At 33.9% G+C, this 72,089-nt stretch overlaps 1 protein-coding gene across 2 annotated transcripts; it reads left to right on the forward strand.

Moving 5' to 3' along the window:
• Positions 1-33,192: 33,192 nt before the first annotated feature.
• Positions 33,193-36,059, forward strand: LOC149533850 (laccase-4-like). 2 transcript variants are annotated; one of them, XR_016358129.1, is made up of 7 exons: positions 33,193-33,381; positions 33,522-33,673; positions 33,763-34,007; positions 34,111-34,239; positions 34,345-35,298; positions 35,531-35,778; positions 35,814-35,990. XR_016358129.1 is itself a non-coding variant. In XM_089807648.1 (6 exons), the coding sequence occupies exons 1-6, from the start codon at positions 33,274-33,276 to the stop codon at positions 35,662-35,664; spliced, it is 1,722 nt and encodes a 573-aa protein (XP_089663774.1). In that variant the 5' UTR covers positions 33,193-33,273; the 3' UTR covers positions 35,665-36,059. The 2 variants fall into 2 exon arrangements, 1 of the variants encoding a protein (XP_089663774.1); XM_089807648.1 differs by having other exon boundaries at positions 35,531-36,059.
• Positions 36,060-72,089: the final 36,030 nt, after the last annotated feature.

Consider the following 72,089-nt stretch of genomic DNA (forward strand, 5'->3'; position numbering starts at 1 on the left):
TACCATATGTTCGCATGAACCTTTTTTTTAATCATGTTCATGCGAACATATGTTCACGCGAACATGGTAAACGTGTTTGTGCGAACGCCATGTTCGCACGAACATGCAAAATCACAAAAATTTTAACCTTTTTTTCTTTTTCTTTTTTGCTCTTTTGACTGCCATAATTGTAGGAGAATGATCTCCTAATGTAAAATAAAAAATGTCAAAATGTGCTACTCGGAGCAAGCTTTCCAATGACTATAATTTGATTACATAATTTAATCATTAAGACTTTCAAATATGAGTTTAACTCATTATAGGTTCATTACCGATTGAACATCAACCTACTTTGACACCTCGAGAAAATTAGTAAATTATGTCAAATTTTTTTTGAAAAATATGGAGGCACTAGCTTATTGAGATACCTTTCTATTCAAAAAAAAAAATGGTTTATGATAAATTGACTTCAAATTATCTGTGTCAAACAGAACGTATGTCTGAATTACGGTTCATGTCACTTCAAAACTTCATAAACTATACAATATTCAACCAAAATAAATCAAACCAAATGCATCCTCTGGATATTGATGTTAGAAATCTAACATCAAAAGAATTACTTCATTATCATTTCTAGAAAAAATGTTATGTGTGTCAAACGGACTGTCACTTTTTAAAATATTGAATTTTATTATGTACCACTTTTCGGAGGAGATAAAAAAAATTGACATAAATAATTTTATTTTTTTAGATTAAAAAATATGGTTAAAAAGTAGGAACAAAGTACTCAAAATCACTAGTATATGTCATCTTAAAATTATTTATAGTTTTGGAGATATAGTCACTTGAACGTGACGTTTGTTGCAAAAATATTGATTTCAGTGTCAAAATTGGTCAAAAAGTGGAACCCATTATTGTGGGATCAATACCTTCTCTAGTTTATGGAAATATCTAATCCAATTCTCCTCCTTGAATTAGGTATAAGAGGAGTTTAATAATTTGAAAGGTAAAACAACTCACTTAAATCTCATGATAGGAATACTGTGCAAATTTCTTAGCCATAAAAATAAGATGATAAAATCATCTTTTAATAGTAACTTAGTTGATAAATGTAGCTATGTAGATGATTTTGATGATACATTAATAAATGTAGCTATAGCACCAAAATAATGTGGTAAATAAAAATGATCATTGGTCCTTTCTCCAAAGTGCAACATGACGAGCTTGTAAAATAGGTGACATGAACATCTACACTCATAAATCAACATGTTGTAATTATAACAATTAGTAAAACAAATCAATAATGCATTTTCCATATTTTAATCCCAAAACCTCATTAAATACTACTTATATATGTTAAACCATATGCAACATAAAATAGTAAAACAGAATGAATGGGAATGGAAATGGAATGGGGAAGTAAGTAGGAAAGTGCATAAAATGGATTAAAATATGGCATTAAATAGGTTGTAATTGGCTCTCATCACCTTTAACTTCTTTGAGATATTGACAACCTAAACTTCCCCATATCTTCCTCCATACTCAAAGCACCCTTACTAGTGAGGTCATCCTTCTCCTTCCCCATATCTTCTTCCAAATTTTCCTCCCTAGCTTTCTAGGGTTGCTCACTCTAGTTTTTATCCTCTTCTCCAATATTTTCTAACTCTATATTTTTGTCATAATTTTCCTTAGCCTCATCCTTTCCAGGCTCACCTTTTCTGCCAAGGTAACCCTCCAAGTTTGACCTAAAGTCCTCCATATCCATATTCTCCTCATTCCCCACATTCATTTCATCATTTTTGTTTGAATTCTCGGACTCAATAATTTCCTCAAAATTTTTTGAGGTGTGTCCTACTTCAAACTCTTCTTTTTTACACTTACCCCTTTATCTCCCTTACTCTTTCTTGAATGGGTTTCACTAATAGAACCTCTCTTTTTCTTAAAGGGTGGGGAAGTTACAATGGCCTTAATCTTATAGTAATTTTCAATTAAAAGCATTGGCCCTTCATGTAAAATTGGAAAGGAATCTTTTTTCCTATGGGCTTGAAGGCTTTGAAGCAAGGAGAACCTTAGATATAATGGGAAAAAGATCCTATCCTTATACTAAAAATGATTCAAAAACACAAAATGAAATTTATAAACTCTTTTTTCCCTACCATCTAAAATGAAGTACTCATAGATGCAAGAGAGGACATCTTGCCAAATAACTTTTATTTGACTCAACTCATAAAAGTCACCATTTTTCTCCAAAAAATTTTCCTCCTCTTTTGTCTTCAAAAATTTCTTGAATGCAACATTGGAGATACCAGTTTCCTTGCTAAACTTTATGCCCTCCTTAGGAAGTCCCATGACTTTGGCAATAAAATCTTCAGTCAAGTGAATCGTAAGACCATGCATGGAAACCCTATCTTCAAACCAATTTTTAAAGAAGGCCTCCATGATATGTGGTTTGCAACCATGAAGGCACTCCAAGTAACTAGTAACATTACCCTTCTCTAGAATCTACCAAACAAAGGCTTTGGCCTTCCATGCTTTACAGTTCTTTGGTTCTTGGTTTCTAGGTTCCCCACCCATTTCTGAAAATCTTGTTTCTCTGTGAAATGCCAAAGTAGAGTAGACTAGGAGAAATAAAGATTTGAGAAAATATGATGTGCTCATTAAAATAACCAAGGTGCTGATTAAAACACTTACATGCCAAGTAGAGGTAATAATCACTTTTAGGTACTTCCTAGGGATTATAACATTGTCCTCTGTAACCCCACCTCCACTTATCATTAAATTGCCAATCTTAGAAAATCTTGCCTTTTGTCACATGAATTCTATCTAGTGCTTTCAAATCCATGCTCCTGCTTAGGTCATCATGAAAACTCATCTTAAGTTCTCATTGGATAGCCTTGTTAGAAATCCAATTAGCCACAACATTTCCTTCATGGTAGGAATGAGAGAAAATGACTGTATCAAATATATCCATTAAGGTTTTAATTTCTATTACACTAGCTTTAATAGACCATGTAATTGGACTTTTACAAGTAAGCATATTTATGGTATTCAAGGAGTCTCCTTCCATCTAGAGGTACCGATAACCAATTTCCACTATCAACCTCATCATATAAAGAGTTGCAATAGCCTCAACTTTATGACTAGTAGAAGTACCAATAGGTATAGCAATAGCATCTATAATATTACAAGTGTTATCCCTCAAAACCCCTCCATAACTTGCCTTGCCAGGATTTCCTTCAATAGCACCATCAAAATTCCCTTTGATCCATCTCATAGGAGGAGCCTTCCACTTAGTATTTAGTCTTTGATCTTCATTCTTTAGTTTAGAACCTTTAATATGCATTGGATTGTCAATTTGGAAATCTTTATTGCACTCTCTCTAGGAATTGAAGGTTTCCTTTATAGCTCTGACAATGTGTTGGCCAAGAACCCACTTAGGCATTTCTTTGTTTCTAAAGATTCTATTATTTCTTTCTTTCCATATTCCCCATTAGAGATGGACAAGAGTAATTTTCCATAGGAAACCAACATCATTATCCTTAAATGGGCAATTCCAACTCTGAAAAAAGTGTTCAATGTTGTTGTGATGAACCCAAGTAATATTCTAGAAGTTGAGGATATAACTCCATACTTTTTGACTATAAGTATAATTTAAGAACAAGTGATCTCTATCTTCATAACCTTCTTTACATAGTCTACACTAATTAACCACATTAATGCCTCTCTTTTGCAAGTTGTCCTGAGTTAGAGTTTTATTTTGAAGCAATATATAGTATAAGATATTTATTTTTGGAGTAAGACCTATTATCCAAACTCTAGTCCACAAAGCACAAACACCTTTCTCCTAAGATTTAAACATAGATGAAAGTTTGAAACAACCACTTACATCAGCACCCCATATCATTTTATTTGCCTTATGGGGATACAAATAAAAGGCATTCAACATAATCTAGATATTATGAAAATCCTAGTTAATATCAACAAGGCTAACCCAAATATTATTATACTAGTAATGTCCCACAAGAGTGCCATACAATTGCTTACATTTATCAATCTGGGTCCTATCCTTAAATTCCTCAATCAGAGGATGATCCAAGATCCAAACATCTTCCCAAAATCTGACCTTCTACCCATTTCCAATGTTCTAGTAGCATCCTTCACTTAAAATTTTCTTAGCACGCATAGTCCCCCAGATGGCAAAAGAGGAGAGAACATTAGGATATGACAAAAAAATAGATAAAGGAGCATTAAAAAGGTATTTATGTTTCCATATAGTGCTCCATTCCTTATCATCGTGATACACTCTCCATCCCTACTTGGCAAGAAGAGCTTTGTTCATACTTTGCATTGACTTGATTCCCAAAACACCTTCCCTAATAGGCTTGCAAATTTGATCCCAAGCTATCAGAGTCATTCTCTTCCTTTCCTCAGTGCTAGACCAGAGAAAATTCTTTTGGATTTTTTTCAATAGTATCTACAAATTTTGTTGGAATTCTGAAGAGACTCAAAGCATAAGTAGGGATACTTTGGAGACAATCTTTAAGGAGAGTGATTTTTTCAGCTTGGCTCATAAGGTTACCTTTCTAGCTAGCAAGTTTCTTATTAAACTTCTTAATGAGATCATCCCAAAAGGAATCTAGAGCTTTAAGCCCCGAAAGGAGACCCAGGTAAATACAAGGAAAATAACCTATTGAACACCCAAGAATTTTAGCAATTTTGTTTTGTCTTAAAGGTGGGATGTTAATGAAAAACAAAGAGCTCTTATTCTAGTTAATCAATTGACCTAAAGTAGAAGAGTAGAGACTAAGGGATTTTTAAAGATTTATGGCTTCCTTGACTTCAGCTTTCCCCATGAAAATAGTGTCATCAACAAATTGTCCATGCGAGTAGGTAAGAGGCTGAGAAGAATGCTAGAGACCTTTAATATCCCCTTGCAAAACCAATTTCCCAATATACCTCCCTAAAAAATCAGCCATTATAGTGAAGAGAATAGGTGATAAAGGGTCTCCCTGTCTCAATCCCCTAGAAGGGCTAAAGAATTTAGAGGAAAACCCATTCACCAGTACAACAATTGAGGTTGTAGAAATGAACTAAAGAATTACTCTCACTATCCTATTACTAAATATTTTCAAGAAAACTCCATTCCACTCTATCATAAGCTTTCACAATATCAATTTTCATAATAAAACCTTCTATATTGGAACAAGATAAAGAGTGAATATGCTCATGCATAGCAATAACTAAGTTAAGAATTTTTCCACCTAGGACAAAACCATTTTGTTGATCAGCAATAAGAGACGGAAGCACTAGAAGCATCCTAAAAGTGAGGAATTTTGAGATAATCTTATAGAAGGAGTTACAAAAACTAATAGGCCTAAATTGGTCTAGAGAATCAGCCCCAACCTTTTTAGGAATAAGGTAGAGGAAGGTCGAATTGATCTCCTTCAGCATACATTTTGCCCCAAAAAATTCTTTAATAGCATTGTGCACATCTTTTCCAACTAGTTTCCATTATTTTTGGAAAAAGATAATAGGAAAACCATTTGGTCCTGTAGACTTATCCCCTCCTAAGGAGAAAAATACCTTAAAAATTTCCTCTTCCGTAGGAATAGTGCCTAACATTTTATTTTTCTCTTCAGTAATCAGAGATGGAATAACCTTTAAAAGTTATGCTTGGTGAATAGAATCAATATTAGAGTCAGATGTCATTAGAGTGGAAAAAAAGGAGACCATCTCTTCCAAGATTTCCTTTTCCTCTATAATCTTCATATTTACTTTCTTAAGATTTGAGATATGAGTTTTAGCTCTATGCTTCAAAGTAGAAAGGTGAAAAAACCTAGTGTTTTTATCTCCTTCATTTAGCCAAACCAATCTAGATCTTTGCCTCCAATAAATTTCCTCTTTAGTAAAAATGTCATGATACTCCACCAATCTTTTATTTTCCTATCTAACAAGATCAAGAGTCTATCCTTCCTTATGTATCCTATCTTGGATATTTTGCAGTTCTTCCTTGATATTTGATATACTCTCAAAAATATTACCAAAACATCTTCTATTCTAGATTTTAACCTCCTTTTTGACATTTATTAGTTTAGAAGCCACTCTAAAAAGAGTAGTTCCATCAATATCTATATTCCACCATTCAGCTAATTTATGCTCAAACTGTGGATGCTGCATCCACATTTTCTCAAACCTAAAAGGAAAGTTTTTTTTGATATTAACCTTATCATCAGTAAAGATCAGAGGAAAATGTTCTAACCCAATTTTCTGTAACACCTCTAACTTACATATAAAATCCTTAGTCCAATCAAGAGAAATAAGATCTCTATCCAATCAAGCTTGAATACAATCATCACTTGACCTCTTATTACTCCAAGTAAACTCTATACCATGAAGATCCAGATCCATTAATCCCTCTTTGTTAATGAAAGCCTCAAAATCCAGTCTTCCATTCAACTGACTCACATTAACCCCCTTTTTTCATGGTCATAAAGAGGAACATTAAAATCCCCCATGAAGATCCATCTACCATAGTAGTCTTTACTCTTTATATTAGACAGAGTTTACCATACCTTTTTTCTAGAATTCTTAATATTAGGTACATACATATTGAAAATATACCATTCATTATTTTATTCAAATCTAGTAATTTTGACCACCATGAAATGTTTTCTAGCATTCAAAACAATTCCTGAGAGGTAGGATTTTTTCCATCACATCATAGTACCTCCTAAAGCTCCTTCTAAACTACTTGCCTTTCAATAGTAATCATTAAAAGACTTAATCTTTTCAGCTCTCTCCTTCTCCATTTTTGTTTCTTGAAGCAATAAAATATCCAACTTATGCTCCCTAACAAAATTTTGAACAACATCTGACTTATGATTTTTGTCCAATCCCCTAATATTCCAAGTGATAATTTTCATGTTTATTTTTTAGGGGTAAAATCTAGAATAGTTTCTTGTATTCCATCAACAATATTCTCTAAACTTTCTATCTCTCTAGTTTTCCTAGAAGATTTCCTTCTAGGTTTCTTTGAAGTTCCAACATTCGGCTTCATCTTGGATTCCTACTCTAGTTTGTAACTACTTTGAGTCTCTACTCCTTTAGGAGTTGTATTACTATTTCTATTTCAAATCCTTCCCTTCCAAGATCCTCTCCTCAACTTTAGATTCATTCCAAAAAGGAATTATTTCTTTGCACAAAGGTGTCTCAAGAGGCTGAGAAACAACATTCTAGATTTCAATAGACTAAAAATCAACATTATGGGTTTCCTCTGAAACCAGAACTAGAGATCTACTCCTATCTGCTAAAATTTCTACCTCCTCTATTTCCTTAATTTATGCTAGATCTTCTTGTTTTACATCATTCTTCTTGTAGATGACTAATTTTTTCATCATGTCAACCATATTCTCTTTATTTTTCTTAGGTAAGGCAGAGTCTAACAACACTCCAATCTCCTAATTTTCACTGCTCAGGTTATCCTTCAAGGTAGAATTTGACATCATGCTAGTTTCCTAATTTTCAAGATTCAATTTATCCTTCAAACCCTTTTCAAGAGTAGCTTTATGTTTCCAAAATGTCTTCTAGATTTTTTTCTTCTTTCCTTTTATCCTCCTTATTAGTCTGACAATGGTTCTTGCTTTTGTTAGGGTAATTTTTCACTCAATGGCCTTGTTTTTCATAGGCAAAACAAGTATTCAGAATATTTTCATATATAATTTCTTATGTCCTTTTTCCAAGTTTTGAAATTAGTTCCACCTTTTTAGGAAGGTGATTCAAGTTTTCCAATTTCACATATAATCTTGTGCTCTAAAGTTTAGACTTTAAAGTCATAGCATTATCCATTGCAATTAGTTCCCCAAAGGAATCAACTACTCCCTCAAAAATATTCTCATGCCAAAATTCCAAAGGAAGGCTAGGAAGTCTAACCCAGATTGGGATAGTTAAGAAGAAGGCATCAGATAAGTCCATCTTTGGCTCCCTTTTTTTTAATAGTGAAGTGCTTTTTCCAAATGACCATGGTCCTCCATAAAGGACCATGTTCATATCTTCCTTGTAGTTAAAAATGAATGAAAGGAAGCCATTCATCATAGGAGCTATATCAACTTGACCATAGACATCCCATTTCCATTTTATCATATTTTTAAAAGTATCTATATCTATTCTAGCCCCCGTAAATTTACTGACAAGAGTAAATTCTATAGAAGAGACAAAGAAATCAACAATCGAGTCTAGAATAAAGATTTGAAACTCACCTTTCTCCAAGCAAGATTTCGATGTGACTAGAGAGAAAGATGATTTTCCTCTAGGTTTCCTACTAAACAAAGAAGAGCATGCCCTTTGATCTCCTAACCCTTTCAGTGGGTTCTCTACTTTCCTTTCTTTGGTCTCCTCCACATTCTCCAAGGGAATCTTTTCAAGCTCAAATTTTTGTTTGGGCACGTTATTTGCAGGTAAAGGATCCAAAGGGATTTCTCGAACCCCACATCTAGTGGAAATGGAACTCATAAACCTTTTAAATCCACATTTTGACCTTCTATCCCACTAGGATCAATACCTCCTGCAAGATTTGCCCCTTCCAATTTCTCACCTAGCAGAGCACCAGCCAATTTAAAAATTCTTAGAGCACCAACCATGTTGAATCTTACCTAGGATTTTGTGGCGTCATTATTACTTGTAGTATGTGTGTTATGATTATTAGTAACTATTATTATATATGATTATAATTATTATTATATATAGTAATGAGTATCATTATTATGATTATTGTTATTAAATATAATATAGTTATAGATAATTATTATTATAACCAAATATAATATAGTAATATATATGATAAATATTATTATTAAATATATGTAGTAATATTATATGATTATTATATATAGTAATATATATGGTTATTATTATTATTAAATATAATATCTAGTAATATATATGATTATTATTGTTATATAATCTAGTAATATATTATTATTATATTAAATATATAGTACTATATTATTATATTAAAATAAATAATATTATATTATTATTATTAAGTATAATATTGTCATGAAAATTCTTTGAAAGGGGTCATAGGTTAAACCATGACCCCTCTCAACACATTTCATGATGACATATGTCCCTAGGGCCCCTAGGGCACCTTGGGAAATATGCTGTCATCAAATGCATCAAGAGGGGTCATAGGTTAACCTATGAGCCCTCTCAACACATTCAAACCAACCAAATTGGTCTATAGGAGCCCTAGGCCCCCTAGGGACATACATGTCATGAAATGCATCAAGAGGGGTCATAGGTTAATCAATGCATTCAAACCAACCAAGTGCATCCCTAGGGGCCCTAGGGCCCCTATGGAAATATATTGTCATGAAATACATAAAGAGGGGTCATAGGTTAACTTGTGACCCCTCTCGATGCATTGGAACCAACCAAATGTGTCCCTAGGGGTCCTACGACAACTAGGGATATAAATTGTCATGAAATGCATCAGGAGGGGTCGCAGTTTAACCTATGACCCCTTTCGACACATTAGAAACAAAAAAATGTGTCCTTAGGTGCCCTAGGACCCATAGGGACATATGTTGTCATGAAATGTGTTGAGATGGATCATAAGTTAACCTATGAACCCTCTCAACACATTTGAACCAACCAAATCAATCCCTAGGGGTCCTAAGGACCCTAGAAACATACGTTGTCATGAAATGCATCGAGAGGGGTCATAGGTTAACCAATGACCCCTCTTGACACATTCAAACCAACCAAATGTGTATGTTGTCATCAAATGCATTGAGATGGGTCATAGGCTAACCTATGACCCCTCTTGATACATATGTTCATAGGTTAACCTATGACCCATCTCGATGCATTTGAACTAACCAAATGGGTCCCTAGGGGCCTGTTGTAATGAAATATATTGAGAGGCCTCTTGATCCATTTGAACCAAAAAAATTAGTCCCTATGAGCCCTAGGGCCCCTAGGAACATACTTTGTCATGAGATGCATTAAAAATGGTCATATGTTAATTGATGACCCCTTTTGAATCATTCAAACCAAACAAATGCATCCCTATGGGACCAAGGGTCCCTAGGGCGATATGTTGTCATAAAATGCATCAAGAAGAGTCATAGGTTAACCTATGACCCCTCTTGATGCATTTGAACTAACCAAATCAATCCATAGCGGTCCTAGGGTCCCTAGGGACATACGTTATCATAAAATGTGTTGAGAGGGGTCATACATTAACCTATGACCCCTTTCGACATATTCAAACCAACCAAATGTGTCCCTAAGGGCCCTAGGGGCCCTAGAGACATATGTTGTCATGAAATGCATTGAGAGGGATCATAGGCTAACCTATGACCTCTCCTGAAGCATTCAAACCAACCAAATGGGTCCCTAGGGCCCCTAGGGACATATGTTGTCATGAAATGCATCGAGAGGAGTCATAGGTTAACCTATGAGCCCTCTCAACACTTATGACCCCTCTCAATGCATTGGAACCAACCAAATGCATAGCTAGGGGTCCAAGGGGCACTAGGAAAATACGTTGTCATAAAATGCATTGAGAGGGGCCATAGGTTAACATATGACCCCTCTCGATGCATTAGAACCAACCAAATGCATCCCTAGCAATCGTAGCACCCCTACTGACATACATTGTCATGAAATGTGTCCCTCTCAACACATTGGAAACAACCAAACGTGTCCTTAGGGGTCCTAGGGCCCCTAGGGACATATGTTATCATGAAATACATCAAGAGGGGTCATAGGTTATGATGCATTCGAACCAACCAAATTGGTCCCTAGGAGCCCTAGGGGCCCTAGGTATATAGGTTTTCATAAAATGCATTGAGAATGGTCATAGGTTAACCTATGACCCCTTTCGATGCATTTGAACCAACCAAATGCATCCCTAGGGGCATATGTTTTCATGAAATGCATCAAGAGGGGTCTTAGGTTAACTTATGACCCCTCTCGATGCATTTGAACCAACCAAATGTGTCCTTAGGGAAATACGTTATCATGAAATGTGTCCAGAGGGGTCATAGATTAACCTATGACCCCTTTCGACACATTCAAACCAACCAAATGGGTCCCTAGTGGCCCTAGGGCCCCTAGAGACATACATTGTCATGAGATGCATCAACAGGGGTCATAGTTTAACCTATGACCCCTTTCAACACATTGGAAAAAGCCATATGCGTCCCTAGGGGCTCTAGAGTCGCTAGGGACATATGTTGTCATGAAATGCATTGAGAGGGGTCATAGGTTCCTTTCAACACATTCAAACCAACCAAATGGGTCTCTAGGGGTGCTAGGGCCACTAGGAACATAGGTTGTCATAAAATGCGTCGAGAGGGGTCATAGGTTAACCTATGACCCCTTTCGACACATTTTTATCGACCAAATGCATCGAAAGGAACCTATGACATGCATTAAGACATGTGGTCATGAAATGCATGAAGAGGGTTTAGAGGTTAGCCTATGACCCCTCTCAATGCATTTAAACCAACCAAATAGGTCCCTAGGGACCCTAGGGCCCCAAGGGATATACGTTATAATGAAATGCATCGAGAGTGGTCATAGGTTAATCTATGAAACTTTTTGACACATCTGAACCAACAAAATGCATCACTATGGGCCCTAGGGACCCTAGGGACATATTTTGTCATGAAATGTGTTGAGAGGGGTCATAGGTTAACCATTGACCCCTCTCAATGCATTTGAACCAACCAAATTAGTTCCTAGGGGCCTTAGGGCCCCTTGGGATATACATTGTAAAGAAATGCATCAAGACAGGTCATAGGCTAATCTATGACCCCTTTCGATGCATTCAAACCAACCAAATGTGTCCCTAGCTGCCCTAGCACCCCTAGGGACATTGTTGTCATGGAATGCATCGAGAGGGAACATAGGGTAATGTATGACCCCTCTCAATGTATTCAAACCAACCAAATGGGTCCCTAAGGGCCCTAGGACCCCTAGAGACATATGTTTTCATGAAATGTGTCGAGAGGGGTCATAGGTTAACCTACAATCCCTTTCAACACTTTGAAACTAACCAAGCGCATCCCTAGGGGCCCTAGCGACCCTAGGGACATATATTGTCATGAAATACATCAAAAGGGGTAAAGTTTTAACCTATAAGCCCTCTTGATGCATTTGAACTAACCAAATATATTATTGTGAAATACATCGAGAGGGGTTATATGTTAACCTATGAACCCTCTCGATCCATTTGAACCAACCAAATTGGTCCCTAGGACCCCTAGGGACATACATTGTCATGAAATGCATTAAGAGGGGTGATAGGCTAGCCTATGACCCCTTTTAATGCATTTGAACCAACCCAATGTGTCCCTAGGTGCCCTAGGGCCCTTAAGGACATGTTGTCATCAAATACATTGAAAAAGGTCATAGGGTAACTTATGACCCCTCTCAACAAATTTGAAGCAACCAAATCGATCCATAGGGGCCCTAGGGACCCTAGGGACATACATTGTCATGAAATGCATTGAGAGGTGTCATAGGCTAAGCTATGACCCCTCTTGACACCTTTGAACCAACCAAATGTGTCCTTAGGGGCCCTAGGACCCCTGCCAACATATGTTGTCATGAAATGCATTGAGATAGGTGATAGGTTCACCTATGACTCCTCTCGATGCATTTGAACCAACCAAATGGGTCGTATGGGCCCTAGGGCCACTAGGGACATACATTGTTATGAAATACATTGAGAGGGGTCACAGGTTAACCTATGAATTCTCTTGATGCATTGGAACCAACCAAATGTGTTCCTATGGGTCCTAGGGCCCCTAGGGACATACATTGTCATGAAATGAGTTGAGAGGGGTTATAGGTTAACCTATGACCCCTCTCAACACATTGGAACCCAAAAAATGTGTCCCTAGGGGTTCTAGAGCCCCTAGGGATATACGTTGTCATGAAATGCATCTAACCTATGACCCCTTTTAACACATTAGAACCAACCATATGCATCCCTAGGAGCCCTAAGGCCCCTAGGGACATATTTTTTAATGAAATTTGTCAAGAGGTGTCATAACTTAACCTCTGCCCCCTCTCAATGCATTTGAACCAACCAAATTAGTCTCTAGGGGCCCTAGGGCCCCTAGCGACGTATGTTGTCATAAAATACATTAAGAGGAGTCATAGGTTAACCTATAACCCCTCTCATCACATTCAAAAAAACCAAATGCTTCCCTATGTGCCCTAGGGCCCCTAGGGACATATTTTGTTATCAAATGCATCAAGAGGGGTCATAGGTGATCCCCTTTCAATGCATTGGAACCACCCAAATCGGTCCTTAGATGCCCTAAGGCCCTTAGGGACATATGTTGTCATCAAATGTGTTGAGAGGGGTCATAAGTTAACTTATGACCCCTCTCAATGCATTCAAACCAACCAAATGGGTCACTAAGGGCCCTAGGGCCCCTAGGGACATACGCTATCATCAAATGTGTCGAGAGGGGTCATAGGTTAACCTATGACCACTTTCAATGCATTCAAACCAACCAAATGCATCCCTAGAGCCCCTAGGGACATGTGTTAGATTGTGGTGATTGATCAGGAAAATATTGTACATGTAATTATTATCTGTAACCCTAAAGCAATTTAAAACTTGTATAAAACGGCTTAGGGTTAGGGATTATATTTATAAGGTGATGCAAAAATTGGTTCTTACAGTGGTATTGAGTTGTAAGGGATTATAGGTTGTAATCAAGTTGTAATCCCTGGATCATAATAATATTAGACTTGTTGTTTGGTGGATGTAGCTCAAGGATGGGATGAACCATGTTAAATCTTAGTGTCTTGTGTTCTTTTCTGTGTGATCTATTATTTTTCTTATATTGCTGAGATTTGCATGTAATTGTTATTTATGTCCATGGTTTATTCCTAACAATATGTTGTCATGAAATGTGTCGAGAGAGGTCATAGGTTAACCTACGATCCTCTAGATGCATTCGAACCAACCAAATGGGTCCCTAGTGGCCCTAGGGACCCTAAGGACATATACTATTATGAAATGCATCGAGAGGGTTCATAGGTTAACCTATGACCCCCTTTTGATGCATTCAAACCAAACAAATTCTTACCTAGGGGCCTTAGAACCCCTAGGGACATATGTTGTCATGAAATGCAATTAGAGGGGTCATAGGTTAATCTATGACCCCTCTTAATGTATTCAAACCAAACATATCAGTCCCTAGGGGCCCTAGGGCCTCTAGGGACATACATTGTCATGAAATGAATCGAGAGCAATCATAGGTTAACCTATGACCCCTTTTGACCTATTCAAAGCAACCAAATGCTTCTAGGGCCCCTAAGGACATATGTTGTTATGAAACACATTGAGAGGGGTCATAATTCAACCTATGACCTCTCTCAACTATTTCAAACCAACCAAATTGGTCCTTAGGGACATGTTGTTATGAAATGCGTCGAGAGGGATCATAGGTTAACCTATGACCCCTTTTGATGCATTCAAACCAACCAAACATGTCCCTAGGGGCTTCAAGGCCCCTAGGGACATGATTTCATGAAATGTGTTAAGAGGGGTCATAGGTTAATCTATGACCCCTCTTGATGCATTCAAACCAAGTAAATGGGTCCCTAGGAGCCCTAAGGCCCCTAAGAACATACATTGTCATGAAATACATTAAGAGGGGTCATAGGTTAACTAGTGACCCCACTTGATGCATTAGAACCAACAAAATGCATCCTTAGGGGTCCTAGGGCCCTTAGGGACATACATTGTCATGAAATGCACTAAGAGGGGTCATAGGTTAACCTATGACCCTTTTTAGTTCATTGGAACTAACCAAATATTTTGCTAGGGGTTGTAGGTCCCCTAGGTACATATCTTTCTATGAAATGCATTGAGAGGGGTCATAGGTTAACCTGTGACCCCTCTTGATGCATTTGAACCAACCAAATCTGTCCCTAGGGCCCCTAGGGACATATGTTGTCATGAAATGTGTCTAGAGGGATCATACGTTAACCTATGACCCCTTTCGATGCATTCAAATCAACTAAATGCATCTCTAGGGCCCCTAGGGATATATGTTGTAATGAAATGTGTCGAGAGGGGTCATTGGTTAACCTATGACCCCCTTCGACACATTAGAACCAACCAAATCAGCCCCTAGGAGCCCTAGGGCCTCTATGGACATATGTTATCATGAAATGCATTGAGGGGGCTAATAAGTTAAATTATGACCCCTCTCAACACATTCAAACCAACCAAATGGGTCCCTAGGGGCCCTTGAGCCCCTAGGGGCATATGTTGTCATCAAATGTGTTGAGAGGGGCCATAGGTTAACCTATAACCCCTTTCCACACATTCGAACCAACCAAATGCATTGCTAGAGGCCCTAGAGCCCCTAGGGACATAAGTTTCCATAAAATACATAGAGAGGGTTCATAGGTTAACCTGTTGTCCCTCTCAAAGTATTCGAACCAACCAAATGGGTCCATAGGGGCCCTAGGACCCCTAGAGACATACATTTTAATGAAATGCATCAAAATTGGTCATAGGTTAACTTATGACCTCTCTCAATCTATTTCAAAAGAATGTATGTTCCTAGGGGCCCTAGGGGCCCTAGGGATTCCTTGGAACCTATGACCCCTTTTGACGCATTAAAACCAACCAAATGTGTCCTTAGGGCCCCTAGGGACATATGGTGTCATGAAATTTATCAGGATAGGTCATAAGTTAACTTATGGCTCCCCTCAACACAATTAAACCAACCAAATCTATCCCTTGACATATGGGTGAACCCACAATAATGGGTTTCGCTTTAGTAGGACGAACAAAAATTAAAAAAATTGTAAAATGAGAAATTGAGTTTACCATATGTTCGCACGAACTTTTTTTTTAATCATGTTTGCATGAACATATGTGATAAATATGTTTGTGCAAACATGGTTTTCATGTTTGCGTGAACATACGTTCACGCAAACATGGTAAACGTGTTCACGCGAATGCCATGTTCTCACGAACATGCAAAATCACAAAAATTTTAACCTTTTTTTCATTTTTTTTTTCTACTCTTTTGACTGCCATAATTGCAGGAGAATGATCTCTTACTATAAAATAAAAAATGTCAAAATGTGTTGCTCGAAGAAAGCTTTCCAATGACTATAATTTTATTACATAATTTAATCATTAAGACTTTCAAATATGAGTTTAACTCATTATAGGTTCATTACCGATTGAACATCAATTGAATTTGACACCTCGAGAAAATTAGTAAATTAGGTCAATTTTTTTTTGAAAAATATGGAGGAACTGGCTTATTGAGATAGCTTTCTATTCAAAAAAAAAAAAAAGTTTATGATAAATTGACTTCAAATTATCTGTGTCAAACAGAACGTATGTCTGAATTATGATTCATGTCACTTCAAAACTTCATAAACTATACAATATTCAACAAAAATAAATCAAACCAAATGCGTCCTCTGGATATTGATGATACAAATCTAACAACAAAAGAATTACTTCATTATCATTTCTGGAAAAAAAGTTATGTGTGTCAAATGGACTGTCACTTTTTAAAATATTGAATTTTATTATGTACCACTTTTCAGAGGAGATAAAAAAAATTGACATAAATAAATTTTTTTTTAGATTAAAAAATATGGTTACAAAGTAGGAACAAAGTACTCAAAATCACTAGTTTATGTCATGTTGAAATTATTTATAGTTTTGGAGATATAGTCACTTGAACGTGACATTTGTTGCAAAAATATTGATTTCAATATCAAAATTGGTCAAAAAGTGGAACCCATTATTGTGGGATCACCCATGTTGTCATGAAATGCATCGAGAGGGGTCATAGGTTAACCTATAGCCCCTTTCGACACATTTGAACCAAGTGAGTCTCTAGAGGCCCTAGGGCCCCCAAGGACATATCTTGTCATGAAATGCATTGAGATGGATCATAGGTTGACCTATGACTCCTCTTGATGCACTGGAACCAACCAAATGCATCCCCAGGGGTCCTAGGGCCCCTAGGGACATACGTTGTCATGAAATGTGTTGAGAGGGGTCATAGGTGAACTTATGACCTCTCTCGATGCATTTTAACCTATGACCCCTCTTGATGCATTCAAATGAGCCAATTGGGTCCCTAGGGGACCTAGGGCCCCTAGGGACATATATAATAATAATCATATATATTAATAATATCTAATAATCAAATTTGTTTACATTGCCCATAAAATTTGTTCACTTCCCTCCAAAATTTGGGAATCAATTTCGGGTACATGATCTCATATTGGGTATCCAATATACTGGCATAATTTTCTCAACATATTCATTGTCATCGCAGACCTGACAATCATGCTTTTGCGGGTCATTTTCGTAGATTTGGGAAAATCTAACTTTTTGGGGCCCATACGATCAAAAAAGGTTCTATAATATAGGATTAGGTGTCTAATATTATTTTATGAATGGGGAGTAGAAGCCATCAAAATGCTAAATGCAAGAGGAAGGTATCGAATGAAGACATTGTAGCATATAAGGAAAGGGATAGGCATAATCACTGAAGGAAGAGATAAGGTTTATTAAATGTGAGTCAAGTTGACGATGTATTGATCAAAGATGAAATCATAGAGTCAGATACTAAATATGTGTAGTTGGGGAATAAAAATGTACCAATTGATAATGATAATGTCGAGATTGAAAGTTTAGAGAATGAAAATTTGGAGAATGAAATGCTATAAGGTCATAATGTAAATTGCATGATTGACCATGTCGAAAATGACAATACACTAAAACCTTACATATCTCCTAATTGTAATCAACATGAAGTATCTAGAACACCAAAATAGATAATTGAAATTGATGAAATTATTATTACTAATTTGTTAGAGAAAAAATCTAAAAGAATCATTCATTTATGGGCTTTAAGACAATATAAGATGTTTTTTGACAACAAGATAGTGGTGGAACAATGTCAATTTTTTATGCACTTATTAAAAATGCAAAACATGAGACCTATGCTTTCCAAATTGAAGATTCATGTCAATAAAAAATTGGAAAGAAATGCCTTTATTCTGAAGAATCTTTTTAGTTCTCTCAATAGCATTGGGAAAAATAGCAGGAAGAAGGATAAGAGAGCTGCTCAAAGGGTTATTACATCCTCTTTGGTAAGTCATCATTTGAGAAAGGGTAGATATATGACACAAACTTGTACTGACTTGAAGCTAAATCATACTACTTCGAGAAGAGCACTTATTAGACAAGAGAGAATTGATGATCCTCTTCAAAATGAAACATGGTCTTTTGGTGGGAGATTTCCACGTTCTGATAAGCTATCTGATGATGTAAAGGAAGAAATTACACAATTTTGGCACTCTAGCTCAAGAGTATCACCCAATGCTAAAGACATGTTAAAGTTGAGAATTGGCATTAGAGACCTCACGCCACATCATAAACATTATTGGAGGTAAGTCAAACTCTGTTGTTCAAACAATTTAGAGAGAGTCATCCAAGAATTCATTTATCACAAAGGGCTTTTTAATCTTTAAAGCTATTTTATTGTGTGCCACTTAAAATTTGAAATACATGTTGTTACAAATATCATGTCGAGTTTTCTATGAACCATGATCTATTATGCTCCATCCATTCTACTTTGCATAGTAAAAAAATGTTGGAGAATTGTGGTGCTAGTGGTCTTCCAAAATCATCAAGAGACTTGCTAGATCAATTTTTATGTCGTAGAGTTGATGGTTGTTTCTTTTATAGAAATGCTTATTTAAATGAGAAGTGTTTAGAATGTGGTGGCTTATCCAAGTTTGACACATGTTTCCATGAGGGGTTTGAACCAGATCTTAGGAAGGCATTAGTAAAAAAAATGGTATATGAAATGGTGAAATACACATTGAAGAGTAAGGGTGAGGGCTCTAGATGTGAATTGGTTTTCAAAAGAAATCAGTGTGGCTAGTTTTATTACAAATTTCAAAACAAATCTTTTCTACAAGTATGCAAGACATAGTCATAGGTCTCAATGGTTGGATCAATAATTTAGAATGTGTAAGGAGACATTTTCCATTAGCACTATTATATCAGTTGTTGACTTTGCTGAGAACTACACATTGCAGCCTCAAAATGAGACACAATCTTAGTATTACAACTCCATTCAGATTTCTATTTTTGTCTACATAACATATAGACATTCCCTTGATAGTGCAAAGATAATTGAAAGATTATTAGAGAGTGCCATTTTATGAGTGATTATAGATCTCTCTCACGAGTTTGTACAACATTGTTTTGAGAATTATTTTGATTTCTTACAAGAGCATGCAATTGCTATGGATAGACATATCATTTGGTTAGATAATTGTATAAGTCAATTCAAGAATGCTCGCATGTTTTATTGGTTGTGTAGGATGCACATAGAGAGGGTGGTGCCCCATATTTGGAGGTTTTTTGAGTTTGACAATGGGAAAGGGGAACATGATGGAGTAGGGGCATGTGTGAAGAGGTCTCTAGTTAAGGAGCAATTGAAGATTTTAGGAGCAGAGCTTCTTGATGATCGTAGCATTGTTGATTGGTGTATTTTAGCATTATCACAAGGAGGGACTCTTGATTTAGTAGTACATAGGTTCTTTTGGTTGGTTAAGGAAAGATTCATAAGTGATAGATCAGATTGTGCTATAATGAGAGACTCATCAAAAATGCATTCATTCTAGAGCTCTAATTCTAGTACATGGACCATTTCAACATGACAACTAGCTTTCTTTTGTCCTAGTTATTTTTTATTGTGATTGGGATCACTGTGAGTTGAGTGAGTGGGTGGACATATGAGCTCCACATTATCTTACTCCATTGTCTATCATACCCTCTATCAGAAATGATGACATGGAAAGTTCACTTAAGCATAACCATCTATTGGATCTTCTTTAGCCAGGACATGTCTTTGCATTGGTTGCACCATAGGGGAATGATGAAAAATCATATTATTAGTTAGCATGTTGTGTAGGAGGTAAAAATAAGCTTGCACAATCGATCACAGATGATGATGGATTCACATATTCTACTAGTTCAGTGGTTGTCGTTGGAACATCGCTATGGACATACATGCTTAGAAGGAATGGAATTCCCACATTCGAAGATTATTAGAAGCACAAAACAATTTTCATATATTTGCATCTTATTATAGCAACAACTATACAATTGTTCAAGTATCAAGGAATACCAAAAGTAAAAGAAATTTTTACTATTACTAATGTTGATCATGAGGCCCTATTGGTGACCCTAAAATAGAGAGAGGACCCTACTAGAACACTCAACTAGGTGTATTTACTTCTTATGTTATTTTGTTCATAATGATTTAGTGAACCAATTATTATCTTGTTTAATACAATATGTTACTAATATTTTTTATGATATTAGAATGTAGGTACATCATAAAGAGTAGTCATGCATGAAGGTAAAAAAATAAATAAGGAGAAGAATGAAGAAAAATCTATTCTATTTTTGACACTATGATTTTTGACAATACTTTTATTGACACTACGATTTTGACACTACTATTTTTGAAACTAAATTTTTTGGTAGTTTTGTATTGATGTAATAATGATGAAACACTTGAGATATTATAAATGTAAACATGTTGATTTAATGTAATTTATGTGGATGGACCTAAAAAATGATGATTTTAATGCATACTAACACCAAGCTTGCACTATGCCCAATGCCAAAAACTTGAGAGAGGTAAAAAATAATGTTTTTCCTTAATACTAGCCCTAGTGAAACCCTTGTTTCATCTGCAGAGAGCCTCCATCATCCGCAGCCACCCCGTGTCGAAGAGTCTCCAAGGTGCTCTAAGTGCGTGTTGAGGTCAATATTCCAAGGGTCTTAACTCAGAGCTAATGGGGGCTATTGATGAGATGTTGAATGCTACAGGATGGTCTTTTTAAGGCCTAAAATAACCTATCTCATTTTTGAGAGATCACATTTTGTTTGGATTCGGCACAACAATATCCCTCAATGCCAAAGCTCACAGTGTACCTCAGTTCATAGGTGCATCACACTGTAACTTTGAAACCACTGATCTTGGCATCAAGTTGTCATTTCCATTAGCTCTAAATGGGCAGTTAAACTCTAGTGACACCCTTTTTTTAGCTACAAAGAGCCTCCATCATCTGCAGTTACACCGTACCGAAGAGTCTCCAAGGTGCTCTAAGTGAGTGTCGAGGCCGATCTTCTAAGGGTCATAACTCAGAGCTCATGAGAGCTATAGATGAAAATTTAAATGCTACATAATAGTCATTCCAAGGCCTAAAATAATCTATCTCAATTTCAAGATATCACATTCCATTTGGATTCAGCATAGTGATCTCGCTTGATACCAAAACTCACAGTGTGCCTTAGTTCATAGGTGCATCACAACATAACTTTGAAATTGTTGATCTTTGCATCAAATTGTTAGTGCCATTAGCTTTAGATGGGTGGGTGAACTCTACTCACACCCTTGTTCTAGCTACAGAGAGTCCCCATCATCCATGGCTACCTTGTACTGAAGAGTCTCTAAGGTTCTCTAAGTGCGTATTGAGGCTGATCTTCTAAGGGTCGTAACTTAGAGCTCATGAGGGATATTGGTGAAACATAAAATGCTAAATGATAGTCATATTAAGGCCTAAAATATCCTATCTCATTTTTGAGAGATCACATTCCATTCAGATTTGACACAGCGATCTCACTTGATGCCAAAACTCACTGTGTGCCTAAGTTCATAGGTGCATCACAACATAACTTTGAAACCACTAATCTTGGCATCAAATTGTTAGTTCCATTAGCTCTAGATGTGTAAGTGAACCCTACTGACACCCTTGTTTTGATTGTGAAGCCTCCATCATCCACAACCACCCTAGTGCAGGACCACCTAGGTAGTCTAGTTTGTACTAGTGCTTCTTTCTTGTCATTTTGGCTTGTAGTTATGCTAGCCACATCACTAGTGGTTTAATAAGACCAATTTGGTCTTTAGGTAAAGTTGACTTAGTTGCTAAGTGGGTTTTTGCTCCTAGGTTGTTGTTATGCCTATAAGTTGCTCAATTGAGGTTAGGTTGATCAAAGTGGTAGAAAAGTTGACCAAGGGTAGAAAACCATCTTGGAATTTATAAATTAACATAATATGAGCCCTTATTAAGTTTGATTAACTCATTTAATTAAGAATTTTAAGCGATAGCAAAAATTGCTCAAAATTGCAAAAGGTTGCAATTTTTTCTTACAAAGTTGAAAATGAGTGCAAAGAGTTAGTTAGGGGTTTGAGCATGACCACACAAGGTTGGAAACACCTATATAAGGTGTGAAATGACCTTGCTATGACTAAGATTTTAATGTGCTAACAATAACATCTAGTCAAAATTTGTTTGAGATATTGATTTTTAGTTATTGTAGAGTTGTTGGTTGATCCAAACTCATACATATCAATGTCATGATGCTGATGAAATCCTTGAATCTTTCTTGCATTGCCAAAATTTCATGTGGGCTTAGTAAGCCGAATGTGTAGTAAAGTCTCATAATAGCACTTGTTCTCTTTTTTTTTGTAAAGTTGATGTACCAGAATGAAGGAGGTGGATTGCAGAGATTATTTGAAATTAAACATATATGATAGCATTTCAAATAAAATATTGCATCAAAATTTGATAATAAATGTTTTTAAAATGTTATTAACAAATTATTGCATTTGAGTTGAATATAAAAAACATGATTAAAATGAATGATATTCCATAAACATGAACAATACACATGATCCACAATAAATTGAACAATACTATACTAAATTAATGTGTATATCATTGTGCACATAAATGACAAAAATATATATCAAAATACATGTATCCATAGACAAATTACACAAATACATATCAAAGTTCATGTATCGATAGACAAATTACACAAATATATATCAAATACATAGATCCATACACAAAATGTGGTTGATCATGCCATCAAAATGTGTATAATATCAATGTTTTTGTAAACAATGTCGCATATGCCATCTCAAAATGTCTCATGACATGTCCTATGACAACTATACTATCCTTTTCTACTAGTGGATGATCAAAATGCAGCCTCTTCATTGCACTAGGTGGATCGGATGCCCCCTACATAAATGAAAAAGGAAAACCCAAAGTTAGACTACTAAATTTATATGATTCTTTGTATCTAACATTGAATTACTCAAATGCATAATGATATTTTTTTTAGTGAAGATTTATAGTATTAAACTATCATCATAAATACCTCTCTTTTCAACCCCCTGCACCAATCAAGAGTCCTGTCATATGTCCTCGACAATGCTTTTACCTTGTTGATTGTGGCCTGTGTATGTTCAAATATGTTTGTCAGATGAATCTACAACTTAAAATATAAAATTATAATTCATAGCATACTAAATTTATAACATATAATCAAGAAATCAAACTACAACTTACCTGTGTCAACTCCTCCTTAGGATATAATGGCTGCATCAACAAAGATACAAAACTCTATCATCCAACCTCTTGTGCACTAGGTGTTTCCTATGAGATAGAGAATACTAGTTGTTAATATCATGGAAATAAATTTTGAATTTATTTATGAAAATAAGGAAAATAAAAAATAAATGATACTTATACATATAATGGGACTCTCAGTTCAAATGGAAATGCCAAAGTTTCTACAATGTGGAATCTGCATGGACTCATTACTAGTAGTCATGCCTTATACAATAAAGAATGTAATTAAATTTCATTATCACAAAAATTTTACAAGAATGCATTAACATTTAATCAAATAGAAAGCACCTAATTATGTTTCCCTTGTCAATGGATCTTGCCTCATCCCTTGCACTCTATCCCCTACTAACAGGTGATACCTACAAGAAAAAAGAAAGATTAGAAACCATATATGCTACAATGTCAAAAAGAAAAAACAATGAGAACATAACATAATGTACCATACATGTCTCAAGGCCAAATGAAATAGCCAAGAGCATGACATCATCAACCTGTTTGAGCTCCTCCTCAATCATCAACTAAAAATGAATGAAGATCACATACATATATAAGTCAATATGGGTTAAAAATTAAATTTTCTCTATTATAAAGATTAACTTTAAATTGCATATTTTGTAACAAAAGAATGTATACAAATACTAATACAGAAGGAGTCCATGCCTCTGCATGCCCCTCCTCTCTCGTGTTAGGGTGTGTAGCCTCTATACATGCATTTGGTGTGTCTACGTCAAATACAAATTGATACTTAGAAAAATCACCTATGGGACTCAAAAAAAAATTCTTGCATGTTATGCAAGTATGGGGCACACAAACATGTGATGAGCTTGTCGATGATGAACTTGCACCAGCATCATCAACATAGTGAGGCAACGCTGACCTAGCCTGGGATATCAATAGGATACTCAATATATGGATGGCTCTAATAGTTTGAGAGCTAGCCTTTAAAATGATATCAGAATGCTACACTGGACGAGGGGGGGAGACATCAATAGGGGGAACAAAAGTGCCAATTTTCTTCTGCTAGAAAAGGGTCTATATTGAGGAGCTCCTCCTCCTACACCCATGTTGGGCTTCATGCTCCAATAGTTCACCTTGAGGCCCAACACAAATTTTGCATACAATTTTGTAAGGAAATAAAATGGCACCTCTAAATTGCTAGGTGGAGGGATGTCAAAAACCATCCACCAATGATCCCAAAAGTTTGTATGCATAGGCTCATTTGTGCACCATTTAATTGATAGTTTGGACTTATTGCAGTCGACTTGTTTACCAATTTTTAGGTTCGCAAAAAGGGCAACCAAATCATCTTTACTTATATCGAGGGCCACAACCTCATCATATTCCAACCCATCAGCAAATGTGGCATGTTTTTTTTCACACCAATGAAGAATGACATTCTGTTCATTGGTAAGTGTTTCAATATTATCTACTATGGTCTTTAACATGGATAACATAGGAGCCAATGTAGGTACAATATTATATGTGGTTCACAAAGCCCTCAATTTGGGGATATTTTCAAATATCAAATCTTCAATTCAAGGAGGGTTTGTAGGGGATAGGGGATTGTTTGGTGCATGGTTTTGAGGGTGCACTAGATCATTTGGTGGAGGGTGATGAGGAACATTATTTCTTGCCTCAGTACCATCATTTCAGTTAGCCATACCTATTAAATCACAAAACATAATTTCTATTAAAAACAACCTAAATTTCAATAATTTCTATTAAAAAACCTAATTTTTAACAAATTCAATTAAAAATAACTAATTTATAATAAAATTCATTCAAAAAAATCTTTAAAAGAAAAAAAGAAATACTCACTAATATCATATACCCATTCTGAGATTAGATACTAGAAAGAGGAGCTTCAAACAACAACAAAATGTAACGTAAAATAGCACTCAGGTTTTTTTTTTTTTTTTTTTTAATTCAAAGTTACAGGTATCGAGTATCTGATATGAAATCAGATACTTGATAAGACTTGGTCCTAACTTTTTAGCTCTGGTATCAGGATGGGTGGAAAAAAGTTAGAGCAGATTTTGAAACACTTTTAGATGTTTTCAAACTCTATTTTTTTCACATTGCCACTTTTTGGCACACCATGATCCTGAACATACCCTTTACCTTCTTTGTCCTTTTAGTATATCCATATAGTTCTACCTTCTTTCATTCATGCATGGAGAACACTTAAGGAATTGGATTTCTTTTCTCCTATTCTTCCTAGATCTAGTTTTTATTAATACTTCATGTTCATTTGGCTAGCACTAATCTTTCTAGACCTAGTTCTCTAGAATTGGGAGTAGAAGGATTATTTTCCTTATATTATCTCACTTTATATATATATATATATATATATAATGTATGTATGTATGTATGTATGTACGAAAATGTTATGTGATGAGCTTAGGTCATTATCCTTGATTCACATTCCCCCTCTTACATTTATTGATGAAACCACCCTTTGACATTTCCCCTTTCAATTTTGGAGTTAGATTATTACTTTTTATTGTGTGAACTCAATATTTATTGGTGAACCTAACTATGTCAACTCTTTATTTTGTGTTGTATATTCCCCTTTGCATTTTGAGGTGTCCTTTGTGTTCACCATTTATTGGTGAACCCAACTGTCAAAATTTTTGCTTTTGATTGAAGAGTTAGATCATTACGTTATATTGTGTATCAACCTCTTTCATTGATGATGTTAGATTCTCTTTTCATACTTTGTCATTATATTAATTGGGAGTTCATATCATAAGGTTAGATATCTTTGTGTTTTCTTTCCTTTTTGGTGTATGATATTTACTACTTTTATTCTCATTTATTAGCATTCTCGTTAGGAGAAGTTGTAGTTGCCTAGCTCTCTTTGATCCTAATTCCTCTTCTCCTCGCCTTAGAAACTTGGGTGATCTTATGGTTTCTCGTTATCCTAATCTTTCTATGCAGCATGACTTTTATCACTCATCTCATGATGAGGATGAGGTTTTATGAGTTTCTCCTAAATAATTAGATAAGATTTCTACTAAGATTGATAAAATGCATGAAATTGGCTTTTATAAGAAAATAACAATACTAAGACTATTGCAACTTTTGATGCTCTTTAAAAAAGTGATATGTAATGATGAACATGGTGTTAATCTATTGTGTGTTATTACTCATCTTGTCCATACTCATGTTAATCCTTTGACTCAATTTTCTTCTAAAGTGGGAAGGGTTCCTCCTATTTCTATTCTTTAGCCTATTTTTCGTGTTTGTGTGCCTATGGCTAGCATTTCCACTTATGTTCCTCCTATTATGACCACTTATGCTTAGGTTCCTTATCCTCTTTGTATTCCTCCTATTCCATCTTTTCTTGTGATTATTTTGATTCATTTTTGTCTTCAAAGCATTCATATAATAGTGTTCCTTTTATTTATCCTAATCCTCCTACCATAGTTCCTAGTATTCTACTTGTAGTTTCTTCAATTCAAGATAATTCTCTTACCCTTCCTAGTTTATCAAATGTGCATGTTTCATCTATTTCTTCTAATTATTCCACTATCCTTAGTATTTCTTAGGTAGTATCTTCTTTGTAGCAAAAACTCACTTCCTTCACTCAATCTAAGTTCAATTTTCCTACATATGATATGGGTAGTCCTTTGTCTTTTGATATTATCTATACCCTACTCATTTATAAGATGATATGTCTTGTCTTGACACTTATATGGTAAAGGTGTTCCTATGACACATCTTAAGACTTTCCAAGTTTGATGTAGCAATTGTTCTCATGACCATAGGAATTTAGCTAAGTTGTTTTCTCGCACTTTTCATGACAAATCTTTGCAATGCTAGTTCTATTTTCCACCATATTTTATTGATTATTTTTATTAAGTTGCTAAATTTTTCATGCAATAGTTTCAAAATAATATTGGGCCTTCTATTTCATTGATTGAGTTGATGCATTGTAAACAAGGCTCTAAAGAGAAAGTGACTGAATTTGGTGGTCGATTTAAGCATTTGTGTGCTTAGATTACTTATCCTATGCCTAATATTAATATTCAACATATGTTTATTGTGAATTTACAAAACTATATTAGAGATAAGATTCTCCCTACTAAGTTTATCACTTTTTCAAAACTTTATGCAACACTAAACATTAGTGTCAATTACAAGTGGGTCAGTTTGAGAGCACCACTCCAATGGCTCATGTACCAGTTGATAAGATTGAAGCCCCACATAATCCTAAAAAATTCCACGAACCTTAAATGATGGAAAGATTGATAAAGCCACAAATATAGTAGATGATCAAGTAGCTGCTAAATCTCAGAGTGGCATTGCTTCTTCCTCTATATATATAAGATAAACCATAAGTTTACTCCTAACTTTGATTCTTTACTTTCTCTTATGACTAGGTTGGTTAGTGCTAATATGATTACACTTTCTCTCATTTAAAACTACTTTTTCCTTCTATGACATCAAGTCTATACTTTAATCCTTAAGATTTTTTTCAATTTCATCACCAATCTCAACTTGATACTAAGGCATTTTATTCTTTGAAATTTAAAATTCAGGATTTGATTGCTGCTAATGATTTCTCTATGGATGGTCAAGATATTAGGAATACATATGTAGCACCTCCTAGTAAAAATCTTCAAATCGACACTAATCCTTTCCATCAGCATACAAATACTATTGATTAGCATCGTTCTTCTTTTGTCCTCCTAAAGTGAATGTTGATTATAATACCTTACAATCAGAGAATGATAATATTGTTAATGACATGTAATGTCTAGTTTAACCTCCACCTCCACCTAAGAAAGACATTCCTATTAAATCTAATGATCAACCTAAACTAAATTGCAAACATACTAGAGCCCTTACTATCTCATTCATTGATGCTGATAAGTTTTAGGCTCCAGATGGTCCTCTCTATATTTCTACTCAAATTGCTAAATATCCTTTCTTTGGCTATCTTTTTTATCCCACTTATATGATTAATGTCATCATTGAGAAGCATCCTTATAATAAAAGAAAACATCATGACTTCTATGACTCAATTGATACTTCAATTTAGACTTTTAATGGTTTCTCTATAAGGTTTAATCTATTTTCCTATTGAGCATTATGGTAAAGTGGTGAATGGTACCTTTTTTTTATTCTTGCTTGTGATTAGTTTAAAGTGAAGCTTGATTTACCTTGGTTGACTTCCACGAAATTTATTACTTCTCCTATTCACCAATGTACTAAATTTCCTTATGATGGTGAGATTAGGATAACTAATCATAGTCTTTATCACCCATTTAGATATTAACATTGTATCTTTCATTTGATATATTCAATCCTATTATATGTTAGCATTCTTTTATCAATTACATTTCAATTCAAGGTTGATTCCTCAATCTAGGACTTGACCAAGGTAGGTCCTCATCAAACTAAAAACAAAAAAAAATGAATTTACAGCACACAGGGACAAGATAGCAAATTTTTGGTCACGGATATGGAAATAACTCATTGAAATCTTTTAGAAAAAACCTAGTTACAAGGCCCTAAGAATCTAAGCACTTTTCCACCAACTCAACCTATTCCAAAGACCTCAACAAAAAAATTATTTTCTAGGTTTTTCTGGGTTAAATTATATTTTATTTAGGGATCAATGATTAGATTTTTAGTAACAAGTCCTTATCTACACTTTTCAAAGAAAAACTATCATCTTTCTCTACACATTCCAAGGTGATTCTTCTATCTTTCATTTAAGTTCATAGTTTAAACATAATTTTATATCTTAGTTGTGTTTGTTTACATATATTTAGTATCTACATTTACATTTCACATCATACTTGATCAATTAGTTTGATTTTGCATTTACATCTACACATATCACACACAAGATAAGTAAGTATTTCTTTGCATCACAATTCCTTTTAGAAATTAAGCATTGATATCCCTTCCTCTATTTGGATGTTGCTAATCTAATTCAAATTCAAAAGGGATTGTGCCTAGAGATCTTCCTTCTCCTCACACACACATTTAATGATTTAGTAGAAAAGGTTGAGGCCTTTACCCTATTAAGCACTTTCATTATTATCCTAAACACTAAGTACAAGAAAATTACATTAAATATGCCATCTATGAAAATGTACAAAGAAGAATTGAACTTTATTAGTGTATGTACAACATAGCTCATGCAAGAGAATCTAACATAATGTGACAAAGATGCAAAATTTAAAACTAATAATGATACTTCCAACAATGCCTTGAATAAGTTCATAGAAGGTTCCTCTATTTGAAATGATGTTCCAAGTGAAAATATAGAAAAATCAGCTTTTTAATACTGTTTGGAGGATGGCTTGTTTTAATATATATGTAGGTAAACAAAAATTTGTGTTCCCTTTTAACATATTTATTTGATTATTTTTAAAAGCTTATAAAAAGGTTATTAAATTGTCTGATATTTAAAAAATAATAAATAAATAAATAATTGTTTTTATTTCTTTTTTCTTTTTTGTGCATTTTCTAGTTTAGTGATTACTTAATTTCTATTGTAATGTTATAATAGACTTAAATCACTATGAAAAGGATGAAACTAAGATTTTTTTATTACCATTATAAAATAGGTTAAATTATAAAGGTATTGTTTCTAGCCGTATAAGCTATAAGCTGATATCACCATTAAGAAATATAGAAAAATCATCCACTTAAAAAAAATACACCTGAAAAAGAGTTTGTATAAACATGAATGAGGCTTTGGAATTTGGAAAAAGGAAGATTGTGTATTTTTCCAAAATTCAGGTAGAGAGATTAAAAACTATGTTTGAAATATATGTTTGAATAAACCTATATTAGAATAATGAAGGATAAGTATATATTAGGGACAATGGAAGATATTATGCATCTTGTGCTCATGTAAAGATGATGTTTAACAATGATTTACTAGCATACTCTTATAGATGAAATCCTATGTAGTCTAAATGTCTACGGTTAAGTGAGCAAAATAGTATAGTGAATTATAGTTGTAATTAACAATGCTTGATTTGTGCCTTCTAGAAGGTTTATGCTCTAGAAATTAAGGTTGAAAGTGTATTGATACTTATGCAAATGAATTCAACTTTTGGTATTGGTTGTGACATTATTTGGTTATTGAAAAATTACTCTTGGTGATCTAAAAATTTTGTCATCTAATGTTGTGGTTATGTTCAATTTGTTTCCTGGTCAGAAAATATGTTGTGATGGAAGCCCTTTTATTATGGACTTTGGCATGTGCTATCATTTCGAACATGTCTTGAGGATCTCACCATAGCAAGTGGAGGTGTAGATATAGTTGTCAAGTTTGATAATTTACTAAATAGTGTGTTTCTATGTACATGTTCAATATGTAAAAGCTCTTTCGGTAATTGTCAATTTGGAATTGGGCCATGTGTGGCATAAAGTTTTTCCTCATCTCTCATAGTGTGGATAGATCTTCTTGATTAATACATTTAATGATCACATCAAGAGCTTGTATGAGCCTAAATGAGTCTTTGGAAGTTAATAAAATATGATTATATAAAGAGCTTGAAATCAAAAAATTATTACATGTTTGATAATCAAATTATTGAGTAGAGAAGAAGTGCACTCCAAATAGGATGGAGGAGTAAGAAGTCGAGATATCATGAAAAGGAAAAGTGTTTCCAGCTCAAAGTATAGCAACAACGATAATAAGATAAGAAAAGTACCTAGTAACCCATCAAGCATGAAGCACTACATCATACTTATGGCACCAGGTGCTAGACCTAGACTTTTGAGGTGCATATATATGTGTATATATATGTAGTACAACTAGCACCTTAATTTTCCATCTCTTCAATCTTTATATGGGCATCATCATCATGATTGAACACTAGACCAAACTTTATAGCACAAAAATCATCCAAACAATTATATTAGCTACATTATTAGAAAAACTTTATACAATCACCAAATGGAAAATTATTAGCATTACTACAATATTTTTAAAGTTTTCTCAATTTCAAAAGCACAAAATATGTATGATTCATAAAATAAGTTTTGGTTGTGTATTCCACCATAGCATGATCTTGCACAAGCTCCGTACATGTTATAAAAAATTCAAGTACTACAAAACAAATATTTTATGAAATCCAATTCATGGCAAGTACCATAATGATGGCCTATTAAATAGTCTACTAAATTTTCTTTATTGAGATGAATTTTTCCTCTCTTTTCACAAATATTTCTACATATTTTTACTATGTTTTCCATAAGGAAATATAGATAAAAAATGAAATATACAAGGAAAATAAGTAATAAGTTTTTGGTGTCAAGAATGAGTGAAACTAAAGTGGGTAATCGAAAAAACACCTTATGTAATAACCAATGCAATCTCTATTCAAAGGCCAATTAAAAAATGTTGTAGAAACATATACCAACTAATAAGTATACTAAAGATGTTAAAGAGTGGGAATGTTAGAGCATACTATGGAGGGCCAAGCAACAATGACGGTCATAACAAAACTAGTGAAAAGCATCACAATATCCATCCAATAATTGTAAAATTACCACACAACAAGTCAAGAATTCCTAAACAATCGATGAGCTTTTGATAGCTATCATTTTTTCATTGTTAGGAAAAAGATGCATAGATGGTTTCTTGATAGTTCTAGCATACATCCCACACCACAACTTTGAACAAGAAAGATCTGAACTAAAAATCAAAAGGTATCTAGGCTTGAGATAAGATAGATGCTCTAGAAGCACACATATTATAAAAAGAGTGGTCCAAAAGATACCAAATTTTATTTTTATTAAAATTTCATATTTAATTTTTGAAAACTATTAAAAGTACATTTGTATGACAAGGCCATTCACACTACTCTTAAAACATTCAAGTCCATACTCCTACAAAATTGGATCAATGAAAATTAAACAAATGAATTCACACATACATATATTAATTAGATAAAAACTTTTAAAATATTAAATTTAATAGAGAACATATTTTTATTATCTTGACCTGTACTTTTATTCTAACTTTCCAATATAAATCGATTTCTACAAATTTATTTCATTTTCTCAGCTTGTGTATGGAACAATTCTTGCATTCCCTATGAACCTAGAATCCTTGTTGACGGTCAAGGATTCCAAAGGGGATACATTTCAATCTACATTAGTAATTGGGCTTTTTGAAAACGGATATGTTACCATCTAATGGTGGAACATGGTTTAACTTCCTTCTAAGAAATGCAATTTTCAGTCTCCCACGTAGGTAAGCGATATTATTTTAAGGATGGGGATCGGAGCTTTGGAGTATGTCGGTGAGACTCTATTTTGACCAGTCTGGATTGAATGGATGTGAACCCTGTAACTGGAAAATTCTAATAAGAAAAATAAGAGCATTGGTTGGTATACCAACATAGGTTTATTGTTCTTGTATTTCAAATGACAAGTTCAAGGGGCACAAGCTTTGCTTGGTTGGCACTCCAGATAGAAAGCCCCACCATATATTCATACGCCACGAAGAGTACGTGTGAATTGTCATGGAAAGTCAAGAAACTGCTATAACATAGTACAGTTGCTAACACTAAATTCATATGGAGTTATGAACGTGTTAAAATATCGGTATTGCCTACCAACCTACCCAACAAAATCGAAAGGACCTCACACCTTGACTTAATCCTTGTATCTATATATACAACGGGAAATAAACAGATTATCACATCTCAGGCTAGAAATAATACTTAGTGCGCTAAAGTTGAGATCAGACACTGAGAGAGGAACTATTTTACGATTCTGGCAATGAAGACTTTTCATGGCAGCCTTCTGCTGCCACTTTTGGCATTATGGTTTGCTGTTCAATTTGTATCAGCAAAGCATAACGTGATTACACGGCGCTACAAATTCAACGTGGGTTATACGTTTCTATGGAATGAGTTGAATGTATTATTGTAGGGGAAGGCATTTAATTTATTTTGTTCTACTTGTTTTTAGGATCATTCCTGGTTAGATTAAAGCCATGATTTGTTCTTTGCTCTAAATATCCGCAGATCCAAATGACGAATGTGACCCGCCTTTGCACTACGAAAGCTCTCTTGACTGTGAACGGGCAATACCCGGGGCCTGCAATAGTTGCTCGAGAAGGAGATCGCGTGGTTGTGAATGTAACAAATAATGTTCAAAACAATGTTAGCATACATTGGTATTCCTTCTGCTGCTCACTTATTTGCTTCATAAATATAATATAATATTGTTCCTATCTGTCCTAATGAATTCCTATGAATTGCTCAGGCATGGAATTCGGCAGCTCAGATCTGGATGGGCGGATGGTCCTGCTTATGTCACTCAGTGTCCAATTCAAACTGGGAAAAGCTACGTTTACAAATATATAGTGAAAAGGCAGAGAGGAACATTGTGGTGGCATGCCCACATCTCATGGTTGCGAGCAAGCTTACATGGGCCCATTATCATCTACCCCAAAAAGAATGCTTCTTACCCATTTCCTCGCCCACACCAGGAAGTGCCCATTGTTTTTGGTATGCCCTTTCAACACTCGTAGACAATGTCTTTAACATCAACTTTGCTCTTACATTAGATGTCTTTAACGAAAAAACAATTGTTTTGGGTTAAAAATTATAGGGGAGTGGTGGAATGCGGACACTGAGACTGTTATCAATCAAGCAATGCAAACTGGTGCGCAAGCGAATGTGTCAGATGCATATACCATGAATGGACTCCCTGGGCTTATGTACAACTGCTCTGCCAACGGTGAGTACAGCCTGTTAAAAATGGATGAAACATAAAGACACAAATCCTCATTTGTTAAAATCTGAGTGTAACAACATATATAATGTTTACTCATGTGCAATGTAGATACATTCAGGCTCAAAGTGATCCCTGGAAAAACTTACCTACTTCGTTTAGTTAATGCTGCGCTTAATAGTGACTTGTTTTTCGCAATTGCCAATCATACATTGACCGTAGTAGAAGCGGACGCTGTGTATGTCAAGCCATTTCAAACCAGCGTTATTCTGATCACTCCTGGTCAGACTACCAACGTCCTCTTGACAACCATGTCTCAGGCACCCAATGCGACATTCCTCATTTTTGCAGGCCCTTTTGCTACGGGAACAGCAGCTTTTGACAACTCAACCAGTGCTGGAGTTTTAGAGTATGTTTCCAATGTTAATTCCTCCTCTCTTCCCATGATGAAGCCTACGCTTCCAGCCCCGAATGATACCTCGTTTGCTGCCAACTTCAGCCAAAAGATGAGAAGCTTAGGCAATCCGAAATTTCCAGCAGCAACTGTTCCTCAGAAGGTGGATAAACAGTTCTTCTTCACAGTTGGGTTGGGGCTGAACCCGTGCCCACAAGGACAAACATGTCAAGGTCCCAACGGTACCAAGTTTGCAGCCTCCATTAACAACATTTCCTTCATTCTTCCCTCCACCGCTCTTCTTCAAGCCTACTACTTCAACCAGTCCATTGGAGTTTACAATACCACTTTCCCTGACAATCCACCATTTCCTTTCAACTACACAGGCACGCCGCCCAACAACACACGGACCCTCAATGACACTAGGGTCGAAGTGCTTTCCTTCAACACCAGTGTTCAGCTTGTTCTGCAGGACACCAGCATTGTGACATTCGAGAGCCATCCTCTGCATCTGCACGGCTTCAACTTCTTCATCGTGGGTATGGGTACGGGAAACTACAATGCGAACACTGACCCAGCTAGCTTTAATCTCGTGGATCCTCCCGAGAGAAACACAGTTGGAGTTCCCAGTGGAGGTTGGGTGGCCCTTAGATTCCTAGCCGACAATCCAGGTATGGTGATATTCTTATTACGATTTGACCGTCTCAAACTTGTTGTTCTATATTTCATGAATAATTTACATGGATCCATCTTTCATGACATTGAATAGAATACTTAAACTTCATTTGTTTCTACATATTACTATCATTAGATAATACTAATTTCAAACGCTTATTTAATTCAAAAGATAATGTGTTTGGTTTATTCATGTAAACTTATTTAACCAATTGAATTTAATTACAGGAGTATGGTTTATGCATTGTCATCTCGAGCTGCATACCAGTTGGGGATTGAAGATGGCGTGGGTCGTTTTAAATGGAAATGGGGGCAGATCACAATCTCTTCTTCCACCGCCCAAAGATCTTCCCTCCTGTTGATCTCTTGACTTATGTCTTCAAATTCACGGTGCAACATGTGCTTAGTTTTCTAAATTTCACTGTTACCATTTTTGTGCTTTGTTCAGCATAGTGGCGGAAGAAGAGACTGTTTATGTGTCTTTTCTCCAAAGAAGAAAGAGACTATTTAGGTCTCTTTTCTCTAATATTCTAGAAAGATGAATGTGCATTAGTGTAACAGCAGTATAAGACTTGCATTCTATAATAAGGGCACTTTTTTCCAAAAAAAAAATTGTTCTCTTATGAAAATACTAGTATGGCCTTCCAGTTTACAGTATGAATATACTCTCTAATGGCATGAAGAGTTATATGAATCGTTATACTATTAAGGTATTATGTTGTTTGTAAAAATAAAAATAAAAGTGGTGTCTATTTTATTTTTCATGTCTTAATATATTGTTTAATGGTATTTGTTTTAATTTATACTTTTAAAATTTTCAAATAAGATATTGATATATATATTTTAAAAATAAATATAAAGGTTCATTATGATTTAATCATATTTATAAACTATTTAGTCTTTTATTTATTAAATTAAAATAAATAACAAATAAAGTGATCAAGCTTACCTTTATTGAAAATTATTAGTCTTGCCTTATAGACAGGAAACTAATATTTTCACTAGAGACATTCAATTAATTTGCATGAGAAACATATTTTAAAATCTAAAGCTTTGATAAAGATTATTTTTTAAAATCTACTTATGAAGTATAATTTCTTATTTGTTATTGGTTGGGAACAATTTTACTAGGGTTATTTTCTTTTTCTAATTGCAAAAATTACAAAAATGGTGATAGGACGAATTTATTACATTGTCCAAATATATGTAAATGAGGACAAGACGTCACAAAGTACAATTACTTTCAAATAATTTTAGTACTTTTAGTTAAAATGCCAAAAAAATAAATGTACCAAAATTAATATAAAATAAATATAGGAAATTGTGACCAAAATATTGCCCGGGAAACATGTAGTTAAAGGTAAAACAAAATAATCATGCTTGACTGTATTTATTTAGAATATTAAAAACTTGCATACCTAATTCTTGGTAATTTTTATTCATCTAGACGATCATTTTTGTGTCTTGTATTTTTTGTCACCAATTTTCATGGCCAATATTTTCCTACAAATATTTTTAAATTGATTTTTTTTCTTTCAATTTATTGTTTTCTTTTTAATATTTTAAAAATTTATAATAAATTAATGAATACAAAACATAAGATTAAAATAATATGCAATATAACATATTAATGGTTAATAATTTTTTTTAAAGATATAAAATGATTATTATATCATATCAAATGTAATATATAAACAAATGATTTTATTGTATATAATGTGAAAAAATACTACAACTTTTTGTATTAGATATAAATAAAATATTAATAGTTTTTAAATAAATATGATTTGTAATGATAGTTTAGAACTATTTAACATTTTTATAATATTTTTCAATACAATAAGACAACATAAAGAAGATCAAATATTTAAAATTGACTAGATTACAATTTTGTATATATAACTTTAATATTTTATTAAGTATAAGTAAAGATTTAGAATTTTTAGGCAATTCATGCTTGCCAAAGATCTAGACATCTTGACACTTAGTCACTACAACTATTTTCCCACACCCATTATACATTTGATAAAATGTTCATGAGCACCAAAAAATCTCTGTCTATTTTATCTACTTTCTAACCATCACATAAGGCAGGGACAAGAGGCATTCAATTAATTTGCATGAGAAACAGATTTTAAAATCTAAAGTTTTGATAAAGATTATTTTTAAAATCTACTTATCAAGTATAATTTCTTATTTGTTATTGGTTGAGAATAATTTTACTAGGGTTATTTTCATTTTCTAATTAGAAAAATTACAAAAATAGCAATATGACGAATTTATTACATTGTCAGAATATACGTCAGCTAGGACAAGACATCACGAAGTACAGTAACTTTCAAATAATTTTAGTAATTTTAGCTAAAATGCCATATTAAAAAAAGTGGTGAAATTAATATAAAATAAATATAGGAAATCATGACCAAAATATTGCTTGGGAAACATGTAGTTAAAGGTAAAACAAAATAATCATGCTTGAGTTTATTTATTTAGAATATTACAAACTTCCACACCTAGTTCTTGGTAATTTTTATTCATCTGGACATCATTTTTGTGACTAGTATTTCCCACATCAATTGCAATTGTCACCAATTTTCATGGCCAATGTTTTCTTCCAAATATTTTTATATTTATTTTTTTCTTTCAATTTTTTTTTTCTTTTTAATATTGTAAAAATTTATAATAAATTAATCAATACAAAACTTAAGATTAAAAATAATATGCAATATAACATATTAATGGTTAATAATTTATTTTTTATATATAAAATGATTATTATATCATATCACATGTAATATGTAAATAAATGATTTTATTGTATATAATGTGAAACAATATTAAAACTTTTAGTATTAGATATAAATAAAATATTAATAGTTTTTAAGTAAATATGATTTGTAATGAACTATTTAACATTTTTATAATATTTTTAATACAATAAGACAACATAAAGAAGATTAAATATTTAAAATTGATTAGTTTGCAATTTTTTATATGTAACTTTTATATTTTATTAAATAGAAGTAAAGATTTACAATTTTTAGGCAATTCATGCTTGCCAAAGATCTAAACATCTTGACACTAAGCCAATACAACTATTTGCCCACACCCATTATACATTTGACAAAATGGTCATGAGCACCAAAAAACCTCCATCTATTTTATCTACTTTCTAACCATCACATAAGGTAGGGACTCTAGCTCAACAGAGCTCTTGTTGGTTTAAGAAATTGGGAGTAGCAATCATACATTTTTGTACATGCAACAATGAGTTGCTAAGAGATTTGATTATATAAATATATTTAACAATATTAATTTGTAAGTTTTCCTACAATTTGTATTTTTTTAGATACATGTCAAATTTGTTACTTGTTTGTAACATAATAAATGATAAATGAAACAAAAAAATACCATTCAATCTTCTAAGAATGACAATATAAAATGTAGGATAATTTGACTTATAAATCTGAATAAAGATTTAAAAGACAATAAAAACTAAATTTGTATGTATTTACCACAATATTATAAATACAAAACAATATTAATTTATGTGATAAATATAACACAAAACATTCATTAACGTGAGTGGAATGGCATAATTTGCCAATCAAAACATTTTATTATAGTGCTACCATTTACTTGAACTAGTGGGTAAGTATTAAGGTTGCAAATTTAAGTCAATTTAATTTTATCTAACTCAAGTCCTAAAACTATAAACAAGTGTCATATGTTGTAGTTTTGAGTATTTCAAAAGTCTAGAAATAGAACATAAAAAGATCAAAAACTAAAAACTCAACCTAATAATGAAAGTGATTTAACTTGACCTACAAAAGGACATCACACTCATAATAAGTTAGCTAGATATTTTAGCGGTGCAAAGTCACATTATTAAAATGTATGTATTTATTAAAAAGTTACTGAATAGCTAGCATAAGCTTCTAAAAATGAGAATGATGCAAATGATAACATCTACATCTCTGGTGACCCCCTTTCCTCCTTTCCCCCTACTTGTTCATTATTGTGCCTAAAGTTCTGGGAAGGAATTTTATGTCCTTGGTTGAGAAAGGAAAAGTCAAAAACATTAACCCTTCCTCAACTCTCCCACTTGAGTTCCTTCAACAACTTGTTGATGATACTTTTCTTGATGTCTTATCTTCCCTAAGAGAGGTCAAGTGGTGGAAGGAGCTTCCAGATCGTTATGTTGAGGCCTTTGGTCAGATTATAAATTATCAAAAGAGAAAATTATACTTCTATAATACTAAGAGAGATCTCCAAGGATGGATGACTAGAGAACTCAATTAGTAAATGGGTACTCTCCCTTCTATCTCTTATTGTCAAGGAAGTGACCCCCATTTTTGGAACTTGATTGTGGAATGCATGTAGAGTAAACTTGCAGATTGGGAAGGGAAAGTTCTTAGTAATGAAAAAAAGCTACAATTACTTTTAGCCTCACTCCAAGGTATACCTATATTTTTTTTTATCACTATTTAAAATGTCTAGTAGACTTAGAGATACTATTGAGAAAATATTAGAAAATTTCCTATGGGTAAGAATAGAAGACAAGTCTAGGATGAGTCCTATTGCTTGGGTCAAAGTCTACAAACCCAAAGCCTAGGGAGGCCTAAGCTTTAGAAAAATTACAAACCTTAATAGAGCCCTCATGGCTAGGGTAGGTTGGAGATATATTCAAGATTATATTGGATCATGTAGAATTATGAAGGCCAAATACCTTGGATGAAATCCTTTTCGATATAAGTTGTACATTAGTGACATCCCACAAAATTCTAGAATCTAGATTAACATTGTCAACAATTAGAGTCTACTCAAGAAGGAAGTTGTTGGAAATGATTGAAAAGATCATGAATGAATAATGATGGAACTGGTAAAGAATGTTTTCAATCATTTTTTTGTCATTGATGTCTAACTTGCTACTTGTAGGAATGACAACTGCTTAAGTGATCCAAATACTATCAATTGGTTGATTGACAAGGAGGAGGCAATCAATAAGATGTAACTAGAGCACCTAGAGAAAGGTTGAAGTTATGATGTTGTAATGAAGTATAAGGATCAGCTAAGCCATTGAAGAAATAGTGTATTGATGACATACTCTAAGACATAGGGAATGGACACACTAAGACACATCAAAGATGTAAGGTTTAACTAAGTCATTTGTAGAACCTGATTAAGTTCATTTGTGAGTGTAGAGAAAACTAGTTAAAGCCAAGAAAGTTCAACTTCAGTGTGTGTCAAGAAATCCTTCGGGTGCCGAGTAACACAGAAGGTGTCGAGCATCAGTAAATGTAGTAGAAGTTGAGTAACACAGAAGGTGCCAAGCATCAGTAAATGTAGTAGAAGCCGAGTAACATAGAAGGTGCAAAACATTAGTAAATGTAGTAGAAGCCAAGTAACACAGAAGGTGCTAAGCATCAGTAAATGTAGTAGAAGCCGAGTAACATAGAAGGTGCCAAGCATCAGTAAACCAATGATGTCGAGTTGCTGCATTATTGATAAGACAAAAAGAATAAGAAGTTCGAGCTCAATTCATACATAGACATAGATTTGGGAGGCAACATTGATGACATGAAAAACACAAGTGGAGGAGCATTATTCTTAGGTAAAAGGCTAGTTACTTGGACTAGCAAGAAACAAACATGCACATCTTAGTCCACTATAGAAGCAGATTATGTGGTAGCAGCAATCAATTGCACAAACATTGTGTGGCTCAAACATCTATTGAAAGGAATGAAAGAAGAGGTAACCAAATCTATGATACTGTATTGTGATAATACAAGTGCTATAAACATATCCAAGAATCTAGTAATGCATGCAAAAAAAAAGCATATTGCAATCAAGTGTCACTATGTCAGAGAATTGGTGGAAGGCAAACAAGTGAAGATGGAGTACATTCACACAAAGGAAAAAATTGCATATATCTTCACCAAACCATTACCCAAGGATACTTATGAATATCTTAGAGGCAAGTTGGGGGTAAAGCCCCTAACTCAAGTAGTCTAAAACAAAAAAGAAGTTGCCCTACATCAACAATAGTAGATCATTGAAATATCAGAAGAATGATGCAAAGGATGAATATAGGAACAAAAATTCTAGATCAGTCACAAGCATGGTGACAAAGGAAAAAGACATAAGATGCAAAGCTTACACCAAGCATGTTGAAGATGCTACACCTTTGGCATTTATGTCAAAGAGGGAGATTTATGAGAAACTTATCAATAAAAAGTAAGAGGGAGGTGTATGAGATTAGTAGTAGACCAAAAAATATAGAGAGATGAAAGAGGGAAATTTAGAAGAGATAAGAAACTAATCAACAAGCAGCTATGAAGGATTAGGAATACAGAGTAAGGATGCAGCAATCAAGAGGGAGAAGTAGAACAAAGGATTTAGTTTGTATCAGCAAAAGAGGGAGACATGATACAAAAAGGAAGATATGAAATGAACATGTAATGACAACAAGTTTTCTATTTGGTATATAATTTTTGTGGTAACTAAGTTGATCAGCTCAATCAATTGATCAGTTTGGTTTGCCATCAATGCCAAAGAGGGGGATTGTTGGAAATGATTGAAAATATCATGAATGAAGAATGATGGAACTGGTAAAGAATCTTTTCAATCATTTTTTTGTCATTGATGTCAAACTTGCTACTTGTAGGAATGACAATTGCTTAAGTGATCCAAATACTATCAATTGGTTGATTGACGAGGAGGCAATCAATAAGGTGTAACTAGAGCACCTAGAGAAAGGTTGAAGTTATGATGTTGTAATGAAGTATAAGGATCAGCTAAGCCATTGACGAAATAGTGTATTGATGACATACTCTAAGACACAGGGAATGGACACACTAAGACACATCAAAGATGTAAGGTTTTAATAATTTATTTGTAGAACCTAACTAAGTTCATTTGTGAGTGCTGAGAAAACTAGTTAAAGTTGAGCAAGTTCAACTTCAGTGTGTGGCAAGCAATCCTTTGGGTTCCGAGTAACACAGAAGGTCTTGAACATCAGTAAATATAGTAGAAGCCGAGTAACATAGAAGTTGTTGAGCATCAGTAAATGTAGTAGAAGCTGAGTAACATAGAAGGTTCCAAACATCAATGAATTTAGTAGAAGTCAAGTAACACAGAATGTGCTAAGCATCAGTAAATGTAGTATAAGCTAAGTAACATAGAAGGTGTCAAGCATCAGTAAACCAATGATGTTGAGTTATTGCATTATTGATAAGACAAAAAGATTCACTAGATCAGTAACGATAATTTTGTTACATTGAATTTTGTGAATTAGTTGGATGATAAGGGTGATGAGTAGATGTTACAGAATTTCATATAAACCATGCAAACTAGTTTTGAGTGAATACTGATGGACTTATCATGAAGTTTTTGGAAGAAACAATTTGGAGGGAAAATAATATTGTTCTCTTAGATTAAATCAAATTGATGAGCGGGAAGATTTGATCAAAAAATGAAGAACATAACTTCTTTATAAGGAGTTATAGGTCAGAGTTCAAGAAAGTGAGTGAGTTGGTCATAAGTGTGGTCGTGCGAAGAAGCCAAGAGAAGGCTAGTGTGAAGTGTCAAGAAGAGGACACAGTGAGGAGTAAGCACAGAGCATCAAGACTCTGAGTTGATCAAGTGACATTGAGTGCATTGGTATAATGAGTGGAAGAACTCAAGGAGATAGATCTTGAAGGGTGGACAAGATGTCAGCACTGCAAGGAAGAAAAGCCAAGCAAAGAAAAGAACTGAAGAGTGATCTAAAATCTGCAAGGTTAGAGTTGCAATCTTTATCAGGTCAGTACCTTTCTAATACTTTCTTACCATTGTATTAGATATTTAAATCCTACATTTTGAGGTTAGCTTAATAGCTAGGTGGATAAGCCTCAAGAAAAGGATAGAAGATCCCTAGGAGAAGGATAAGAGATCCTCAGGAGAAGGATAGGAGATCCTTAGAGAGGGATAAAAAATTCTTTTGAGAAGGTGACTGTAAATCCCATGGACTTGGGTGGGCCTAATAGCTCTATGTAAATCCTTTAACAGGGTGGCATTCTAAGTTGAATGTACTTAAGTCCTCTAATAGGGCACACTGCTAACAAGGTGTAGAAATCCTTTAACAGGGTCACATCTGATAATGTGTAAAGCCTTTAACAGGGTAGGCCTTTAATAGGGCAAACCATCAGAAGTGATTGAAATCTATTGCACAATAATTTTGTGGGTATCATCCCCACCCCAGTTTTACCTTCTTATTCTTGGAGGGTTTCTAGGTCACCAAAATCTCAAGTGTTATGTGGTGATGCATGTTTACTTTTCATGGTTGTTTAATGTTTAATTTCATGCATGATGATTTCAATTATATGACATTAAGGATTTGACAAGAAAGTAAAAATGCAAGTACTTCTAATTCACCCCCGTTTTATTAAAAAAATTGTATTGGACATTATTGGACCTTGAATAACTAATTCACCCCCCCTCTCAATTATTCTAAAAGAATTCTAACATAAGTGAGATAGGTGATTGGCTATTGGAAATAAAAATAGATTTTGGGAAGATAAGTGGGTGGGAAACAATCCTTTAAATCAAACCCTATAGTGCAGTGATGAAAATTTGTATAAACTAGCTTAGTGAGAGATTAAGTAGCTATGTAGATAACAATGGTAAGTGGTACAAACTTACCTATGGAGGAAAAAACCATAATCCTATTCGACTCATGGAGGAGCTACAAGGCATTATGGAAGCTACCTATATTCCTACTTTTCTGAGTGAGCGTGGTGCAAGAGAACCCTCAAAGTCATCCATTTCAAACACATCAAAAGGACTAAAGACAAAGGGTTAGGTTAGTAGAGTTAGAAACAACAATCCACCAAGATTACTGGGGGGAGGGGTGGGTAGGGGGGGTGGGGGTGTTAAAAAAGTTAACCATTCCACCAAAGTAAAAAACAACCATAATAAGATGTATATAGACAATTACACTAGATGTGTTAACTAGGGAAACCCTTGATCAGAGGGAAAACCTTGGTGGGAATGATGTCAACAAGATGATTTACTTATATATAAGTTCCTTGTTAGAGGATGGACCCTGTTAGGAGTCTATTACAACATTCAGTACATACTACTCCCTGTTAGAAGACTTTAAATCCCTCTTAGGAGATTCCAACCTTGTTAGGAGTTGTAGTACAATGTAAGGAAGAAGAACCCACTATCCAAACATGTAATTTCAACTACAAGAAGAGCTCACTCCTCAAACATGCAATTTACTATTATGTTCTTCTTTCCTTTGTTCTATCAACCAAACCAAACACTGTTAGACCTTGTAGACTAGGTCATGAACCTTGGATCCAAATATCAAACCTCAGATCAGTCAACAAAACCTTGACAATGAAGTTTCCTTCACTTCCACTCTACTCTACTCAACTTCACATTTCACTCTCTCTACTACTTAAAATCACTTCATCATCTACATGCCTTTTATGATAAAGGAAAATGTCCTTATTTTATACCAAGACCATAAAACAATTCCCTAAGTCAATTTTTACACCACCTCAATTAATTATTATAGGACCACATTAAAAATGCATTACACTTAGCGATAACAATAATCTTTTGTCTTGCAACTTGAATACCTTTTCATACATGTAATATTATGGCAAGAAAACTTGGCCATGTCATCACCAACATGCCTTCTTCATATCCTCAACCTTGATTCTTAGAATAACAATTTTTCTATAAGATATAACACATTTACCAGAACATGCCTCTGTAAACTCTAGCTCAGAACAAACATCACCAAAACTTGCATAACTTCTTCCAAACTTATCATTTCTTCATTTGACGTTAACTAAATGTACTAGATAGTAAGAAGTATCTCCCATAACCTCAGATAGTGAGAATACTCAACTAGCCATCCATACCAACTTGATCTTTCCATTGTTCTTCTGTCAAATACCATAGAAAACTACTATGTTGACATCACTGAAAAACTTAGTCATGAATGTAACATATGATTATAGTAATATATCTATAACACTCCCCCATAGGAATATCATCAGCATTCATGCTTCCAAAAATTTCCCACTTTGGCATTGATGGCAACATAGATGAAAAATATCTAGTTCCAAGAATACAAACAAGATTGTTCATCTTTCTTTTCAAATCATCTTCATCAATCATTCTCCCCATTGATATAGCTTAGTGTGCTTTCTGTCAAACTATCATTTCATTATTATAATATTGCTATCAGGATTTAACTGTGTGATTTTTGAGTCAAACTCATTGACCCCTGTTTCATGAGTAGTTATTCAACATGAATCCATCTCTCATGAGAATAAATGGAACACTTAGCACTCATTGGATCTAGGTGATGCTCATAGGGGTGAAGCACCGAGACTTATCGAGAGGTCACCCATCCTAGTACTACTCTAGCCTGAGCACACTTAACTACAAAGTTTCCTCCATGGTTAAACCCAAAGCTTGCAACCCCATTTGCAAAACCTTCACCAAGTGTTTTTCCTTATGAACCATTCATTAGGAAGCCCCTTAAGCTCATCAATTGATAAGTAGGAGATAATTTCCACAGCATGTAAAATTATGATATTGCTATCAAGATTTAATTGTGTGATTTTTGAGTCAAACTCATTGACCCTTGTTTCATGAGTACTGATTCAACATGAATCCATCTCTCATGATAATAAATAGAACACTTAGCATTCATTGCATCTAGGTGATGCTCGTAGGGGTGAAGCACCGAGACTTCCCAGGAGGTCAACCATCCCAGTACCACTCCAACCTGAGTGTGCTTAACTAAAAAGTTTCCTCCATGGTTAAACCCAAAGCTTGTAACCCCATTTGCAAAACCTTCACCAAGTGTTGTGCCTTATGAAACATTCATTAGAAAGCCCCTTAAGCTCATCAATTGATAAGTAGGAGATAATTTCCACAGCAAGTCAAATTATGACATTGCTATCAGGATTTAACTGTGTGATTTTTGAGTCGAACTCATTGACCCTTGTTTCATGAGTAGTGATTCAACATGAATCCATCTCTCATGAGAATAAGTAGAACACTTAGCACTCATTTCATGTTTTACTTCTTCAAACATGTTGTACTTGTTCTTGCTTGTCTTCTCCTCATGATCTTCTTATGATGTTTTTCATGCTAAACTTATCCCACATTGATATTAATGTCAAAGGTTTTAGCAACCATCAAAATCTACAATAACTAATTCTTACTAGCTCAAGTGTCCAAAGACACTATTCAAAACAACATTGAACAAGAGTCCTAGATGACTCTATCCATCATAGATACTCCCCCATAAAGGAAGCATTAATATTCAGTCTAGACAATAATGGTACTCGATTATGCTAGACCGATACACTCTTGCATCATCTACTCTGATGTAGGAAGGGGCATAACCCCTAGCATACCTCACAAATACTCAAAAGTCTCTTTGGGAAGAGGCTTAGTGATTGTATTTGCAATCCACTCTTTAGTGTTCACATACTCCAATCTAATTTCCTTTTCTATAACTTTCTCTCTCAACCTGGGATACTTAATAGAAATGTGCTTGGTCTTCGAATGCAACACTGGATGCTTAGACATATTTACTGTGCTTGTGTTGTCACAATGTATGACAATAGGTTCACTGATTCCTATCCTTATATCCTTCAACATCTACTTCATCCAAATATCTTGATTGTAATTATTTGATGCTGTAACATATTTTGCTTCCATTATACTTTGTGATGTACAATCCTGCTTCTTGCTTAGCCAAGAAACCAATCTTTATCCAAGAAAGAAGGCTCAAAAGAAGAACATAATGGGTTTACATGTTTCCAAACCAAATTTTTTTAGTAAATGGGTAGAAGCAAGGAGTTGGGTCTCAATTCTACAAAAGTATGCAAATTGAGATCGTGCTCTTTTAGAAACGGGTGCTCATTTTTGAAAAATGAGTACCCATTTTAGGCTCGGGTGCCTGATCTAAAATTTTAAAAATGGGCATCCATTTTTTTAAAAATTGGGTACCTATTTTTTATTTTCAAGAAAACATAAAAAAAATTGTATTTTTTAGAAATGGATACCCATTTTCTACTTTTAAAAAATGGCTACCCATTTCTAAAAATTTAAAATTTTATTTTTTGGGAGGATTTTGTATGCCGATTTGACTTTTCCAAAATGGGTACTTGTTTTTAAATTTCAAATAATGGGTACTCTTTTCTTACAACATTGGGTGGAATTTTTTTCTCCTACCTCAGATTTTGGTTCGAGATAGGCTTGGTGAGACCAAGCCTATGCCTTGACATCTCAAGATTTGGCTAAGGCATTGAACTGACAAATTCACACCTTGCCATAATTTTTAGAGGGTCTTCCCAATCAAATTCTTTTATGAAACAAAAACTCGATAGAGCTCTTAGTGTCCTAATTTCAAAAATATAAATTTTATGGTGCTATGATTTTTTTTACTATATTTGCATTATTTTTTAATTAAAGGTGGTAGCTAAATGTAAAATAGAGTAGTTCACTAAAACTTTAATAAAATTTTTATTTTATAATTTTTTTAAAATTAAGTTATATGTCATCAATCTACATACAATTCTTTTGAGGTTTAAAAAAATAGAATTTTTGAAAAAAGTAAAATTTTGATCAAATTATGATGTCTGTACATGAGAGGTTTTAAAATTTATCTTTATAGCCAATTAATAATTAATAATTAAAGAAACATTCAATAAAAAATTAAGGAAAAATATTGTCATCAAGCTTAGGTGTATTAGGTAACTCCTTTAAAAGGATTTACGAAAACTCATTTATTTCTGTCAAATTATGGTGTCCATACACGAGTGTGGTATGGTCTTGAAATAGGTATTTTGAAAAAGTGGTTTTTAAAAATCCATCCTAAAAATAAAATCTATCATATGGGTACACAAATAAATTACATATTAAAAAACTAGATTTCGAACACTAAAAATTTTATTGCTGAAATTTTTTTCAATTCAATCTCTAAATGCCTAAAATTTTGACATCAATTGATAATAAATTTCAAAAATAGGAAAAACACTTACACTTTTTTTTCCAAAAGTGAGACCCAACTTCTTGCACTTACCCAAATCCTTCAAATACTTAGTCTGGCAAATAAAGATTCCTTCTTTATTTTGTATAATCTGTAATCCTAGAAATATTTCATTTCTCCTATCATACTCATCTCAATTTCTTTCTTCATCTCTTCAATAAACTTGTCACTTTCATTGTCATTTCCTCTAAATATGATATCATCAACAAATATTACCAAAATCATCAAACCATCACCAATTTCTTTCTAATAGAGATTACTATCTATCATACCTTTTCTATATCCAACTTTGTCAAATGCTTGTCCAATCTTTCATACCAAGTTTTGGGTATTTGCTTCAAGCCATACAATGCTTTCTTCAGTTTGCATACTATGTCCTTATCATCAATCGAAGGACAACCTTTAGGCTACTCAGTGTACACTTCTTCTTTGAGTTCTCTATTAATAAATGTTGACTTGATATCCATCTGATACACTTTGAATTTCTTTTGTATTTTTTATGCTAAGAATAACCTTACTTCTTCTATTCTAGCCACTGGAGCATAAGTATCATCATAGCATATTCCATGTTGCTATGAGTAACCTTTACATACCAAATTTTCCTTGTTCCTTACAACTTTTCCTTTCTTATTCATCATGTTCCTAAATACCCATTTAGTTCCTATCACATTTTTGTCTATTGATCTGGGGACTAGTTCCCATGTCTCATTCTTTACTATCTAATTCAATTCCTCTTTCATACCTTGTTTCCAATAGACACCTTTACATACTTCATCTACATTCTTAGGTTCAACTTGAGATATCAAATGTAGTTCTTCATTGACTCTGTTGTTTTTCATCTCACCTTTATATTTGCTTCTAATGATCTACTTGGATGGGCGATTCTTTATCATATTCTTTCCCAAAGTAGCAGGTACTATCTCAACTCTTGGATCTACTGAAGGTTTTGAGCTTTGTTCCAGCCTTAACTCTCCTTCATTTTGCAGATCATTGTTAGTCTTAAGAAATACCTCATCATTCCTTGGTTTAGTAACAACATCATAATCTGAATTGTAATCAATTATTCTCTCTTGTATTCTAAATTTCTCATCAATTCTCACATTTGCACTTTCTATAATAGTCTTAGTTCTTAGATTATAAAATGCATAAGCCTTTCTTTTCAATGAATAGCCAAGAAACATACCTTCATCACTTCTAGCATCAAACTTACCAATATCATCATCTCTTTTGATATATAACACTTACTTCCAAAAATTCTGAAATACTTAACGGTAGGTGAGTAACCAAACCATAGTTCATAAGGGGTCTTGTTTGTGTCTTTCTTGACTTGCATGCTCTTCATAGTGTAGAATGTTGTATTCATAGCTTCTCTCCAAAACATCTTGGATACATCATTCTCTACTAGCATAGCTCATGTTGCTTCTGTAACTGATATGTTCTTTCTCTCTGCAATGTCATTCTAGTTAGGGGTCCTTGGAGCAAATAAGTCTCCTTTGATTCCATTTTCTTCACAAAACATGTTAAACTCATTTCAAGTAAATTTTCCTCTATCTAATCTTAAACATTTAATCTTTATACCAAATTCATTCTCAACTCTATTCTTGAATATGTTGATCTTATCAAATGTCTCAAATTTCTCTTTAAGAAATACAACCTACGTCATTCTAGAAAAGTCATCAACTAGAATCATAAGATTTCTTTCTCCATAGAATCCTTTAGCCTTCATATGACCACTGAGATTTGTGTGTACAATCTCCAATTTTCTTGTAGTAGTAAACTTCTTCTAGGGAAAAGAACTTTTGTTATGCTTTGCCAACACATATTCATTGCAAATTGTGTTAGTAGGCCTTACAATCTTAGGCAAATATCTAACTACAAACATACTACTAGTCTTCACAATACTATCAAAGTTTATATGATAAAATATATTATGCCATAACCAACTATCATCTACCTATGTAACCAAAAATGTCATTTTAGTAAGATTCAATTGAAATACATTAACTCTAGATCTTGTTCCTATTCCATTTACCTTTTCCATCTTTGTCTTTGATCATGCATGTCTTCTCTATGAACTAAAATGGATAACCTTTGTCTAGTAGTTTTCTTACACTCAAAAGATTGTGCTTCAAACCATCAACAAAATATACATCAATGTTAGTTTTACCATCAAGAGTTATAGATCCAATACCTTTAACTTAGCATGTTGCATTGTTTCCAACTCTGACAATGCCTCCATCCTAACTTTTGAAGTCAAAAAACTTGTTCATATCACCAATCATATGATGTGAACATCCACTAGCAATTATCCAATTAGATTTATTTTCAACCTATGACACCAAAGCTACATTCTCTAGACTTTCCTCTTTAATTTCCACAAATCCAATTTCATCATCACTAGCACTTACTGCTTGTTCATCAGAATCATTTTCTTCAATTCCATACAAACACTATCTATCTTTTTGTAATGTCCCTTTTCCCTTTGTATTTAATAAGATAGATTTTGAGTACAAAATCATATAATCTTTCCATTTTATTTCCCATATTATGATACCCTTACCAAAATTTGCATTATATATATATTCTAAGAGTCACACCTTTTCACAATATAATAATAATATTATATTAATAATAATATATTTATATGAATTATATATTTATATTAATAATCTTAGTTTATATTAATATAAAATATATTATATTAATATTTTCATTATAACATATATTAATTTAATAATATATCAATTATATTATTAGATTATAATACTTTATTAATATAGCATGTTGCTAAATTACAATATATCTTAATCATAATTATATTATTATATGATTATAATATAATATTACTTTTTAAAATATTATTATTTTAATATCATTATTAATATTACTTTATATATATTATTTATTTATTATATGCTAAAATGGAGATTTCACAGTCCTCCCCCCTCAAATTTTCTTGTCCTCAAGCAATTGATTTGATCCTTATTAATTCATAGTCTGGATTCATTCTCTTTCCTACATATGTGTTAGGAACTTACAAAGTAGACATGTTAGTATATAATAGCATGTACAAGAACATAAGAATGGAGACACAAAGTAAACACATTAATTCATGAAGATGTGATGCAACACAAGGTAGACACAAATGCATGAAGACATTAAGAAGACATGCAGAAAACACATTGTTGCATGAAGACACAATGTAGACACATAGTATACATGTTAGAATCTAGCTTTAAAATTGAAATAAGAAAAGGATAAGGAAATTTTTTACCACTTTAATCGTGAATGTTGTGCTCCTTTCCCCTATCTTGAAATAAAAAGTTATATTGAAAATGCATATTTTCTATAACTAGTACTATAATAGGGTGTATAATCCATAGTGGATGGTAGATTTATTGCGGCTCTAAGTTTGGACACACTCAGCTTGGGGCTCCCTTAGACCTTAGTCCATATTGGGATTCATTTTGCCCCAATGTGACCAATTTGCTCCTCCCCCTATGTAAACTCCCTACCCACTAAGAACATGTTTAGTTTTGACGTGGATGGTAGATTTTTATAATTGTTTCCCTTGCATTAGGTCCCATGATGAATGAAAGATTTACTGTGGCTCTAAGTTTGGAAATGCTCAACTTGGGGCTCTCTCAAACCTTAGTCCATATTGGGATTCATTTTGCCCCAATGTGACCAATTTACTCCTCCCCCTATGCATGCTCCCTATCCATCATGTGACTTATACAAGAGTCATATGATCTTTACTAATATTAAATTTATAATTGTACATTTTATTTCAAGATTAATAAAGGTCTTATTTATTTAAATTTATTATTACATGGTGAAAAGAATTATAATCCTATATATATGTTAAAGGTTATATTTCACCATTACATGGCAAAAAGAGAAATAATCCCATATATGACAAAGGTTAAGATTGCATACCTTAGAAATTACCACCTCACGGTCACTATATGCCTATAATTCCTTAAGCCCTAACCAAGAAAACATTGTATGGTTTAAGATGTGTTGATTTGTGCTCACAGTCACTAAGTGTAATCTGACACTTCCTTCGAAGAAGGTACTTTAACCTACTATGTTATATCTTTAATGCTTTAAATCTAGCTCACAACCATCTTCCTCGCCTAATACTATGGACTTCATGTATTGTGATACTACCTCGAAGTATACTTCATTGATGGTTCTACATTGTCTTCAATTGTTGGTTATTTGAAGTTAATGTACAGTCATTTTTCCTAAATATATGGTCATGAGTCCTTAATACTGAAAGTTGAATCCTTTATTAATATTGAAAGCAACTTGGGCCCATTTCTAGTTCGTAGCCATATTCTTTGAGTTGATTCTCAATAATATTAATGGCATTCTCATTCTATTTGTACAGTTTATTACAGTAGCCTAGAAGTTCCCAAAAAGATATAGCATCAATCGTCATAAATTCCAAGGCCTTTACTTCTTTAACCATTGATGTTGCTTAGCTGCTGAGCCCTTCTACAAATAGATTTAATGATGAATCTGTTGGGAAGATAGTGACATCAAGTGGGACTCCATTTCTATCCACTACTTCTGTTTATCTCCTCACTATGAATGGATAAATTATATGATACATCCCTAATTCTTAGAATCTTCAAGAACACAATTTTCAACAAAATACAATCTAATTTATAAAAAAATTCACCCATTCACTAAAAACATTTCTGTAGACACAAGAACCTGAGATGAGAATAGTATGGCTCACAATCCAAGTGTGAAGTGCTCATCATTGGTGGACAGTAACGTGGTCATAATGTAGACTAGTTGCTATATTTATTGTGATACAATCCTTTGTAGTGATAACAAAATCTTATAAGTTAGTAGGATACACCTCTATGATAAAAATTTTGTATTTTTTTGCACAAAATTTATACGATGGCAAGATCGAAGCTCTGATACCATTTGTAATGTCCCTTTTCCCTTTGTATTTAATAAGATAGATTTTGAGTACAAAATCATATAATCTTTCCATTTTATTTCCCATATTATGATCCCCTTAGCAAAATTTGCATTCTATATATATATATAGACACACACACACACACCTTTTCACAATATAATAATTATATTATATTAGTAATAATATAATTATATTAATTATATATTTATATTAACAAGCTTATTTTATATTAATATAAAATATAGTATATTAATATTTGCATTGTAACATATATTAATTTAATAATATATCAATTATATTATTAGATTATAATACTTTATTAATATAACATGTTGCTACATTTAATTATATCTTAATAATAATTATATTAGATTATTATTATTATTATACAATATATATGATATTATTCTATGATTATAATATAATATTACTTTATAAAATATTATTGTTTTAATATCATTATTAATACTAATTTATATATAATATTTATTTATTATATGCTAAAATGGGGATATCACACTTTTCTAGGTTTGTAATTTACTTTATACTTTTCTCTCTTTTAGGACAATTAGATGCATAATAACCATATTCATCACAAGTCCAATGTTTAAAGATTTTCTTAACTCCTTTTTCTCTTCTTACCAGAAGGGCTACTCCTTCTTCAATCTTTCTATCATCCTCGTATATGTTGTTACTAGAAAAATCTCCTCCAACACTTGTGCTCCTTGATAAACTAGGTTGAATATTGAAGGAACTTAAAGTTGTCTCTATTCTAGTTAATTCTCTGGACTGTCTAAGCTCATTCTCAACTACTTCAAGTCTTCCAAGCAATGTCTCCTTTATGAAATTTTTTGTATAAGATATCAACAACTATATCATTTGAACTGCTAGCTTAAATGGTGGCATTAAGCTATTCAATATCTTATAGATAACCTCATCATCTTCTCTGGTTCCTCCTTAAGATCTAATACCTACAATATTTTTTTATATTCTAGCTACAAATGTTCATACATATTCATCTTCCATCATATTAGCATCTTGAAATGCACAAATCCAACTTTGTAAACTCAATTTCTTAGAATGTTCATCACCTTCAAAACTAGTTACCAAAGCTTTCTAAATCAAATGTGAAGTAGCAAGTGAGTTTACGTAATTGTATTCAATTTCAGGAAGTGCAGTCAATAGGGTTTCTCTAGCTCTCATGTCAGATATAAAAAGATCTCTTTTTGCCTCGGTACAAGTTTCCAAATCCTTTTCATCAATCATTGTCTTTGCTAATTTTGTCAAGATCCAATATCTAAGACCCATACACAACATATGTGTCTTCATATTTTCTTTCCATCTATCATAATTTGCTCCATTGAACTTTGGACTATCTTTCCTAGACATGCTCACCATGGTTTTGGGAACTATTGTCAGAGCCCTAGATTGTATTGGAAAGTGGTAGTGTGAACCTTTAAGTGACAAATGTGATATGGTTTGGGGATATTCTCTAGAGGATAACATAATTTTGGATTTGAATGCTTTTGGAGAATTTAGTCTCAGTCATCCTAAAAGTCATTATTGGTTAAGAGGATAATGTGGACTTTCTAGAAACATGTTTGGAACCTAGGGATCCTACCAAAGATTAACTTCTCTTTGTGAGTTGTTCTACATGGGAGAATTCTCACAATCAACAATCTAAAGAAAATGAGCATCTAATTTGTTACCCAATATAATATATGCAATAATGAGGAGGAATATATTCCCTACCTTCTGATACACCAACCCTATGCAAATTCTATATGGATGGATAATTTGGACATGTTTGGGCTTTATTAGGTCTTTAATGATGACCCCCAAAAGATTATCTTGTATTGGAAGGCATCATTTTCTCACCTCCTCACCAAGATTTTATGGAAGGTTTTACCCCTAGGGTAAGTGCACCAAGTTGTGGTGCCAAAAGAGGGGGATAAGTGGACACCTTATTCCTAAAATCAGCAATTTCTAAACTTCTACAAGAATTTGAAGATACTTGTGATTAAAATTTTAAGATATGACAAAAACAAAATTCATAGTCCACTTTCTAAACTACTAATTTTTTTTTTAAAATCGTTTAGTTATAGGTCCTCAAAAAAGGGGACCACAAAAAGTGGCATTGTTTATTCCAAAAAAACATAACATAGTACAAAGTGTGGCCCTTCTAAAATTTTAACCTTTTTTTTGAAATTCTTTAATCACTCTGGTCAAAAGTTACTTAACACTATGTAGTTTATCCTATATTTTTTGGGTAATTTTATAATGTGTCCTTTTTTTAATGAACTTTTGAACTAGACACATCCCAAAAATGTGAAATATCTATGTGCCCCCCCTAGAAATAATTGAAAACTAATCTAAAAAAAAAATAAAAAATTTCAAACTACGTAGAATGGAGTCTAGTTTCCAAAAAACTAAGTTATTGCAAAATTTGATGACCGAGCTAAAATCTATAGCCTAATTAGTACATGGTGGTTTTTGACAAAGAAACAACATACACTCAAAAGAAATTATAGATGAAAGGCTTGAAATAGTTCAAATTAAAAATAAATTATATGGTTATATAGCTAACATACAGACCTACAATGTCAGGTAACTTGATCTTATCGATGCCCAACCAAGAGGAATCTTGAAGGAGAGAACACAAGAAAAATCAATCATTTTTTGTATGTTTGTAGCAAAATACGTCTCACACCTATTTATAAACTCCAAACCTTTAGGTTGGATCTCTAAGGAAAAACCAAGCATTAGGCTTCGTTTTAATGCAAAGCTTTGAATAGCATGTATGCCATATAGCATGTGCATGCTATAGCACGAATGTGCTATTTAAAGTATTTGAATTTTTGTCTCAATAGCATGTGTGCACTATAGTGCACATGCACTATTGAGACCTAAATAGTGCATAGAGAAGGAAGAAGAGATGGAAAGAAAGAGAGAAAGTAGGGGATGGGAGAGGGGAGAGAGTAAGGGATGGGAGAGAGAGGAAGTGAGAAAGAGTAGGGGTGGTAGAGAGAGTACAGGATGGGAGAGAGAGGAAGTGAGAAAGAGTAGGGGTGGTAGAGAGAGTATGGGATGGGAGAGAGAGGAAGTGTGAGAGAGAGTAGGGGTGGCAAAGAGAGAGTACAGAATGGGGGAGAGAAATTGAAAGTAGGGGATGGGAGAGAGAGGAAGTGTGAGAGAGAGTAGGGATGGTAGAGAGAGAGTAGGGATGGTAGAGAGAGAGTATAGGGTGGGAGAGAGAGATTGAGAGTAGGGGATAGGGAGAGAGATTGAGAGTAGGGGGTGGGGGGGAGAGAGAGTAGGCGGTGGTAAACAAAGTAGGAGAGGGAGAGCAAGAGAAAGGAGGATGGGAGTGCATGTGTGTGAAAGAAAGATAGTAGGGAATGGGAGAGGGGCGAGAGAGAGTAGGGGATGGGAGAGAGAGTAGGCAATGGGAGAGGGAGTGGGAGAGGGAGAGAGAGGGCGTATGGAAATGAGTGAGTGAGAGAGAGAGAGAGAGAGAGAGAGAGAGAGAGAGAGAGAGAGAGAGAGAGAGAGAGAGAGAGAGAGAGAGAGAGAAGGAGAGAGAGAGTAGGGGATAGGAGAGAGTGTGAAAATGTGAGAGAGAGAGTAGAGAGGGAGAGAGTGAGTGAGAGTGAGAGAGAGAGTAGGTAGTGGGAGAGGGAGTGGGAGAGGGAAAGCAAGTAAGAGACAAAGTAGGGGATGCGAGAGGAGAGAGGGGGGATGGGTGTGTGTGTGAAAGAAATAAAGTAGGGAATGGGAGAGGGGAGAGAGATAGTGAGAGTAGGGGATGGGAGAGAAAGAGAGTAGGAAATGGGAGAGGGAGTGGGAGAGGAAGAGAGAGGGGGATGGGAGTGTGTGTAAGAGATTGAGTAGGGGATGGGAAAGAGTGAGAGTAGGGGATGTGAGAGAGAGAGAGAGTAGAGAGGGAGAGAGTGAGAGAGAGATAGTAGGCAGTGGGAGAGGGAGTGGGAGAGAGATAGAGGGGGAATGGGAGTGTGTAAGAGAGATAGAGTAGGGGATGGGAGAGAGTAGGTAGTGGGAGAGGGAGTGAGAGAGAGAGGGGGGGGGGGATGTGAATGTGTGTAAGAGAGACAAAGTAGGGGATGGAAGAGAGTGTGAGAGTAGGGGGTAGCAGAGAGAGCTCATACAAGATGGGAGAAAGAGAGAGATGGGAGAGAGTGTGAGAGAGAGTAGGGGATGGAAGAGAGAGAGTGAGAGTAGGGGATGGGAGAGAGAAAGTAGAGAGGGAGAGAGAGTACTAGAGAGAGAGATAGTAGGTAGTGCAAGAGGGAGTGGGAGAAAGAGAGAAAGATAGGGGATGGAGTGGGAGAGGGAGAGAGAGAAGGGGAATGGGAATGTGTGTAAGAGAGAGTAGAGGATAGGAGAGAGTGTGAGAGTGTGAGAGAGTAGGTGGTGGTAGAGAGAGATCATTCAAGATGGGAGAGACAGAGTGAGAATAGAGGATGGAGAGAGTTTGTGTGTGTGTGTGTGTGTGTGTGTGTGTGTGAGAGAGAGAGAGAGAGAGAGAGAGAGAGAGAGAGAGTAAGGGATGGGAGAGAGAGTAGAGAGGGAGAGAGAGAGATAGTAGCAATAGGAGAGGGAGTGGGAGAGGGAGAGGGAGAGAGATGGGGGGATGGGAGTGTGTGTGTGATAGATCTAGAGAGTAGGGGATGGGAGAGAAGAGAGTGGGGGGATAAGAGTGTCTATGTCTATGAAAGAGAGAGAGTAGGGGATGGGAGAGGGGAGAGAGACAGTAGGGGATGGAGGATAGAGAGTAGGCAATGGCAAAGGGAGAGATTGAGTGTAAAGGATGGGAGAGAGTGTGAGAGTAGGGAGAGGGAGAGATAGAGGGGGATGGAAGTGTGTGTGACAGATCTAGAGAGTAGGGGCCTTTTGATCCATACAATATTTGTAAAATTTACAATAGCAACAACATATTTAGCTTTGGTAGTAGATTGTGAAGTGCAATTTTGTTTGTTGCTAGTCCATGTAACCAGCCTTTTGTCTAAGAAAAATGTTCCTCCACTGGTGCTCTTTCTATCATCAATTTTTCCAACCCAATCAACATTAGTATATGCTCTTAATTCAAATTTCTCATTTTTCTTATAGTATAGACCATATTCCTCTATTCCTTTTAGATATCTCATTATTCTCTTTACAGCCATCAAATGATTCTCCCTAGGTTTAGAAGAGAATCTTGCAACTATCCCTACAAATAATGCAATATTAGGTCTACTATGTACTACATATTATAATTTCTAATCGTAGATCTGTATAATGTTTGATTCTTCTCAGCTGAATTATCATTCTTTGACAATTTATGTCCTGTCACCATAGGTGTACTTAATGGTTTGGAATCCTCTAATCCAAAAAATTATAGTATCTCCTTGAAATACTTTGACTGAGTTATGTATATGCCATGTTTCATCTGATGTACTTGAAAACCCACAAACAACTTGATCTCTCCAAACATAGACATTTCAAATTCTTGCTTCATTTCATTTGCAAAAGCCTTACATAAAGCATCTTGACTTGCAAATATGATATCATCAACACAAATTTCAAATAACAAAAATCTTTTCCTTTCTCTATCTTCATGTATAGATTGTTGTTATCATCAGTCCTTTCAAATCCAATCTTCACAAGATAATTATGAAGTCTTTCATACCATGCCTTTGGTGCTTGTTTCAAACTATATAAAGCTTTGTGTAATCTACATACTGTGTTCTTATTGTTAACATCAATAAATCCTTCTGGCTATTCTATGTAAACTTCTTCATCTAATATACCATTCAAAAATGTAGATTTAACATCCATTTGATAAACTTTGAAACCTTTGCATGTAGAATAAGCAAGCAGAGTTCTTACTCCTTCCAATCTAGCTATAGCAGAAAATTTTTCTCCATAGTCAATTCCTTCTTCTTGTGCATATCCTTTGTAGACTAATCTTGCTTTGTTCCTTGTGACTTCACCATTTTCATCTAGCTTATTTATGTATACCCACTTGATGCCAATCACATTTTTTTTTTTTGGTCTAGAAACTAGAGTCCATGTCTTGTTTTTCTCAATTTGTTCATTCTCTTCTTCCATGGCTTTACTCCAGTCCACATCTTCTAAGGCATCTTTTACTAATTTGGATTCTTTCATTTTTAGCAAATGTGTATCATTTCTCAATTTGTTCCTTGTCATTGGTCTAACATATTTATCTCTAATGATTTGTGCAGTAGGATGATGTCTCTTGACATATTTGGACAATATTGGTTCAACTCTTGTTTCTTGATTTGGTCTATGTACTTTAGAGTCACTATGTAAATCTATGTCAGGTAGTTCAACATCTCTCTCATGTACACTAATCTTAGAATCAGAATGTGCCTCAACTTTATTCTATAACTTAGCATCCAAATGTAGCTTGGTTCCTAAATGCAACTTGGCATTCATAGTATGCGAGTTGACAGTCACTGAAACTTGTTGTTCATTTGCAGCTTGATTTGTAACATCTTCTTCAACATGCATACCTTCATAAAAGTATACAAATGATTTTTATTCTTTTGGTTCTTTCATAGGTTCAGCCTCATGTACCTCTATATATTCATCAAATTTCACATTTGCACTTTTTACAACTTTGTTAGCATTAGTATTTAAACACTTATAAGCTTTACTTCTTGTGGAATAACCTAGGAATATACCTTTTTCACTTTCTACATCTAGTTTACCATTCTTGAAATCTTTGAGAATAAAGCATTGCTTCCAAATACCTTGAAATATTTTACATTGGGTGAGTATCCATACCATAGTTCAAAAGGAGTTGAATGAGTACCTTTCTTGACTTGTACATGGTTCAAGGTATAGATAGTTGTACTTACAACTTCTCTCTAGAATTTAAAAGCAACAATTTTCTCCATCATGAGTTTCCTAGTACAATCCATTATAGACCTATTCCTCCTTTAAACAATTCCATTTTGTGGAGGGGTTCTAGGAGAAAATGTCTACCTTTTGATACCTTTGTTATTACAAAACATATCAAACTCATTTAATGTAAATTTTCCTCCTCTTTTAGATTTCAAACATTTTAAACTTTTACATGTTTCATTCTCAACTCTTGGTAAGTACCACTTAAACATTTGGAAAGTATCATATTTTTATTTTAGAAACATAACTATCATCATTGTATAATAATCATCAACAAGCATCAGAATGTACTTATCTCCTTTGTAGCTTTGCACTTCAATTGGTCCACACAAGTCAGTATGAAAAATTTCAAGTATTCTTTTAGAGCTATGAGTTTTACTCTTAAAACTTGACTTTTTCATGTTGCATAACTAACATTTTTTGCATGTTATATTATCAAGCTTCTTCAACTTAGGCAAACCTCTCACTTTTTTCATGTTACTAATACTAACCAAGTTATCAAAGTTAACATGATGTAACCTTTTGTGCCATAGCCACACATTGTCAAATTTTACAATTAGACATGTAACATCCTCTATATCAAGGTAGACTAGATTACTCCTAGTTTGATCACCCTTTCCAATCAATTTTCCATAAATATCATATATTTTTGCAATCTTGTTTTCAAACTCAACCTTACATCCTAAATTATTCAATTGTGACACACTCAAAAAGTTATAGTTAAGTCCTTTAACATAGTAAGCATTGTCACATAAAATCTTTTCTATGAGTTTTATAGAACCTTTTCCTTTTATCAAGCATGGTGTATCATTACCAAATCTTAAATTATTTCCATCATAACAATTCAAGGCAATGAACTTACATTTATTTCCTGTCATGTGATGTGAACATCCACTATCAATGATCCATTTTTCATTCTTGTTCACACAAGACACAAGTGTAGTTGCCTCATCTTCATTAGATTCATCCTTCATTGCAACATACACCACTTCATCATCATGTTCATCTTTTGTTTCCTCTTCAGTAATCTAGCAAGACTTCTTGCCTTTATCTTTGTAATCCTTGTTGTCTTCATGTCTTCTACTTTTGTACTTGTCACCACCTCTGTAGTTCTTCTTCTCTTGACATCTAGTAGCAATATGACCAACCTCATTGCAATTGAAACAAAGGATAGGCAATTTACCTTTAAACTTGTGTTTACCTCTGTGAAATCTCCTTACTAGTAGTGCTTCAAGTTGTTCTACATCCTCCTCATTTGTATCACTATCAGTGGACACATACTTTGTCTTTTTCTTCTTCTTCTCATCAGGTTCCTTTAATGACAACTTAGCTTTGAAAGAAGATTCAATATTTACAGGTTTGTGATTATCAAAGTTAGATAGCTCAAAAGCAGTGAGCCTACCTACTAGACCTTCAAGGGATATTGTATTCCTTGGTATACATCTCAGTTCTTGTATTGCAGAAACTCTAATAGCATATATAGGCAGTAGTGTTCTTAAAACTTTTCTTAGTACAATATCATCATCTATTGTACCGATAGCTCCTCTTATTGCATTAATGACATCTTTTATCCTTGAGCAATATTGAGCAACATTTTCACCTTCTTGCATTCTCATATCATCAAACTTACCTCTAAGACTTTTAGCTTTGGCTCTTAGAACATTCTTGTCTCCTCCATACACTAGTACAGTTGACCCCATTTTTAGACCAATTTTTTTGACCATCTATTAAAATGGGGTCAAATTGGTCAGAATAGGCAAGGAAAAATGTCATTTTTAAAAAACCCATGCCTGTGTTGGTCAAAATTTTGACCAACACAGGCTTCATTATGTTAAAATGAAAAGTTTTCTATTTTGCACCCTAATTCATTATTATGGCAGAAAGACTTGTATGCTTATTTTTGCTTCCATGGCGTAGACTGAAAGGGTATCCACAAACAAAATCTACACCCTCCCTATATGGATCATACAGGGTATTGGAGAAAAACAACATGGAAGGGCAAAGAAAGTTCTTTATGTGCTTATTTATGCTTATTTCTGCTTCCATGGCCTAGACTGAAAGGGTATCCGCAAAAAAAATCTGCACCCTCCTTGTTTGGATCGTACAGGGTATTGAAGAAAAATGGCATTGAAGGGCAAAGCAATTTCTTTATGTGCTACTCCAACACATTGATGTCCTTCCTAGATGGATCTTTAGCAACCTACAACACAAAGGGGATCAAAACAACATCATCGAATTGGGAATAAATAAAAATGCAAGGGAATGGCATAAATAACATAGTGAATGCTCCTGTAGTTTTTCATCGTCTTAAGTTCTCCATTTTGGAAGTTCTATGTCTCTTACATATTTTTTTCTATGTAACTTTTAACCTTTGTGCCTTCTACATCTGCTATATAAGCTTTCATTGTCATAGTCTTTTATTAGATGCTATGATCTTTATTTTTATTATTGTGAATTTCATTCAATCATGTTGCACTCTTACCTAAGTGACCCATTGTTCTTTTAATTTCATGAACTCTATCTAGTCATGATTCAAATTTTTATTGCACATGGATAGCGAACTATCATTGATTTTCTATTTCATTATTATTAGGAAGACTAGGTTGTGTAGTTAATAATGATTGGGTTTTCTTTTGTAGGGTGCAATTCATTCTAATGATTCTAATGTTCAAGAGAAGCTTCTCAGATACCCATTGGATGATTCTAAAATATTGGAGCTTGTTACTGGATAAATTGATGGAGTAGGTACAAACATTTTTCTTTTTCTTTTTTAGTATTTCTTAGCTCATTCTTTTGACTACTTGTTATGTAACTTCAGTTAATGCAACACAAATCCTAATACATGTTATAACTATTAGAAAAATTATATATCTAGTGGATTATTACTATGCATCTCCTATACTTCTTAGTATTACATTAAAAAAATTCATATTCTAAATTAGGTTGTTCAAGATTTTTTCGTTTAGTTATATTTGAAAATGGAAAATTTGAGTTTTTTTTAATATATTTTTAAAATATAAAATAGTCATTTCCTATATCTTGTACTAAACTTTTACCTTATCCCAAATTGTGCCCCAATCTCCAAAACTAAGAGAGATTTTCATATCTAATCCCCTAGGTTCTCTACTAATTGAATGAAAGATACTTCTACCGTTTAAACAATTGAATTAAACCCTTTGATTTCTCAATAAGAGTGGCTCCCTATTGAGACCTATCTATTTCAAAGCGTAGTTGGGATTGTTAAGTAGTTGTAAGCTGTTACTGAATGGTGTGTTGGATACCACTGAATCTTCTTTTGTCTGTATAATTTTTTTTGTGTTTCATAGGTTTTCTAATTGTTATCCATTAGGATAGTGATTAACCATAGCCACCATTCCATAATTTTAACTAAGTAAATTGATTAACTTGGCCCTAGCTTTATGTTTTGTGCCTATCATCCATAGTGCAACAAGCAGAAACTTGTTAAAAGATCTTATTTTGGTACAAAAGGAAACTTGGTTTGAAACTTTGATGTATACCCATGCACTATTCCAAAGATCTTATTTTAGTACAAGAATGAGGAATGTTAGCATAAGTTGTAGAATCTATGTCTACACATTTTAGTTTCATTTTATTGAATGTTTATAGATCCCTTCAACTAATCCATTTCGTACATATCTTGTAATCATTGCATTCCATGAGAAGACATCATGTAAGTTCTTATATTGAAAATTGTAACTCTTCCCACTATTAAGTCCACAGCTTTCAAAATACAATCTCTGTTGAAAAATTAGGTTCCTCTAGACTACATGGTTTTGTTAGATCTAGATACACTCATCTACTTAAGCAGTTAAATGAAATCCTCCTGGAGATAACAAGAATTTTATCTACAAGAACATAATATAGGGAATTCAAAAAAAAACTTCAAAACAGTGTGAGGTGTTACCCTCTCAAGCCTCTATTGATTTTGTTGAATACATAAGCTTATCGCCTCTAAAAGTCTTCATGGACATCTTACATTATAATTTTGTTTCCCACATGTCTAAATATGGTACTAGTTTGTATTCTTCTCAATTATACTTTTAAAATACTTAGGACAACTTGATTATTGTCAGGATGCATGACTATAGACAATAAATTTAAAGGAACCCTCTCTACATGTTTACAAGGGAATATTGTACTCTTATGATTGATAAGAGAGTTTTCTCTCAGAGGCTCAAAAAAGGGATAAATGCCAAACTTGTATTCTAGGTCCTCACCTTGCCATTTTTTTATATGTCATGTCTACATTAAGGTTGCATATATTTTTTGTGCCCTTTGTTAATAGCAATTGCTCTTAATGTTGTTAAATTTGTCAAAATGTTGACTTTGTTATTTGTGAGCCCTTATTGGTGTTTACATAATTTAGGTAGCTCTTGTAAATATCCTTTCACTGTTGGGTTTCTTGCAAACTCTCTATTTGACCATTTAATTTAGAGAAGTGGGTTTTATTTTATGTCTAAAAACAAGTAAAAAAAGGGACTCAAAGTTATTCCTCATCTTCTAACAACTGTAGATAGAGAGTCAATCCATTTCTAGTAGTTGGAGGTGGAGGAGAATCATAGGGGAGAGAAATGGTTAGAGATGCTCCCATTCAATATAGGGGCCTCTGCATATTTGACTTTTCGAATCCTTGATACTATCGGCTAGGAACTACAAAACACTCACTAGTGATACCTTCTTATATAGATAGGGATGGCCTTATATATCTTAGTTGGCTCATATAACATACTATAAGATTGGTTGTAGATCTAGTTAGGTACTAGCAACGAGAGGCTACCCATCTCACCCATTCCCATCTCCATCTTTCTGAGTGATAAACTCTATATTGATAAAGGATTATATGGATTGCCTACTACAATTCAAGAAGAATTCATGTATTCTAGGTTCAATAAACTCCAAAGTATGGAGGAAAGCATAGGATAGGAAAACATGACATGTTTAATAGTGGGCATGATGGGCACGAACAAGACCAATACTATTTATTATTTATGATCATAGTATAGTCTGCCTATGCACAATATAGTAAGGTATAGTTAGTGCAGATATAAAATTCATATGGAGTGTATATAGTAGTAATTTTTAGATTTTCCAATCCTATCTTATTCTGCTAGAGAAATATCCACCTCCAAGTGAATTATTAGATTTGTAGTCACTTCCTGTACCTACATTAAGAAATCCTTCATATGAAGCTTTGTATCAACAGTTTAGGCACTTCAATCTTATTCAAACACATGTATTTATAGTCCTATATAACTCATATCATAATGTTTTGGTTATAGTATCCACTGGAAGTGGTAAGACTATTTGTGCTGAGTTTGCTTTGCTATGACTACACCAAAAAGGTGGAGACAATACATTTTGATCTATTTACATTGCTCCTGTAGCTGCACTTGCAAAGGAAAAATATTGTGAATGGGAGCAAAAGTTTGGGAAAGGTCTGGGATGGAAAGTAGCTGAACTAACAGGTGAGACTACAACTGATTTGAAGCTACTTGAGAAAGGTTAGATTATTATAAGTACACCTAAGAAATGGGATTCTCTATCTCGTAGATGGAAACAACATAAGAAAATGCAGCAAGTTAGCTTATTTATTGTTGATGAACTTCATTTAATTGGTGGAGAGGGTGGTCCCATATTGGAAGTAATTCTTTCTAGAATGAGGTATATTTCAAGTCAAATTGAAAATCATATTCACATTGTTTCTCCTTCCACTTCACTTGCAAATGCTAAAGATCTTTGTGAGTGGATTGGAGCTACTGCACATGGCCTTTTTAATTTCCCCCTTAGTGTCCATCTTGTACCATTAGAGATTCATATCCACGGTGTTGATATATCCAACTTACACATCAATAATTCAACATGTAAAAGGAGGCAAACCAGCTCTAGTGTTCATGCCAACAAGAAAACATGTTTGACTTATTGCCATTGATTTACTAACTTATTCAAATGCAGATGGTGGGGAAAGATCCTAATTTCTTCAATTTACTAAAGAAGATTTGAAACCTTTCATTGCCAAAGTGAAAGAACCTATATTGAGCCATGCATTATCTAATAGAATTGGGTATTTACATGAAGGTCTCACTTTGGTTGAATAGGAACTTGTAGCCCAGTTGTTTAGTGTAGGGGAAATTTTGGTGTGCGTTGCAAGAAATTCAATGAGTTGGGGATTATATTTGCTAGCTCATTTGGTTGTTGTCATGGGTACATAGTATTATGATGGATGGGAAGATGCTCACACAGACTATCCTATAACTAATCTTCTCCAAATGATGGGGCATGCCAATAGACCTTTACTTGATAATACTGGAGTGTGTGTAATTTTATGCCATGCACCTCATAAAGAATATTATAAAAAATCTTATATGAGCCATTTCCTATGGAGTGTCATCTACATCACTTTCTCCATGATCATATCAATACTGAAGTTGTCATGGGCACTCATGAAAGTAAGTAGGATGCTATAGACTATCTTACTTGGACATTCTTCTACCAAAGACTCACATAGAATCCAAATTACTATAATCTTCAAGGTGTTAGCCATAGGCATTTGTCAAACTACCTTTCTGAGCTTATATAGAGTACACTAAGTGATTTGGAATCAAGCAAATGTGTTGCCATAGAAGATGATATGTATCTTTCTCCTTTGAACCTGGCGATGATAGCATCTTACAACTATATTAGCTATACCACCATTGAACTCTTCAGCTCATCCTTGTCTGCAAAGACAAAGCTAAAAGGGCTTCTTGAAATTCTTGCTTCTGCCTCAGAGTATTCACAACTTCCCATATGGCCAGGTGAAGAAGAAACAATGAAAAAATTGATAAATCATCAAAAGTTTGCTATTGACAAACCAAAATATACCAATCCACATGTAAAGGCAAATGCATTATTGCAAGCTCACTTTTCAAGGTATGCCATAGTTGGCCACCTAGCACTAGATCAACAAGAAGTGCTTCTTTCTACTAACCAGCTTCTTTAGGCTATGGTGGATGGTATTTCTAGTAATGGTTGGTTGAATCCAACTCTTGTAGCAATGGAATTGATCCAAATGGTTAGACAAGGTCTTTGGGACCATGTTTTTGTCCTATTATAGCTTCCACATTTCACCAAGGAACTTGCTAAGAAGTGCCATGAAAATCTAGGGAAAAGAATTGAAACTATTTTTTATTTAGTTGAGATGGAGGATGATGAAAGACATGAATTGTTATAGATGACTATTATCATAGTTTTTAGACATTGCTCATTTTTCTAATCGCTTCACAAACATTGATCTTGCATATGACATAGTTGATAGTGATGATGTGAGGGCTGGAGAGAATGTGACACTGCAAGTCACTCTAGAAAGAGATCTTGAAGGTAGATAGGAGTTGGGTCCAGTTGATGCACCAAGGTATCCCAAAGCAAAGGAAGAAGTATGGTGGCTAGTAATTGGGGATTTAAAAAGCAATCAGTTGTTGGCCATTAAGAGGGTATCACTCTGGAGGAAGACTCAAGTCAAGCTTGAGTTTACTACACCTTCAGAGCTTGGAGAGAAGACATATACATTGTATTTCATGTGCGATTCATACCTTGGGTGTGATCAAGAGTACATTTTCATAGTCAATGTGAATGAAGCAAAAGATGAAGAAAATGCAAAGGAATGAATGTTATTTACTGAGTACCATAGCTGTACAAATTTTGCATGAAGTTGATATGGTCAATATATGATGACAGAGAAAGATTGTGTGGCAAAACTCTGCAACTCAAATATATAGGCTCATAGAATAAGCTTCATCTAGTAACTTGAATGCTTTTACCATGGGTTTCAGTGATAAATGATTTTAGTTAAAAATTCATTAATAAACAACTCTTGCCATTGGTTTCACCAATCTATGATTTCAATACAAAAAATCATTAATAATGCTAATATTAAGATGAATTGTGGCATGCTTGCATTTAATGCAACCCATTAATTAGGAATCAAAACTTTAGCAAACTAGCTAAGCGTACTTGTGGTTACTGTGTTGAGCTTGTAATAACTTAAATATTTAATACTATTTTCATAGTGTAGAATTATCTAGATTCCCCCCTCAATGACCAAATTTTTCTCTTGTTCCTCTTTGTGAAAATAATTGAACCTAGAAAGGACCTTGTCCAAATTTACTAAGTCCGTTATAGAAGGATAAACATTGAAAATTGAAATAAAACCTTTAAATTCTATTGGAAAATTCTCCTAATAATCATCATATGGGATTGATGGAATGAAAGAAACTCAGTAATGGAATGAAACAATATCAGTATTATCAAGACAATTTGATATTTAATTAGTTAGTTTAATTAATTTCTTAGGCAAAATATATGAGGAAAAAAGACATTGCATTAGTGTAGACTATAGTAAATGACTTGGACACTTAGATATCAGGAAATTTGTACTTGTTTCAAATTGAAACATCTAAGTCCATTAAATTCTCAAGCATTACTAGAAGAGGTAAAGTAGAAAAAGATTAAGATATTTGAAGCTTGATAAGTAGGAGATATTTTACACAAGAAGTCAAATTGTGATCTTACTATTAGGATTCAGTTGTGTTTTTTTGAGTCAAATTTGTTGATCTTTGTTTCATGAGTAGTGGCTCAAAAGAACCCATTTCTCATGAAATGAATGAAACAACCAACACTCATTGTATTTATGTGACACTCACAAAGGTGAAGCATTGGTCAATGAATTTGACTAGAAAACTACACCATTATATCTTAATAGCAATATCACAATAAATGAAGCTTGTTTTGATAATGAGTTCTCTTTTAGACTCTTAGAAAGATTGTGACAATATGATTTTTCTTCTTTTAGTTATTTCTGTAAACAATTGTTTTTTAATTTCATTTGGGTTAATATTATATAATGTATATGCTAATAGAAAAGAAGTGAATATGGTGTTGAAACAATTATTGGTTTTAGAAGTAGGATGTTGAAAATGTCATTCTAGAGTTGCAAGATTGGTTGCTCCCTGATGACTCTTTCCCTCACTGAAGGATTTCTCTGCAAACAAGCCTTGAACTTGTCCTAATAAGCTTGGAAAGCTATTCAATATCTGAGCATCATTAATGATAATGGAAAAAAGTTAATTAAATTTCTCTTGGCTAATTATTCTGGATTTGCAGAAGAAAAAGTGCATGACTAGTTTCATTTATTTTATCTTGAGATGAAAACTATTTACTGTCCATTGCATAGTGTTTTTTTATAATAATTATATCTAACATCACAACAAAAAACCTTCCTATTCATATTTTGATATAATAAACAAAGTTTAGTGAAATAATTGATTTGAGTGACTTTTTTGTTTTTAGGTTTAAAAGGAGGAACATTGTAATTTGGAATTTGGTAAAGCAATTTATACCATTTCTTAGTGTGTTTTACAAATAATTGTCAATGCTTTTGTTTTGTGGTTTGGTTCTATATATCTCTCTCTCTAATGAGTGTTGTGTTTTGGTCATCAAGTAATATGAAACATCATTCGCTGTTGATATTGATGAATGGCATGTTGCTGGGTTTCATAGCAGCACTTCTGGACACTATGGAGGCCATTGTTAAAGTTGGAAGGCATTTTCCCCCAAGTCAGTGAAAGGCAAGATTCAAATGCCCAAAATCATATTTCTATATATGCTCAAGAGAGATATTTCTCAGCTAGTTTGAACCTCAAGGTAACCAATAATGTTTTTAGTTGAGAAGGCTAGAACTCTAATCTTTATTATCTAAAGACTAACATAATGTTTCATCTAGACTAGCCAACAATTCGTTGTGATGCTATAGATGAAACATCTATAAAACATGTTGAATTATTCATTTTATATTTAACAGGAAAGCTTCAAGCTACTATACAATCAAAATCCTCCATGAACCTATGAACTATCAAAAAATAAGAAATCTACAATTCTTGTAGTTATTGAGATAGGCAAGATCAATAACAATCCAGATGCTTCAAAACTACACTCAAATGGTGCAAGGTCTACTTAAAGTGCTCGATTAATGCTAATAGATGGGACACATGTAGTATATAGAGCATATTACAAGATAATGGGTATGCTATAACTCTACAACTTTTTATTTTGTGTGCAATTAATGTTTCTTTTCATATGATCAAAGACTTTTTCTACTTAGTGTAGATGCATGCCAAATTTGACAATGGCACAAGATTTCAATTATTTCAAAGCTTTAATTTATGTAGGATATGCCTTAGTTTGTAGTTTGAATGCTTTTTTTTATGATTACATATACATAATATTATGAAAAACAAGGTGGAAAATGAGATCTTTATTTTCAGCAGTACCATCTTCTTTGAGATCCATGGGAGGTACTCTTGTTTGCATGAAGATTCAGATTGTGTGCCATCCATCTTCTTTGATTATCATGGGAAAAGGTGTTTGACTCTTATCATTTTTGAGGTGGTTACTTCAAGAAGTAGGGTATTGCAAAATATGCATGCTAATATGTTATGTACCTTCTTTTGGACATATCTCAAATATTGGTAGTATTAAGTTTTCCTTGGACATAGTGAAGCATTGAAGAGTAGACACTTGTCTTCAGGAGTGCCAATAAAACCTAAGAACATAACTAGTCTATATTAAATTGAAACAAAAATTGGAACATGAATGAATGATTGATAAGATGGGAGGTGTATACATGCCCCACAAGTTACACTAGGGAAGGCTAGATTGTTAAGGTTCTAATCTCTCCAATATCCCTTTGCTTTCATAAGGATAAAAAAGGCTTACTCATTGTTGTCCTAAATTTTGTATTCACAAAATTGGACAACCCTACACATTTTCTCATCAATATTGTTCCAGCAATAGATGTTAATCTTGCAGAATAAATACTAGATCAGATTTGAGTTGCACCTTGGATTTCAAGCATATTGCATGTATTATGAGTTAATTTGAATTTACATTTTCTCACTTTATACAAAAAAATCTAATGTATATTGTGATGTCAACATAGATAGTCTGTTTTAGTTATTGTTTTGTACAATTTTAGTTAAAGACACACAAGTCAACAAACTTCCTGTTGATGTACTTTGTTAGATTAAGTGAAAAGTTAATAATCAATTGTATTTGTCGACTTTTAATAAAGAAATGAAGAAATGGCTGGACTACATTTAATATGACTATTTTCTATCATTTATTGATGATTTTTTCCCATCATTTATTGACAACATTTTTATGAATTTTCCCTATCATTGATTAAAACTAAGGATGAAAGATGTAGAATACATATAAATTTTTTTTTTATTTAAGTACAACATAATCCTAATAAATAGCATTGTACTAGTAATGATGTAATAAATACCTATCATATGGATTCTTTAGAACATTATATGTATTTTTCTAATACAACTACATAGATAAAGTTTTCACTAAAAAAGAAATAGAGTTCACTCTTATGTGCAACTCCTCTTTTAGCCAAAGGGTTGGCTATGACAAATGATCTAGTACCATTTTGAAAGCATTTGAAATTTTAAACGACAAAGAATAGTCCACAACAATTGAAGTTGAAATGAGATATCTTGACTGCATGGGTTTAAGAACACTTTTTGGTTTAGAGAGAAGCTTGTGCATTTTTAGCTAAATCTCTTATGATATTTTTTGTCTAGAATTTGAAAGTGGAAACTCATAGATCACTTTCTTTATTTTTTAGGTACTTGATGCAACAAGCAATGAACCTTGGGGTCCACATGGGACAATTATGGCTAAGATTGCTTAGGCTACAAGAAATTTGTAAGACAATCTTTAGGGTTTTGCATCAGAGCTCTCACACAAATTTACATTTCTTTTTGGCAATAATCCAAAAAATA

The sequence above is a fragment of the Cupressus sempervirens genome, chromosome 10, assembly GCF_028749045.1.
Source record: "Cupressus sempervirens isolate cs-2001-9-10 chromosome 10, ASM2874904v1, whole genome shotgun sequence".
NCBI classification, from domain to species: Eukaryota; Viridiplantae; Streptophyta; class Pinopsida; order Cupressales; family Cupressaceae; genus Cupressus; species Cupressus sempervirens.

Bases quoted from the DNA above. Each gene is read 5' to 3' on its own strand.
- LOC149533850 (XM_089807648.1), top strand. From the start codon at position 33,274: ATGAAGACTTTTCATGGCAGCCTTCTGCTGCCACTTTTGGCATTATGG. The intron at 33,382-33,521 runs GTGGGTTATACG...AAATATCCGCAG, and splicing joins CACGGCGCTACAAATTCAAC to ATCCAAATGACGAATGTGAC. The intron at 33,674-33,762 runs GTATTCCTTCTG...TGAATTGCTCAG, and splicing joins AACAATGTTAGCATACATTG to GCATGGAATTCGGCAGCTCA.